The sequence below is a fragment of the Elaeis guineensis genome, chromosome 12, assembly GCF_000442705.2.
Source record: "Elaeis guineensis isolate ETL-2024a chromosome 12, EG11, whole genome shotgun sequence".
Lineage (NCBI taxonomy): Eukaryota > Viridiplantae > Streptophyta > Magnoliopsida > Arecales > Arecaceae > Elaeis > Elaeis guineensis.
Window position 1 is genome coordinate 49,093,903 of NC_026004.2, and position 72,089 is coordinate 49,165,991.

Below are 72,089 nucleotides of genomic sequence, written 5' to 3' on the forward strand. Positions count from 1 at the left end.
ATCTCCATGCCTATGATCTTCCTTACAGGGCCCAAATCCTTCATCTCAAACTCCTGAGATAAGGATGCCTTCAGATCCTGCACAACCTTCCTACTCTTGCATGCTATAAGCATGTCATCCACATACAAGAGTAGGAACAGCCTAGAACCATCCTCAAGAGACTGAACATAAACACATGGATCAAACTCACACCTGGAAAGTCCAATGCTGCGCACATAGGAGTCAAACCGCTTGTACCATTGCCTCGGCGACTGCTTCAGCCCGTACAGCGACTTCTGCAACAAACAAACCTTTCCCTCTGATCCTGGATCCCTGAAATCGGGTGGCTGCTCCATGTAAATCCTCTCCTCCAAATCCCATGGAGGAATGCCGTCTTGACATCCATCTGCTCCAGCTCTAAATCCTGAGCTGCTACAATTCTCAGCAACACTCTGATGGAAGTATGTCTGACAACGGGAGAGAAGACCTCACTGAAGTCAATGCCTTCCTTCTGGGAGTATCCCTTGGCCACTAACCTCGCCTTGAATCTGATACCTCCCTGCTCTGAAGGCCCTTCCTTGCGACTGTAGACTCATTTGCAGCCAATGAGCCTCTTCCCCTGTGGCAACTGCACCAATCGCCACGTCTGGTTCTAGTGGAGAGACTGCATCTCCTCGGACATCGTCTGGACCCACCGCTCTCTGTCCTGGCTCTCAATAGCCTCCTGATATGTATATGGATCTCCATTCACTGTCACCAAGGCATATGACAGCATCTCCTCGAAGCCATATCGGTCCGGTTGCCTGATAGTCCTCTTGGACTTGTGTAGGGCAACACTGATATCAGTCCTCGGTCCAGCTCGCTCCTGCTGGACCTTTCCACCTCGATCATCCATCCGAGTCCTCTCCACCTATGAAGACACCTTAGGTAGGTTCTCTACCTGAATGTCATATCCTCCTGTAGTACCTGTAAGAGGCAAAATCAAAGAGGTTAGCTGTCCAGCAGTGCCCTGCTGGACCTCCTCCTGCTCCCGCTGCTCCTCCATGCTTGCTCGCCTCTGTAGGACTGACTCCTCATCAAAAGTCATATCCCGATTAATGATGACCTTATTTTCCAAGGGATCCCACAGCCTGTATCCCTTGACTCCTCGTGGATAGCCTAGAAACACCACCTTGCGTGATCTGGCATCTAGCTTGCTCCGCTCACCAGCTCTAATGTGCACATAGGCCATGCACCCAAATACCCGTAGATGGCCCAGCCCAACTGTCCTCCCAGACCACACCTCCTCTGGAAGCCTGCCATCTAACCTGGTGTGAGGTGATCGATTGACCAAGTAACCCGCTGCGTCAACTGTGTCAACCCAGAACTCCTTTGGAAGTCCTGCCTGCAGCCTCATGCATCGTGCCTTTTTCAAAAGTATTCTGTTCATCCTCTCGGCCACCCCATTCTGCTGTGGAGTCCCCTTAACTGAGAAATATCTCCTGATCCCACACTCCTCACAGTAGTCCTGAAACTCTCTACTGGTGTACTCTCCATCATTGTCTGACCTCAGACACTTCACGCTCCTCTCCTGCTCCTTCTCCACCTCAGCTCTCCAGATCTTGAACTTGGTGAAGACCTCTGACTTCTCTCTCATGAAGTAAATCCAGAGTTTTCTTGAGAAATCATCAATCAGGGTCATGAAGTATCTGGCCCCATTTCTACCTAAAACTGGGGCTGGTCCCCACACATCCGTGTGTACTAACTCCAGAGGGGCTGCACTGCGGGCTGTACTGATATTGAACTGAACTCTCCTTTGCTTTTCCATCTGGCAAGGCTCACAGATCTCCCCTGTAGCACCATCCTCCAGATCAGAGATGAGTCCTCTCCTGCTCAACTCCCTCAGCCCCTTGTCACCCATGTGGCCTAGGTGGTAGTGCCACATCCTATAGACCCTCTGCTGGTCCTGTGCTGCAGCAGCTGCATTAGACTCTCCGGTCACCACAGATCCCTCCATGCGATAGAGGTTATTGTCCAACCTCCTGCCTCTCATCACTACCATAGCTCCATTGGAGATGTTCAGTACTCCACCGCTTCTAGCCCTACTGCTGAAGCTGTATCCACTGTGCTCCAAGTAGCCTAGTGACACCAAATTCTTTTCCAACTTCGGGATGTGCTTTACATTTGTCAATGTCCTCACAATCCCATCAAACATCCTCACCCTGACTGTCCCTATCCCAGCCACCTTGCAAGGATGATTGTCGCCTAGAGTCATTGATCCCTCATCTGTCTTGGTGTATGTCGCAAACCAAGACCTGTGTGGTGTGTAGTGATGTGAGCACGTAGAGTCTAATGTCCACTCCTCTGTGTAATGCCGGTGACCATCTGATACCACAAGTAGATCATCCTCCACCTGCTGTCCAGCAACTGCACTCACTGATTCTGAGCCACTTCTTTCTCCCTTCTTGCTCTTTCATAGTGGACATTCTCGCTTGAAGTGCCCGAACTCGTTGCACTTGAAGCATTTCATCTCTTTTTTTCCCTTCCTGGACTTGGACCGCCCCCTGGACTTGCTTCTGCCTCTGTCTCTACCTGTCCTCTTCCCTACTGCCAAACCCTCCTGGGGAGCCCGATCTCTGGTCAACTTTTCCCTCTGCTCATTAGACCTCAGCACCGAGACCATATCCTCATATTCTAGAGTCTCCTTGCCGTAGAGCAGTGTAGTCACCAAAGAGTCATATGATCCTGGTAGTGAACACAAAAGCAACAGGAACTTGTCCTCCTCATCCAGCTTCACCCCGATATTCATCAACTCCATGCACAATTGGTCGAACCTCTGAATATGGCCAATCACATCAGATCCCTCCTGCATCCGAAGACTGTACAATCTCTTCTTCAGCATCAGCTTGTTGCACATATTCTTCCCCATATACATGGTGTGCAACTTCGACCAAAAGCCCTTCGGGGTCTTTTCTTCCAGCACCGAATACAATACCGCATCCACCAAACATCCTCTGATCACCGAGCATGCTTTCTTCTCCAACGATGCCCACTGTCTATTTGTCATTCCCTCAGGCTTCTCATCCAAAGCCTGATCCAGATCTGCTTGCATCAGAAAATCCTTCACTTAGATTTTCCACATGAAAAAATTCTTCTTACCATCAAACTTCTCGAATTTGACCTTCATATTGCTGCCCATGACTGGATCCAAGCCAAACAAGCAATATAAAATCAAGAAGTGTAGAATATACCTTGATGGTACCTTGCTGAAAATTTTCAGCACTTGAGATCTTCAACTTCTCGCACTTGGAACCACTTCCTCACCATTGTGGCTCTAATACCAACTATTGGAGCATGATCCCGGCTCCTCCCACAGACCTTGGGTGCAGCAGAACCAGCAACAAACAGATCTGGAGACTTCTGGACACGATCCAAGGCCCTTGACGAAATCAGCCTGGTTGCTGTCTTCTTCGTCAGCCTTTCGTTCTAGATGAAGAATACCTCTGAAATCACCTCTAAAAAATACAAGATCTGGTACCTAACTAGATCAGACCTGAACCGAGGTCTTCCAATTTGTAGATCTCAAATTGAGATATTCTAGATAGAGAAGAAGGTAGATGGAGACAGACCTTGCAGATCTGTCCTGCTGCAGCCTTTCTTGTAGATATGTTGATGGAGATCTCACCCGCGCCTCAAACGACCTCAGATCAACTCCAGATCTGAGAGGAACTTGTACCAACTTATTGTCAAGAGATTCTAGGTCTTGGACCTAGTGTTTGGGTGACTGCAAGAGAGGAGGGAAGCAATCTGGTTGGCGGCTGCAAGGAGGAAGGGGCTAGCACCTCCCTTCTTTCTTTCCTTATCTGGATCTGGCGGCAAGAAACCCTAGGGTTTCTTGCTCCTGGGGAATGGAGGATGGCTGGAGAGAGAGGAAGAAGAGAGAGAGAGACTTGGGAGAAAGAGTCATCTATTATTTGGCTTGATCAAACCTATACAAGTACATGTATATATAAACACTGGGTCAAGTGACCCAAACCCAAAACTCCCTTGACCAACTCTATGGGAGATTAGGTTAACCAAGCCCATGTACACCCATGACTCGACCTAATCTCACCTATCCTAGGCCCAGACCTGGTCCATAAAGAGTTGGTCCCTTAAGGCCCATATAACCTAGACCTCAAGAACCCGAAAGGCCCACAGCCTTTCAACCTAGGGCCCAACTAGCCCTAGAGCCTCCATGAAGCCCTCATGAATGATGGACCTTGGTCTTAGCCTTGGTCCCCTGGGCCTTGGGCACACCACCTGGATCATAACAAGACCTGGGCTCCTTAGCAAAGGCTATGGTGCCATTGTCTTTGCAGTATAGTATCGTGTCATCTGATGGCATGACATCCAATTCTGCAACTAACATTAAAATCAGTATATATCCTACACATCTACAGTGTACTCAGCTTTCATTAATCGATTATTTGGAATCCTTCCAAAATATCAACATAGGAATACACCCGATGACGTAGACATTCTACCATCAATATCAGACGTAAAATCTAAATTAGTGTATCCTCCCACTCCTAGCTTTGATCCTTCTCCAAATTAAGAATATATCCTTAATTTTTTTCGAGAGCTTATGGATGTTTTCACACTAATCCAGCACTCACAGCCTGGATACAACTGATATCTACTTGTGACAATTATGATATTATTTATATCAGTTTAAGTATATTTTATGGCATACGACTATGCCCGAGAGGGTAGCAGACCTCTCTCCGAGATTTCTATGCTGAATCCTTTCAGCATCCAGTCTCTATACTTTATCTATGAAAATACAAGCATCCAATTGCATCTATCACTATAGATCTTTAGGATACTCATTTTATGTCTTTAATGGAGAAATCTATATTCAATCATATTTTAACTTATGTCAATTTTGGACACTCTCACTGATCCTTTTTAAATCCATAATTCTTCTTTTTTGATCTAATCATCGAAATGACTATTCCAACTCCAAAATTATTATAGACTTTGTGATCTCCTATTATAAGAAATGAGATCCATAGGCTATTCCATACAGAAATCTTTAAAAGATCTCTTCTCAAAAAAGCTATTTCATATCTTTTCTTAGAGTCGATGTCGTACATCACCTCGTTGTAGGTTTTGGGATCATCTCTATGCTTCTTATCTCTCATGAGAAATGACTTTCGCTACATCCTCTACTTAAGCATACCCAAATATCTTTTGAGAGGATTGGAGATCCTACTATATATACGAGGTGGAGGAGGAATATACGTCTACTGGCTCATCATGATAAATGGGTTCTTAAGGTCTCAAGGCTCACTTTGAGCTTAACCTTCCTCCCACTGCTTCATCCTGATTAATTAATCTAATTAATTAACATGTGTTTACCCTACACTATGATCTAAATATGATATATAGCATGCATGCATTTAAATTTGAAATTCAAATTTGAACAGTAAATAATTTATTGTTATGTGTTCAGAATACAATATCTTTGTGCGGATAGTCGATCATCGTAATTTGATCACCGTCGAGAGGATCTGTTCATTGCAATATAGCCACATAGCATGTCTGGCCTCTACGGATCATCCACACGAAGCTCCTGGTCTGATCGGCTCCTCACAAGTGCTAGCTCGTTGTAGAGCCCTTTCGACGGTCGATACTGATCGAACTCTCTCGATCGATATTTGCTGACTCCTCAGATGCTCTGAATCATCAGCAAGTATGCTTAAGAGGTTGATGAAGCTCTCTCTAAAATTTGGTGGGCTCACGACACTCGTAGCTCACCTTCTCACTTCCCGAACCCCAGGCTGAAACCCTAGGAAACTCACTAAAAACCCTGCATCCACTTTTCTTTCTTTTCTTTCTTTTTCTCTCGGAAGGTTTTGGACCTTCACCTCATGCACAAGGCTTCCTCACACCCCAGGCTTTCTCTCCAAAAAATTCTATGCATGCCCCATCCTTCTCCTCTTTTAAAAACAATGTAGAACGTGTCTTATCCGCGTGAGAGGATAAAGATAAATGGTTGCACATTTGAATTCAAATCAAATTTGAATTCAAATGCAAACCAACTCATCCCTATCCACTTGGGTGTGAGAAGAGAAGGGGCGTGGCTTCATTTGTGCATGGAGAGTTTATACGAGAAACACTTTCTCATGTAGAACATGGGGCACTAAAGAGGATAAGGACATGGCGCATGGATTCGTTGCTCATTCAAATTCAAACTTTCTTTTGAATTTGAATGGCCAACCAACCATCCTTATCCACCTATATGGTGCACAAATGTGGGGCATGGGAAGGGCTTTGCATGAGAGAAACTTCACGAGAAGCTGCTTCTCATGAATTCAAATGGATGCAGAGATATGAAGTGGCGCAGGGATTTGAATTCAAATGGTGGTTTAATCTTAATTGAACCAACCTAATCAAAATAGGTTAAGCACAATTAGACTAAATTAAACCCAACTTAATTAGGCTTAAAGAGACTCAATAAAATCCTAATCAAATCAAGAATTGACTAAGTCCAACCCCTGATCAAATCAGCGACCAAACCATCTCGACGATTAGGTCAACTCTTAACCTAATCGGGTCAAATCCAACTGAATCCAATTCAATTGGACTTGATCCAAAAATAATTACTCAATCAAATTGAGTTAATTAGCGATCAAATTACTAATTAAACCTCTCATAAATATTGAATCCAAATTTGATGGACAATCGGATATCAAAGTCCATCGATATGAAAGCTTAATCGAAGAGTCCCAAACCAGTGGGACTCTTGACCCCGGTACCCAAATGTGTGGGACTCATGATCAGAGAATCTTGATTCTAGATCATAGAGTTTCAGACATGTAGGACTCATAGTCCACAAATATTAGGACTCTTCATCAGCTATCAGATCAGATAGGAACCTCTAATGTGTGTGACCCCGCAGGTTTGAACCTAAGCCGGTAGCACAGGAATCAATTCCTGTACTAATCGAATTGACCATCTAGCAATGGTACCCGATATTCGGATAGATCGAATAGTCACAATCGCAACACTCAAAACCTACGTGAATATAGTTACTATATAATTCATCCCTTTTGACCTTTGTGTTTAGGATGACTCAGGGTTAAACTGTCAACCCTGATCAGATCATCCGAATCGTGCTCAACTCAAACAGTCCTGTGACTCCTCACAAGGACTACCCTGACCAAGATTTTGCTAAATTAAAATACGACTGTACACAGTTCCTGAACTGGAGTGGTCAATCCCATCTTGACACATGCACCGACAAGTCAAGTACTTGACTACACCCAGTAGCCTTCCGTCACTGAATTAGAAATTTAGGTAGTCCAGTGCCTAAGTGCAGTGAGTTGCTTGCAAGTCACCATGGTGGTCTTAGATTGGAGGGACATTTATATCCATATCTCATTGGAGCAAATCTTGACAGTAGAGATAGCTTCGGAGTCGGTCACGTTCAATGCAGATGTCCCCTTACATCTCACCTGTATGCCATACCAGTGTCTCCACACTCCTTAGTTAAGAAGACAACCAACCCATATGGCACACAATGACCTATGCTTGATAAATGTTATCATCCTTGGTAACAACGTATCATTTGATCACAAACAGGTTTAAGGACTAAATGACAAATCTTCCCTTGTCGAGTCTAAATAGTCCTAAGGACTTTACCACAACACAGGAGTTCATTAGAAGATGAAACAATTTATGATGAAAAATACCAAAATAACTTTTATTTATTTATAATTTATATACTAATACAAAAGGAGCACAACCGTCAATAGGCTAACGATTGACTTTGGAACACTATTCCCAACAATCTTCCACTTGGCCTAAAACGAATCGGTGCATTATCTAATACCTATCTTTGACTTGAAGTCGTCGAACTTCTTCACCGCAATGGCTTTAGTGAATGGGTCGGCCAGGTTCTCCTTTCCGTCGATCTTCTGAAGGTCGACGTCATCTCGATCCATGATATTTCGGATGAGATGGTAGTGGTGCAGAATATGCTTCATCCGCTGGTGTGCCTTTGGTTCCTTCGCCTAAGCAATGGCTCCAGAGCTGTCACAGTAGAGCAAAACTGGACCAACAAGGGAGGGTGCTACTCCGAGCTCGGTGATGAATTTTCTCAGCCACACCGCTTCTTTGACAGCATCTGATGCGGCGATATACTCCGCCTCGCAAACTGAATCAGCCACTGTGTGCTGCTTGAAACTTTTCCAGCAGATAGCCCCACCATTAAGGATAAAAATAAATCCCGACACACTTTTGCTGTCATCGTGATCAGACTGGAAACTAGAGTCTGTAAATCCTATAAGTCTCAAGTCCGATTCACCATAAACAAGCCACTGGTCCTTAGTATTTCTTAAATACTTTAGGATGGTTTTAACAATCTTCCAGTGATTCTCCCCTGGATCAGATTGGTTTCTACTCACTACCCCTAGTGAGTATGCCATATCTGGTCGTGTATATGTCATAGCGTACATGATAGATCCCACAATCAAAGTATATAAAATTTTATCCATACGCTCTTTCTCTTGAGGTATTGTCGGACAATCCCTCTTCGAGAGAGAAATTCTATGGCCTATCGGTAGATAGCCTTTTTTGAAATTTTTCATGCTGAACCTTTTCAGCATAGTATCAATGTACGTGGACTGGGATAAGCCAAGTAGCCTTTTAGATCTATCCCTATAGATCCTCATCCCTAGGATGTAGGAAGCTTCTCCCAGATCCTTTATGGAAAATTATGACGACAGCCAAATCTTTATTCCCTGTAATGCAGGGACATCATTCCCGATTAAGAGAATGTCATCCATATACAATACAAGAAATACCACAACTGGACCATTAGCCCACTTATAAATGCAAGGCTCTTCTCCGTTCTTAACGAAGCCATACATCTTGATCGTCTTATCAAAATGTATGTTCCAACTCCGAGATGCCTACTTAAGTCCATAAATAGATCTCTGTAGCCTGCACACCTTAGACTCATCTGTGGATGTGAATCCTTCAGGTTGTATCATATATACCTCTTCGTCCAGCTCTCCATTTAGAAAAGCTATTTTCACATCCATCTGTCAGATTTCATAGTCTAGATGGGCAGCTATCGCAAGTATAATCCGAATGGATTTGAGCATTGTCATAGGAGAAAACGTCTCGTCATAGTCTATACCATAACGTTGACGATATTTCTTGGCAACCAGACGGGCTTTATAGGTCTGCACCTTTCCGTCTGCACCCCTCTTCCTCTTAAAGACCCACTTACATCCTATGGGTTTTACTCCTTCGGGTGGGTCAACCAATGTCCACACATCGTTGACCTTCATGGACTCCATTTCGGATTTCATGGCCTCTAGCCATTTCTCAAAGTCAGATCTCTGCATTGCATCCATGTAGGTGATCGGATCCTCATCGTTTTCATCAAGTTCGACAGGATTGCCGTCCCGGAGCAAGAAACCATAGTATCTGTCCGGTTGACGTGGTACTCTACCAGATCGCCTTAAGGGTACAGGAATAATGGGCTCCGGATTCGGTCTAACCAAATCCGGTTCAGGTTCAGCTACTTGTGTCGGTTTTTTCACCTGCCGAACTTTCTCAAATTCGACCTTAGAGGCAACAGTCCCTTCACCAAGGAACTCCTTTTCTAAAAAGATTGTCTTAAGGCTGACAAACATCTTTTGCTCATCAGCTAGGTAGAAATAATATCCTTTGGTCTCTTTTGGATATCCTATGAAATTACACTTGTCAGACCTAGGTCCAAGCTTATCGATAATTAAACGTTTAACATAAGCCGGATACCCCCAAACCCTTAGGTGCGAGAGTACTGGCTCACGTCCTATCCATATCTCATATGGAGTTTTGGTTACAGACTTATTCGAAACCCTATTTAGAAGGTAACAAGCCGATTCGAGCGCATATCCCCAGAGGAAGATCAGCAGACCAGCAAACCCCATCATGGATTGAACCATGTCCAACAAAGTCCGATTCCTCCTTTCAGACACACCATTATGTTATGGTGTTCTAAGAGGTGTCCACTGAGAGAGAATCCCATTCTCTCCAAGATATGTCAGAAAATCATTGGAAAGGTATTCACCTCTTCGATCAGATTGAAGAGTTTTAATACACTTCCTAATTTATTTTTCTACCTCATTTCGGAATAGTTTGAACATTTCAAACGACTCCGACTTATGCTTCATTAAGTAGACATACCCATATCTTGATAGGTCGTCTGTGAAGGTCATGAAGTAGACATATCCACCTCTTGCACTTGAGCTCATAGGTCCACATACATCAGAATGTATCAGACCTAAGAGTTCACTGGCTCGCTCACCTTTTTCAGTAAAAGGTGACTTAGTCATCTTTCCAAGAAGACAGGACTCACAGGTTGGAAGTGATTCACAATCACCTACTTCAAGAATTCCTTCTTGAGCCAACCTGTTTATCCTGTTCTTATTGATATGACCTAGCCTACAGTGCCAAAGATAGACTTCTGACACATTATCTATTCTAGGATATTTACCGGAGGTTTGAACTACATTAACAGGTTATGATAGTAAGTAAATTCCATTATTTAGTTGTCCAACAAATATTGTAACACCATTCAAAATGATATTGCAAATATTTTTTTTTATTAAAAATTTATAATCGTACATGGCCAAAATGCCTACAGAAATAATATTTAATAAAAAACTTGAACAATAGTGACATTCACTCAGAATTACATTATGAGAATTGATTACAAGGTTCATGATTCCTAAAGCTAGAACTGAAACTCTGCTTCCATCTCCAACGTTCAGGAACCTCTTGCCGTCATCAAATCTCCTACTGACCTGCAGACCCTGCATCGAATTGCAAATATGATAAGAGCTTCTGGTATCCAATACCCAGGTAGTAGTATCACATATAGAAAAGTTGCAAGGTGTTATCATATAATTATCTTGCTTCTTCTTCTGCTTGTTTGGGTCCAAGGAGGCAATGTATAGAGGACTGTTCCTCTTCCAGTGCCCCTGCTTCTTGCAAAAGAAGCACTCTGTCTGACTCTGATCGGGTTTGTGCTTCTTGGTCTGACCCTGTGCAGACGTCCCAGTATGCGGCTGCACCTTCTTATTCTTCTTCTTCTTGTTCTTCTTCCTTTTCTCAAAGGGTCGACGACCAGAAGAAGACCCTCCCACAATATTCACCGACTCCTTATGGAGCTGGTGGTCCTTCTCAAAGTCCTACAGTAACCCCAACAAGTCGTGGTAGTTCACTGCAGGCTTTGTCATTCGAAAATTAGTAAGGAAAGGGAGGAAGGACTTGGGCAAAGAATTAAGGATCGCATCCTTACCGAGCTGCTCGTGCAGGAGAAAGCCCAGTTTACTTAGGCGCTCAATCATTTTGATCATGTACAGTACATGATTGGTGACTAAGGCCCCATCTCTCATCCGAGCATTGAAAATGGCATAACTAGTTTTGTGCCTTTCAACATCGTCAGGCATGCCAAAGGAGTCGTTCAACATTTGAAGCATCTCCTGCGGCTAGACGTTCTCAAACCTGCGGCTGAACTCATCATTCATTGCCGCCATATTATGCACCGAATGGTGGTGTGGTCATTGAGCCACTTCTGATAAATATCTCGGACCGTCTCTTTCGTGTTTGGAGCTGGCTCCTCGGGTGCAGGATCCGTTACTACATAAAGGATCCGCTCATGCTCAAGGATGATTTTTAATTTTCAATACCAGCTATCGAAATTCGGTCCCATGAGCTTGTCATTATCTAATAATGATCGGAGTGACAGGGTAGTGGCCATGCTGCATAAAGGAAAACCAGACCTCTATTAGTATATAAATTATTAATACTAAAGACTTGGACTTTAGTCTAAAGTTTCTCTCCATATTTTTACGAACTAATAGCCTCAACTTCCAATTCGAGAAATTACGTTAATTCCTTAGTGGGTACTAGAATCCACAGAGACTACACACGAGCCCAACTTTGGTTGGTCAACCCATGTGCATCTATGGGTAGGTTCATAACCAGTTATTTTTCTAAACAACTTCTAGTAATTAATTTTGCCCCAGAACCTAATCAGTAGGCTTTGGCCTCCACTAAAAAGATTTGGTTAGGTCCAACCATTAACATGACTTGATTTGGTGAATCGGACCAATAAATGATCAGGCCTGACTTTGGCTGGCCAATCTGACCACCATCAGAAAGACTCAACCAAATTATCATACTATGAATGATAATTCCATTAGTCAATAAACACCAGGCCTTTGGGCCTCCAATGATTATTAAACTAATTGACTCATTATCACTCACTTAATGGGAGGCAATGACTTAGTTATCACTATAACTTAATCATTTTAGGGACCTAATAATTTTTGAGGATTTTTTAAAGAATAGAAGAGAAGAAATTAACCAGCCAATTTCAATCCTCCCACTAACTTCACCAAGTCAGATTAAAAAAGATTTAATTAAAGCCGGTATTAGGAGCACCTAAATCAGTCACACTGATTTACCTAATGACATGGGTGAGCCCTAATCACCAAGTGATCTAATCAAAATCTAACTCACCAGATTAGTCAGGTAAGTGAGATCAGTGGTGGGGATAAGCCATTAACTCGTCAAAGATCGAATCAATGCGAGTAGCTCCCACTTAAGAACCATCGGTCAAACTGTCGAACTTATCTTAAACACCAATCGGTTCATTAGTTTTAATTTGATCAACTTAGTAAATAGGATTCCATCACGCAGCCATGAATTAAGTCCATCTTGGGTTAAAGACATGGATCCATTCAACTACAACTATTGGAGTTGAGTCTAGAGTGTCCTTGACCTAATCTAATTCAACTTTTGATTAGATTTGACCAATTACTCTAATTTAGTCCATTTCTTTAAGCTAACCTTAGGTCTAACCCAATTATGGACCTAATCCATCTAACCCATTGACCCACAAGTTTATACAATTATCTTAGGTCTTAATTCACAATTCTAAACCAACTTGACAACACTTAATTCTTTTAATTAAGTATTTGAGCTGATGGATCAGGGTTTGGTATTTCAAAAATAATTTTCAAATTTGAAAGATTTTATTTTTTATTCACCAAATATGTTAACTCATTTCACAAATAGATCAGTACATTTCATAAATAGTAATCCTATTGCTAATTACATAACAGAAAATAACTCAATCAAAATAAATCATGAATATTCCTTTAGATCTAATCTAACACATTCATGATAAATCTTACAATTGAACCTTTACAATTAAGTCCTTTTGCTGCCTCATCTGCATGGGATATAATTGCAACGGTACCTTTACCGCCATAGGAGAACCCCATCGAATGGGAGGAGAGGGCCTTTAAACCCTACTTTTCTCCTATGATCGGATGACCATGGCAACCAACCCAATTAGATTACTTGCTACTTGGATCAAGTATATCTAAATATACCAATTTCAAAATTTAAATTTCAAATTTCAAATTTTAAATTTTAAATTTTGAATTTCAAATTTCAAACAAATTTCAAACAAATTTCAAATTTTAAATTTCAAATTTTTAAATTTTAAATTTTGAATTTTAAATTTTAAATTTTGAATTTCAAATTTGAAATTTCAATCAAATTTCAAATTTTAAATTTTAAATTTTGAATTTCAAATTTTTGAATTTTGAATTTCAAATTTTAAATTTTAAATTTTTGAATTTTAAATTTCGAACAACTTTCAAAATTCAAATTTTAAATTTTAAATTTTAAATTTTAAATTTTAAATTTTAGATTACAACTTAATCTATGCATGCAAATTCATATATCATATCTTAGAACCTGCTCTGATATCATTTGGAGTGAAATTTTTAGTACAGGGGTAAAATAGTAATTTTAAATTTTTTTCAAAATCACTATTTTACAGTGAAAATTATTAATTAATCTAATTAATTAACATATGTTTACCCTATACTAGGATCTAAATATGATATATAGCATGCATGCATTTAAATTTGAAATTCAAATTTAAACAGTAAATAATTTACTGTTATGTGTTCAGAACACAATACCTTTATGCGGATAGTCGATCGTCGTAATTTGATCATCGTTGGAAGGATCTGATCATTGCAATATAGTCACACAGTATATCTAACCTCTACGGATCATCCATATGAAGCTCCCGATCTGATCGGCTCCTCACGAGTGCTAGCTCCTTGTAGAGCCCTTTTGACGGTCGATGCTGATCGAACTCCTTCGATCGATATCTGTCGACTCTTTGGATATTTTGGATCATCAGCAAGTGTGCTTGAGAGGTTGATGAAGCTCTTCCTGAAATTTGGTGGGCTCACGATACTCGTAGCTCCACTCTCACTTCCTGAACCCCAGGCTGAAACCCTAGGGAACTCACTGAAAACCTTGCGTCCACTTTTCTTTCTTTTCTTTCCTTTTCTCTCGAAAGATTTTGGACCTTCACCTCATGCACAAGGCTTCCTCACGCCCCAAGCTTTCTCTCTAAAAAATTCTACGCACGCCCCATCCTTCTCCTCTTTTAAAAATAATGTAGAACGTGTCTTATCCATGTGAGAGGATAAAGATAAGTGGTTGCACATTTGAATTCAAATCAAATTTGAATTCAAATGCAAACCAACTCATCCCTATCCACTTGGGCGTGAGAAGAGAAGGGGCGTGGCTTCATTTGTGCATGGAGAGTTTATACGAGAAACACTTTCTCGTGTAGAACATGGGGCGCTAAATAGGATAAGGACATGGCGCATGGATTGGTTGCTCATTCAAATTCAAACTTTCTTTTGAATTTGAATGGCCAACGAACCATCCTTATCCACCTATATGGCACACAAATGTGGGGTGTGGGAAGAGCTTTGCGTGAGAGAAAATTCATGAGAAGCTGCTTCTCGTGAATTCAAATGGGTGCAGAGATATGAGGTGGCGCAGGGATTTGAATTCAAATGGTGGTTTAATCTTAATTGAACCAACCTAATCAAAATAGGTTAAGCACAATTAGATTAAATTAAACCCAACTTAATTAAGCTTAATTAAGCTCAATAAAATCTTAATCAAATCAAGAATTGACTAAGCCCAATCTCTGATCAAATTAGGGACCAAACCATCTCGACGATTAGGTCAACTCTTAACCTAATCGGGTCAAACCCAATTGAATCTAATTCAATTGGACTTGATCCAAAAATAATTACTCAATCAAATTGAGTTAATTAGTGATCAAATTACTAATTAAACCTCTCATAAATATTGAGTCCAAATCCGATGGGCAATTGAGTATCAAAGTCCATCGATATGAAACCTTGATCGAAGAGTCCCAAACCAGTGAGACTCTTGACCTCAGTATCCAAAATGTATGGGACTCGTGATCAGAGAATTCTGATTTTCGATCATAGAGTTTCAGATATGTAGGACTCATAGTCCACAAATATTAGGACTCTTCATTAGCCATCAGATTAGACAGGAACCTCTAATGTGTGTGACCCCACAGGTTCGAACCTAAGCCGGTAGCATAGGAACCAATTCCTGTACTAATCGAAGTGACCATCTAGCAATGGTACCTGACATCCGGATAGGTCGAATAGTCGCAATCGCAACACTCAGAACCTACGTGAATATGGTTACTGTATAATTCATCCCTTTTGACTCTTATGTTTAGGACGACTCAGGGTTAAACTGTCAACCCTGATCAGATCATCCGAATCGTGCTCAACTCAAATAGTCCTGTGACTCCTCACTAGGACTACCCTGGCCAAAGTTTTGCTAAATTAAAATATGACTGTACACAGCTCCTGAACTGGAGTGGTCAATCCCATCTTGACACACGCACCGACAAGTCAAGTACTTGACACACCCAGCAGCCTTCCGTCACTGAATTAGAAATTCAGGTAGTCCAGTGCCTAAGTACAGTGAGTTGCTTACAAGTCACCGTGGCGGTCTCAGGTCGGAGGGACATTTATACCCATATCCCATCGGAGCAAATCTTGATAGCAGAGATAGCTCCAAAGTCGATCACGTTCAGTGCAGATGTCCCCTTACATCTCACCTGTATGCCATACCAGTGTCTCCATACTCTTTGGTTAAGAGGACAACCAACTCATATGGCACACAACGACCTATGCTTGATAAACATTGTTGTCCTTGGTAACAACGTATCATTTGATCGCGAACAGGTTTAAGGACTAAACGACAAATCCTCTTTTGTCGAGTCTAAATAGTCCTAAGAACTTCACCACAACACAGGAGTTCATTAGAAGATGAAACAATTTGTGATGAAAAATACTAAAATAATTTTTATTTATTTATAATTTATATACTAATATAAAAGGAGTACAACCGTCAACAGGCTGACGATTGGCTTTGGGATACTATTCCCAACACTACAACCGCCGCGTGTCCCACTCGTCATGGTAGATGGCTGATGACTGATAGAATCATTATCTCACCATACCTGAAGCGATGCTCCAGTGGAAAGAAAAAATCTTTTCGGGTCGCCTCGATTTGAAAAGACTCCAGCACTGGCATGCCAAATGCCAAAATATCTGGAAATAATCGAGTATGGAAATCAATGGGGGCAACTTCGGCTGTGAAAATTTCTCTGTACTTCCTTCATTCGAAACTCGAACTCGAAAATAGGAGGACTAGTGTTGGGTATAAAATAATCCCAGCCGAAGTTCGTAAGAGGCCAACCCTCCCAGGACTCTTCCAGCTTCCGACCTTGTGCGGCGTCTTTCTAAACTCCCCCGATCGTCCGAGCTTCCATAGTACTATCCGGACTCCTTCAGCAGTCGACCTTTCATAGTGTCCTCCAGATTCCTCCAACGGATGAACTCCTATCATACCCTCTAGACTTCTCCAATAATGAGCTCCTTCAGTCGTCTATCGGACTGCTCCAAATGCTCTCTAGGCTTCACTATCAGTCGATTTTCTACAGTGATCGACTACTCTCTGAATCTCTTCCAGATTTCCTCCTGTCATGATCGACTTTACTCCGAGCTTCTTTCGGGCTTCGTCAATGTTCGAACTTCTCCAGCAGCAGGACTTCTACAGTAACCAGACTCCATCTAAGTTTCTACAGTGGTCGACCGCCTTCCGAATTTCACCCGAGCTTCTACAGTAAGCGAATTCCGTTCAAACTTCTATTGCAAGCGGACTCCATCCGGGCTTCCACGGTAACTGATCTCCATTCGAGCTTCTACAATAAGCGATCTCCATCTGGGCTTCCACGACAATCGGTCTCCATCCGAGCTTCTACAGTAAGCAGCCTCCTTCCGGACTCCTACAAGAATCGGACTCCGTCCGAACTTCTACAATAGAATTGGATTCCAGACGAACTTCTACAATGGATGGGCTCCATCTCAGTTACAACTGAGTAGTGCTGGATGCCAAGGAAGGAGTTTGAATCTTCTATGGTCTCCACTATTATGACCTCCCAGTGATCAGCCCATGTGGTGGTGGTCATGGACCACAAGACAGGAAAAAAGCCATTGCATGGTCCTTGTTGGGATATACCGACTGACCCCCGTACGCCGACTTATCCTCGGACCAGTCCGACCAACGCCCGACTCTACCCACCGGATAGATAGACGACTCCAACAATGACTGCCGACAATATCCGACCGAAGGTATGCCGGCCAAACAGACCAATACTGTTTCCAATCGGTCGAACGGCCAAACCCATATCACTGACTCACTGTCGGGGGTGGCAGTCGACGTCTGACTTTCACAAAGCACCAGATCAACTGATGGTGTTTTCGAGTCATCACCCGATGTTCCGACAGTCAAATACCGACATATAGTCGGCCAGCCCGTCCAAATATTGTACAACCACTATGGGCTGTTGTCCTATCAAGGACATGCTGTGCGACCACCCTGGGGCATTGTCCTATCAAGGCATGGGTTAATTCTGATGACCTGACAATCCACGCCGATTTGACAGCCTCCGACAATTTGACAACTTTCCATTTGTCTACACCATTAGTGGCGGGACCATACCACATTCTACTATAAAACGGGATAAGACAACAGTTTTGGCAAGCTTTCTCAAGTTCTCGAAAAGCTCTTAAGCTCTAAGCACTATTTCTAAATTCTGTTAAAATTCTATTCTAGTACTTTATTTTTGTTGAAACAGAGTACTGACTTGAGCGTCGGAGGGTCTTACCGGAGCACCCTCAATTCTGGTTTAGACTTTCCTTGCAGGTCCCGACGGCGGCCGTGATCTCTTTGACTCCAGCTTCTTCGGCATCGGCAGAATTCTGCACCAACAGGATCCAATTGAAATTTTTTAAAATTTTGGGATCCAAATATAAATGTGCCAAGCTTTGAGGGGTATCTTTATAATTTTTTTTTTCTTTTAAGCTTAAACCAAACTATTGATCCAATCAAGTGGACTGAGCTTAGTTCAATATCAGTCCCTTTTGGGCTAAGGTATTACAATAACTATCTCAGTAAACTGTTGATTTGCATATTGCAATATAAATCACTACAAATTGTGGAAATTCTTTTATTGCTCATTTCTAGTTTTTGATTGCTTGTTCACTCATAGTAATTATCAACTAGTGAGGACCAATGCTGTGAAGTCAACTTATGTTCACCCAAATATTTAATTCCCAACTCTTATAATAGAAAGGTCAACCATTATTTGCCATGGTTGAAAAATCCTAAGAGCTCATTTGGTCGGGATATACTAGATTATGAGATAATCTAATAAGTTTAGGGAATCATTTTTCTTAGAAAAAGATGGTGAGAGAATAAATTTTACTACATTCGATAGATAGAAAAACTACTCCAAAAAATATGATTAAAAAAATTACTATATTTGATTGGAGATAATTTTATATGAGAATATTATTAAGTTTTCAATAATACCTTTGAATAAATAATTAAAAATTACTTTTATTTTGTTCAATACATTTGTTGGCAATTTATGGATTCATAAAGGCTATCAACATGGTTCATTTCTAATATTGAGATGCATTTACATAAAGTAATAAATATTTTTACATTGTTTATACATATATTAAAAATATATTTTTTATTATAAATAAATTTTGGAATATTTTTTGTATATTAATAAATATATTAACTAAATTTTATAAATATTTTATTAAAATATAAATATATTAATTGTTAATAAACCCCATCAAATTTTTAAATAATTAATAAATATGTAATAATTATTTATCGATAAAAAATATTTATTAATAAATATATTAATTATCTTATCTGTAGATCATACTATTAATATTTTAATATATTAGTAATAATCTAAATATATACATATTGATTATAATATATAAGTATTAATTATTAAAGATAATTAATATAAATATATAATATATTAATCATATGCTATATATTATATTAATATAATTAATATATTAAATATTATAAATTAATATTTATTAAAACTAATGTATATAGATAATATATTAATACTTATTTAATAAGTATCAATATATTATATTAGAAGAGCATTCATTGAGTATGCTACAAATATAGAAATCTATCAAAGCTACTCAGCTACCACCTTTCAAGAAATTAAGGAAGAAGTCAAACATCAAAGAAGCTTTTTATCAAAAGAAAACATTCAAAGAAGCTTCATTAGTGACTTCTATTAAGCTTTTAGCAAGTTTTTGTTTTGAGCTTTAAATATTTTACTTATTATATTAATTACTTTATAACAAGTTTAATGGAATAAAAACTTGGGGATAAAGACCTATCTAAGCTCAAAATTGGACATATTGTTTGACTAAGTCACAACAAAAAATAAAATTCTTAATGAAAATAATCATCATCCAAAAACTTAATTTCATCATAAAAAAAATTTAATTACAAAAAAAATTATCATATCAGTCATCATGAAAAGTGCATCACTAAAGATGTAATGTGATGAAAATAATATTTCATCATCAAATATATATTAATCATGATGAAATTATTTTTGTCACCATATGATATAATATTTGCTGATGATTTGTTTCGTCAAAAAATATAGAAAAGTTTGTAATGATATGATCTATTTTTCATCATCAAAGGTTAATTACTAGTGACGTAAATATAGTCATTATAAAAAAATAATTTCATCATAAAATAGTTTTGGTGCCGAAAATAAATCATCGCAATGCTCGTCATTGAAAGTGTGTCGCTGAAAGTATAAGGTGATAATAGCAATATTTTATCACCAAATATACTAATTATTAGTGATGCTAAAGTTTGTCATGATATAGTAAATATCTTCATAAATAAAATTTTCTCTATATGATGGGAATTGGTGTCAGATATTTGATGATGCTATTATTTTTATCACAAGAAATAGTTATAGATAACTTTCTCACTTTTGAAAATAAAAAAAAAAGATGATGTAAAATTCAAGTCACTGAAAATATAAATATTTAGTAACATAAGATATTTCATCATAAAATTTATGAATTATTAATGACATTGAATTTTATCATAGTATAGTAAACATTATCATAAAAAAATTCCTTCTATATGGTGGGATTAGCGCTAGATAATTAGTGACATAATTTATGATAAAAATAATTTTTATTACAAAAGAATTTGCTAAGTTTAGTAGCATGACGAATGCTAATATTCATCACCAAATATATACTTTTATTGATGAAAGTTATTTTATCATCAAAATTTTTGTCATTGATAGTCTATTTTGTTGTAGTGAGTCTTAGGAGACTTAGTTGGATTAAGATTTTTGTTAATGATGTATATGTAAAACCAACTGTATTAAGATTATGGTTGGTGAGTTAGTACAAAATTAATTGAATTTAATTGTAAGCTTAGATAAAATAATCAAACTGTAATCAATAGGATTATTATTAAAATTTCTAAGTAGGAGGTCTTAGAGAGTAGATAAAAGTGCTAGATTTGGTATCAAATCAGTATAAATTTCTTATATTTGTGATTGTATAATTATTTATTTTTATTTTCTATTGCTCTTTATTTTTCTCATAGCACATCACAAGTAGTCTTTAATTAGTAATTAGGGCATATATTTACATTCAAGTTTTCAAAAGAATCTAATTTACCCTTCCTCTTGGACAGTTATCTCTAGGCAACAACTATTTTAATATATTAATAATAATCTAAATATATACATATTAATTATAATAATTCATAAAGATAATAAATATAAATATATAATATATCAGATATTAATATAAATTAATATAATTAATATATAAATTAATATCTATTATAACTAATATATATATATATTTATTTATATATAGATAATCTATTAATATTTATTTAATAAGTTTAACATAATATATTAATATAATATTAATATATTAATAAAATTAATATATTAAATATATAATCTAATTAATATAATATTAATATAATCTAAGTAGGGGTATTTTCATTAAGTAATGACAACTTCAGATTACCACTATTTGATAATCTAGTGTGAGAAAAAAATTTCACTTGTAGTATTTATTTTACCTTCTTTCTTAGTAAAATAAATATGAAACCTATCTTTTATTTTATCATCTTTTTTTAAATACTAAATATGTTATTTTGATATGATATTTATTTCCATACTAGGTTATCCCTGGCCAAATAAATTTAATTTTTTAATATATGATTAAAATTATTTTTAAAAATATCACTTATAGTTTTTTCATTTTAGCACATAAAAACTATAATTTTAATGATAAAATTAGAGTTGAGCATGGGTTGGGTTCAGCCGGATTGAGAGAAAAATTTTACCTGATCGAATCCAATCGGATTGAAAAAAATTCAATATGCTGCCGATCGTTTATCATATATAAACCGTTTGAAACTGAAATAAACGATTTGTAGCGGATTCAGATGGATTGTATCGGTTTGAACTTTAATGTTAATCCAACATTGATTTTAAGTCTAATATTGGTCCACTTAAGATTATTTATTTTTTATTAATTTAATATAAAAAAAAATCTAAACTTTATAAGTTACAAATTTTAGATCTATTTTTGAATCTGTACAAAATAAAATAAAAAAAAAATTTATTAATTTGACAGTAACTATATTTGAAAACTTTTATCTTAGAATTGTCTCAAATTGATGTGCTTCTATCAATAATTTGATAGTGATATTTTTATGAATCTAAATAAATGATGTGATATTTTTTAAAATAAAATATTAAAATTTAAATGACGTCGTCTCCACAGAGTTTATGAAATACTACATCATCGGTTGAGTTCGATTTCATATTATTTAAAAATATAAAAATCGAATTCGATCATAAATAATTAATTTTTTATAAGTCTCAATTTGATTTCATCTAATTTATATCTTTTAATCAATCGAAACGGTTGTTTATTGGGTTAGGTTAGGTGGATTTCTTTAGATTTTGGTTACTTGCTAAATTTTAGATAAAATTATAATTTTATATAAAAATAATTTTTTAATTATTTGATAAAAAAAATAAAACTTCCAAGGCCCATTGTGTCCGATGTTCTTCCATCTTCGCGGTCTCCGACTCGCCCTAGAGTGCTAGGGCCTATTGGCAGTCTTCTTCGAGAGGACCTATTGAAATTCGAAGTCTGAAGCCAATCTCAATACACAACAGAGCCCCTCCCTCCGCTTCCCAACACTTCAACTGGCAGTGGACTCCTGCGGCTACCAAAATCGACCGCGCGGTGATCGAACTCGCTTACTTGCAGCCGGATTCCTCTTCCTTCTCCTCCCTCAGCAACCCTTTCCTTCCCCTATAAATGGCGGGAGCTTTCGCTTCTCCTGTTTTTCCCCTCCTCCATTAACACCCCAGCTCCCCTACTTTTATCATCCCAATCTCTCCAAATTCTCTTTCAAGATTCCCCGATTCTCCCCCACCTCTCCCCTCGATCCGTAAAATCCTAGAACCCAACGCCTCCTTGTAGTCTTTGCACCAGATTAGGGTGTTTCGAGATTCCTCTCTCTCGAACCCTATCCCAAACCCCGATTCCTTCTTTGTCTCCGATCTTGTTCTTGGAGGGTCCGCCTTGCTCTGCAGGGGCGGAGAGCGCTCGCTTCTCTTGGTGACAACTCCTTTCTTTGACCCTGGAGCTCTGCTCGATCCGAAGAGTTGACGGGTGCCCGAGAGACATCTCGGTCTCAATGGAGGCTGCCGCGGGCCGCGGCGGGTCCCTTGACATGCTCTCCTCTCAGCCGGCCAGAAAGAAGTGGCGCGCCGTCTCCGAGCATCCCTTCCGCAACAATGGTGTAGAGGTAAAAGGCGCTTTATTTTCTCTTGTTCGCTGATGTCGTTTTGTTTGTCGGGTTTGTTTCTGAAATCCTTGATGGTCTGCAGGAACAGGAGCACGTTAAACTAGGGCAATCTGACGAGAGAACGATATATGAGGTATATAAGTCAAATCTTAGATTCTTTTTTTTTTCTTTTCTTTTCTTACAGTAAGAAGGTTTCTTTGAACCGTTTATTGATGGTTGAAGAGTGACGGTGCTTTGTTTTAAGGTGCAGGAGGGAACGGGGCCACTGGATGTGGACTTCTGTTCGATCACGATCGTTGGCGGGGGTTTGAATGATGATACATTGCAGCTGAGGCTGCAAAGTATCACCAGGCAGAGAGAGGAGCTGCAGCAGAGGGAGACTGAGCTGCGATCTCAGGTTATTGCCAGGATGGAGATTTCAGAGGTGCAGAACAGCTACGAAGAGCAAATTAAGGAGCATGCAAATGCCGCTGCCAAACTAAAGGTTCCCATTCAATGCACCTTTTTTCCTTGTTTCTTGCTTAATGTGCATTTATGGTGCTTTCATTTCCTCATTGGGGGATTTCAGAGTCTATGCCTACTGAATATCTCATCTTACAATCTCGTTTTACTGAAAATGTTGTCTTTTTTGTTCTGGTTCTTTGTAGTCTCTTTGCTCAGCTACATTTATTGTTGTAAGGAAGGCACCATGTTGTCTACCCTACAACTATGTTCTACTTCTTGGTATCTTGGACATAATTGCTTAATGAAGTTGAGTTTTGTGATATCACTCATCATTTAATTGGACATTCTGCTTATACATTCATCAATCAGTTTTTACCATCCAAATTGAATCATTAATTTAGACACAGATGAATACATGTCAAATATGATTCAAATAGTTAATGTCAATACATGACAAATATCATTCAAATAGTTAATGTCATTGGCCATTCTTGGATAGACAAGACAAGGCATCCCATAGATGCTTGTTTCCTTATTTAGTGTACCTATTATTTGTAGCGTTGATTGAATCCATCCTGTAGTGTTGCTGAAGGAGTCTTTGATCATAGTTGCAACCAACTTGCCAATGTTGCCTCCAACCTCTGTAAGACGTGACATTTAGCAATGGCATTCCATGGTTGATTGCACAAACATAGAGTTGTTGGTGTCATTAATTCCAAAAATGCTTGCCTTTCTAGCTCACTAATGCACTTAGCCAATTTGATCTGAAAATATGATTGTGTTGTTTCCATTAACAAATAGCTTAACAAAAAAGAGCTTTATTTCCATTATTCTCATGTCCCTATGGCATAAGTTTATTTTGTATCTTATGCATATGCCCACATTCGCTGTTCTTCGCAGAAAATAGACAAATAAATTTAATGAAGTCTGTTACTGTTTCCCTCAAATTGATCTGTTTCCTCTCTCTCTCTATCTCTCTCACACACGCGTGCACGCGCGTGCACACACACACAATTTGATCATTCAGGAACAACTACAAGAAAGAGAACAACACATGCATGAGTTGGAGATGAAATTGGAAGAGAAAGATAGAGAGCTATGTGCTATGAAAATTGACAATGAAGCTGTATGTTTTGATTTTCAGATTTAGTATTTCTTTCTTAACAAGAGGCTCGAGTATTGTTTATAGAGATATAAATGATGCCATGCCTTTCTTTTGCTTAGGCTTGGGCTAAGGAGGACCTTCTTAGAGAACAAAACAAAGAGTTAGCCACCTTCAGGTATGTGGTTGGTATCATGATTTGCTGTAAACTGCATAATGTATCTTTTTGTTGTTGGTCTTGTTCCAATGCCAAATTCTTTGTAGGGTATATATTTGGAAATCATTTGTGGCTAGTTTGGTCAAAATCGGCTTACCATCTCAATGTTGAGCCTCCAATTTATATTTGAGATTGTCTCTTTAGTAGGATCTTCCTTGGGATATATTGCTTATGCAAATACTATCTTAGTGAATTTTCCTACACTTTTTCTTGTAACCTTCTACAGTTCCACTACCATGCCCCATTTTTCATCACCTCGACTTTACCAAAAGTTCATGCTAATATTCTCATCTTTGTGGCACTTATTCTATTCTAATAGGTATCCTTCATTGATGCACATTTTAAAATATGCAATATATAGTATATCTCTTACATATGTATTTTTTTCTCCTCTGTATGTTGTCATTATTCTTTGATAGATTAGAAATCAAGCTGTACTCTTACCATCTTCCATGCTTCAATTTTAATGAATGCATCCTCTTCTAGTTTTCATCTTTTTATGTAATCATAAAAGTGATAATAGTCAATATCTATCTTTATTCAAGAAGTCCCTATTCAGTTAGCCTTCATTGCCCTCGTCTTACTAGAAAAAAAAACCTTCATGCGCTCTGTAGTGTCATCAAATAACAGTATAGGGGGCGTTTGGCATGGGATGATCTACCCAAGATCAAAGATGATGTGGGTGGAGGTGATGAGATCAACGCATTTGATTGTACCATGATGATTCTACATGACAGTGATTTCAAATCACCTCCACTCAAATCATCCCCTCATCCAGTGATGGGATACTTGTCATCGAGGTTGGGAATCAAAAATCACCTCCAGGCAATGATCTTCGGTTGAAATATAAGGACAAAAAAATATCTCTCAGTCTAAAAAAAATAGGTATATCAATATATCATTAATATATTATATCAATATTGTATATATGATATTATATTATATTTGATATTATATATTATATTAGTGATATATATTACATTATAATATATTATTAATCAATGATAATTTTAAATTAAAGTAAATATATCTTATTGTACTTTATATTTATATAAGAAAAATATGTAATATATTACTTCTATTTGTATTATTTTTCAAATCAAAATAAATATTCATATTAATAAATAATATATTATAAGTATAAATAAAAATATTAATTCTATACTAACAATTAATATAATTTTATGGGATTAATAATATATAAGACTAATAAATATATTTTTATAGAATCTATTAATTATTAATATATTAATAAATATAGTAATATTTTATTTATAATATATTATATTTGATTAATAAATATATTTTTATAGAATATATTATGGGTAGTTTGGGTATTATATAATCGATGATTTTGGATTCTTATATAATACCAAACAAGCTACTTGTGGATACCCGAGGTCTTTAATTACTGGATTATAGCCTACCAAATGCAGTGATCTTAGATCAATGGTGATCAGATCACCACAGTATTTGGATCATTGGTGATTTTAAATCATCTTGGTGATCCCATTTGGGTCACCAAATGCTACCATAAGGTTTTGCATATTAACGTCCATGACTTCTATTGGATATCATATAATTAAAGAATGCATCTATTACAACTATACATATGGTAGTTCCCTAGTGAATCTTATACTGTAATGATTATTTTTTCCCAAAGTCATTTTGGCTTACCTATTTCTAGAAACTAAATAGTTGTGAATGATCTACTATTAGTGGTTTTACCGTACTTCTAATTTTGCCTATATACAGGTTTAACAAGCAACTTGGTTAATGTGGATTTTCTGCTTTAAAAAACTTTTGCTGCAGAAGAGAGCAAGATAACTTAGAAGCAGAAAGAGCACAACAACTTAAGCAAATCCGTGATTTGCAAGAACATATACAAGAAAAAGAAAACCAGTTTCTTGCATTGGAGGAGCAGGTTGTTCCGCTCAGACTTTCTTTTTTGATTCATGCTCTTGAATCATTTGTTTTTCACCGATCTTCAGTCTATAAAATTCAGCACATTTTTTAAGTATATTTAAGTTATGGCTTCCATGAGGTAGTTCCGGTTATTTTTAATGCTATTGTGTTTGAGTTACCAAGGAATTTAGAAGCCCAGGATGCAGATGTTCAAAAAATGTAACAATTTCTTAAGATAAGAAGAAGAAACATCAAGGGGATTTAATTGTTGTGAGACTGTCCTTAGGGGTCAGGTGCCCCAACTTCCTAGGTAATCAGGCAGACTGCCTTTAGTAACTTAGGTTGTCCATTTTGGAGGATAAAAACAAAAGGTTATGAGATAGTATAATTAACTATTTTTTTCACATCATGCATGTAAATAACATAATAAAACATTTTAGATAGTCAGAGATAAGAGTAATGCAAATGAAAGCATCGCTTCATCACACTTGAGTTTGCAACATCAAATTTTAGAGTACCAAATAATGAACAATAACCAAATTTGTCAACGTCATAAACCTAAAAGAAAACACTACAAATCTAATGTGTCCAAAGCAAACTTGAAATTCATTAGAAAAATATGTAAGAACAAGGAATAGAAGATGACACAGGAAATAAAAAAGAAGAATAATTGAAATGGGCAGAAATGGAGAAAAAAATAAGGATCAAATAGGGGAAGGAATATGGAAAGGAGACAAAAAAACAGGTACAAGATGGAGAGGCCTAGAGAAGAAGATGAAGGAAAAAGAAAGGGAAAATAAGAAGGGAAAGCAAAAGGGGAGAAATGGATCGTTTGAAAGAGAAACAAGTCGAAAATGGAATGAAAAAAGAAGTCAAAGGAAGAAGAAGAAGGAAAAGATAGCATATTGCCGGAAAAAAGAAATGGGGAGTTAGAACTTTGCCTTTGGGTATCTGGATGGCAGCCAGCAGGCTGTTTTTAATGGGCAGAGGCTTGTAGGATGGCTGCCAGAGGCTGGAAAATTGCTGGCTAAAAGGTCCTGCAGCTAATGGAGTAAATAGAAGCCGATGGAGTTGTGAGGAGATGAAAGACTTTTAGGGTTTAGGGCTTATTAGGAAGGTATTTATTTTCACTCCTGTAGAGCATCCTTCAGCCACAAAAACAGCCAAATCTGATGAAAAGATGGGTGTAGAATATAAAAAAGAGGTGTTTTTATAACATTTTCAAAAAAAAAAAAAAGCCTAATGGACAATTGTCTAGGTATGTCAGCCTCTCTAGGTTCTGAGGTGGACTGTCTAGGCACCTAGTGCTGCCTTTGACATCCTGTTACCAACCTAGATTAGAGTTCCATTGTTGATGTGGATCAGGATGTAAATAGGATTTGTTGGTGCAAAAATCCGCCTGCGCCGGAGAAGCTGGAGTTGAGGAAGCCGCGGTCGCCGCCGGGACCTGCAAAGGAAGTCTAAACCGGAGGTGGGGTTGCTCCGGCAAGATCCTCCGACGCTCAAGTCAGTTCTCTGCCTCAACAAGAATGGAGTGCTCGAACGGAGAGTTTAGCAGAGTTTTGAGATAAGGCAAAAGAGCTTAAAGAATAACGTATCTGAGTCCCCCCTTTTATAGGCGGGGGAGGCAACGGACTGATGGCGACGTTTGTAACTGCCTGGTAGTGGGCCGCCCATGGTCAAGGGAATTGATTGCGAAAGATAATGGAGCAGACACGTGGCCATCATCATGGCCCGCCACATAGGGCCTGTTGCAGGTAGTGGAGCGGCGTTCGTTACTGCTAGTTGTCAGCGAGTAGTGGGATCGTGCAGCACCTGTCGCAGGGAGCGGAGCAGCATCATAGCTGTTGACACAGCCTGTCAGAGAGTAGTGGGATCGTGCAGCACCTGCCGCAGGGAGCGGTGGAGCCGCGTGGAATCCGCTACAGGAAGTGGAACAGGGTCATGGCAGTTATTGTTATCTGCCAAGGGACACGGATCTGTTGATCAAGGCTCGGCAGTGGTCGGAGTTCGGCCTTTGTAGGAGTCCGGAAGGAGTCCCCCTTTCGGTCGAGGTCGTGGGTGGAGTCCGGCTCCAGCAGCTGATACTGAGGTCGGAGACTGAGGACGGAGCTTGGCTCCCATATGGATCCGGACGGAGCCACCCTGCTGTCGATGGCAGAGCCCGGCTCCCGTAGGAGTCCGGGCGGAGCCGTTCTGCTGTTGATGGAGGAGCCCGGCTCCCGTAGGAGTCCGGGCGGAGCCGTTCTGCTGTTGAAGGAGGAGCCCGGCTCCCGTAGGAGTCCGGGCGGAGCCGTTCTGCTGTCGATTTCGGCTGCGGGTAATTTATACCCAACACCAGTCCCCCTACTTCCGAGTTTGAATTTCAAGCGAAGGAAGTATACAGAGAGAGATGTGCGCAGCCGGAATGTCCCTTCGAACCCTGCGCACTGCCGCCCCTATTTAATGCGCGCACGTCAGAGTCCGTTTTTCGGTGAAGGTGACTTGAAAAGTCTTTTCGGAACCCCCGCTGAAACGCTATCCCAAGCGTCGCTTTGCGGGAATTTGTGAGCGGTCAACCCTCGATGGCGGTGAAGGGGATAAGCGCGCCACGCGGCACACATCAGTTGGCCCAGGAATACCCGCCGCCATAATTGCGCCAGGATCCATCGGCTATTTAAACCCCTCGGCCCCTTCGTAGCTTCATTCTGGCGTTGTTCTTTCATCTGAGAGTCCTGCTTCTCTCGCCCCAGTCTCTGTCTCCTTCCCTTATACCATGTTATCTATTCGGGAGGCTGTCCTCGAGGGAATTCTTAGGGTTTGGAGGAAGGAGAGAAGGAGAATGATGGCCGGTGAGAATCTCCGTCGCTCTAGAGGGAGCCCAAGGAAGAATTCCTTCAACAACAGGGGTTTAATAACGGGGGCTGTCGGGGAAGCTATTCTGCCCGCGAATCTCGGGGCAGCAAGGCGGGGTGATACCGGTCAAGAGGGCAGAATAGACGTCACAAGCCATGACGGGATCCTTGACGCCGTCGGGGCCGAGAGACCAGAGGCGGTCGGCGTTGACGGTGGGGCAGTAGAACTTGTTGCGGGGGCGGTGGAAGTAACGCATGCCGACCTTGCCGGAGCGTCTCGGGTGGTGGCCGTCGTTGCCCCCTCCGCCTCCGGGGATCTACCCCACCCGTTTCCCGCCAAGGTTGGGACCTCGGGAACAGAATGAGGCGAGATGGGCGAGAGCTGTTACACGCACTGGAGAATGCGATTGAGAAGGATAGAGACGGAGTTCGTAGCTCGGAGCGGTCTCCGGTTCGTCCTGCCCGAACCGTGCCCGCGATACTTGCGATGACGTGTATCTTCTTTTTTCCTGACCCACCGGATCCTGTAATGTGTACTTCTGTTAAATGAAAAAGTGATTTCAGTATCTTGTTTGCATCTCGTGTTAAATAGTTGTCTGCCGGACTTCTTCGTTTTCCTTTTCCTCTCTTTGTCTGTGTTACGTTGTTCCAAGGTCGTCGGTGACTTTTTCAGTTCATGTGGGGTCGTCATTTGCCGAGTTCCTTTTCAGCTTTTGTGCCGTTCGGGGATACCCACTTGTCAGGTTCGCCCGGATTCTTCTCCGCTGAAGTCGGGGCTTAGTTCGGCTCCCTTGATAGTCCGAACGGAGAAGCCCTCCGGGAGTTGGAGTAGCTCGATTCTCGCAAGAGCCAGGGCAAAGTTTTTCTGCAATCAAAGTCATAAGTAAAGTCCGGCTTCCGCAGAAGTCCGGGCGGAGTTGTCCTGTAGCTGTCGTTGACGGTGGAGCCCGGCTCCCGTAGGAGTCCGGGCGAAGCCTTTGTTGCTGCCGATGGCGGGGCCCGGCTCCCGTTGGAGTCCGGGCGAAGCCTTCTTAGCGGCGGAACCCGGCTCCCGTAGGAGTCCGGGCGAAGTCTTCTTAGCGGCGGAACCCGGCTCCCGTAGGAGTCCGGGCGAAGTCTTCTTTGCGGCGGAACCCGGCTCCCGTAGGAGTCCGGGCGAAGTCTTCTTGGCGTAGGGACCCGGCTCCCGTAGGAGTCCGGGCGAAGTTTTCTTTGCGGCGGAACCCGGCTCCCGTAGGAGTCCGGGCGAAGTTTTCTTGGCGGCGGAACCCGGCTCCCGTAGGAGTCCGGGTGAAGTCTTCTTGGCGTAGGGACCCGGCTCCCGTAGGAGTCCGGGCGAAGTTTTCTTTGCGGCGGAACCCGGCTCCCGTAGGAGTCCGGGCGAAGTTTTCTTGGCGGCGGAACCCGGCTCCCGTAGGAGTCCGGGTGAAGTCTTCTTGGTGGCGGAACCCGGCTCCCGTAGGAGTCCGGGTGAAGTCTTCTTGGCGTAGGGACCCGGCTCCCGTAGGAGTCCGGGCGAAGTTTTCTTTGCGGCGGAACCCGGCTCCCGTAGGAGTCCGGACGAAGTCTTTTTTGCGGCGGAACCCGGCTCCCGTAGGAGTCCGGGTGAAGTCTTCTTGGCGTAGGGACCCGGCTCCCGTAGGAGTCCGGGTCTTCCACTTTGCTCATGTCAGGACGAGGTTCTCCTCCTGTTCCTGACAGGGCTGCGGGGGCACATATGGGCGTTGCAAGTCCTAACCCCCCATCCGGTCTAAAAGAACCGGGCCTTCGACTTTGCTCAAGTTAGGGCGAGGTTCTCCTCCTGTCCCTAACAGGGCTGTGGGGGCACATATGGGCGTTGCAAGGCCTCTCCCCGCATCCGGTCTAAAAGAACCGGGCCTTCGACTTTGCTCAAGTTAGGGCGAGGTTCTCCTCCTGTCCCTAACAGGGCTGTGGGGGCACATATGGGCGTTGCAAGGCCTCTCCCCCCATCCGGTCTAAAAGAACCGGGCCTTCGACTTTTATAAGGTTGCCCTCTCGTTTTTGATACCGTCTGCTTGAATTGTCCTAAGACAAATGGGCACGCATTTTTTGATTAGGACGAAATCACTGGTAGTACATCCGTAAGTTTTCTGAGCTCCACGGTCGCGGGAGGTCAGCTCCCCCGAGTTCCCTGAGATAATAAGTTCCAGGTCGGACTACTTCCTTGACCTCATAAGGTCCCTCCCAGTTTGGGGCAAGCTTCCCCTGGCCCTGAGGTTGTGAGACAGCAGCTCGTCGGAGCACTAGATCCCCTGCTTTGAATGCCTTGTTCTTCACTCGGGCGTTGTAATATCGGGCAACTTTCTGTCTGTAGGCTGCCATTCGAACTTGAGCAATCTCCCGCCTTTCTTCCAGTAGGTCGAGGTTGGCTCTGAGACTTTGCGCGTTTTGGGGTTCGTCGAATGCCACGACTCGTGCCGACGGGAGTTTAAGCTCGATCGGGATGACGGCTTCCGTACCAAAGGCTAGAGCAAAGGGAGTCTCTCCTGTAGGCAACCTCTGGGTGGTCCGATAAGCCCATAGTACATGATAAAGTTCGTCCGCCCAAGTCCCTTTTGCTCTTTCGAGCCTGGTCTTAATCCCCTGCAAAAGGGTTCTGTTTGTTACCTCGGCTTCGCCGTTCGCCTGGGGATGGGCCACTGATGTGAATTTGTGGGAGATGTTTAGGTCTTCACAGAATTCAGCAAATCTGGCTCCCGCAAATTGCCGTCCATTATCAGTGATGAGGGTTCTAGGCAAACCGAACCTGCACACGATCGATTTCTAGACGAAATCCTGCACTTTCGCTTTTGTGATTTTGGCTAGTGGCTCGGCCTCGACCCATTTGGTGAAGTAGTCGATCACTACAAGGAGGAATTTCCTTTGACCAGACGCCATGGGAAAGGGGCCAAGAATATCCATTCCCCATTGCGCAAAAGGCCATGGGGCGCTCAAGGGTGTAAGCTCGGTAGCAGGTTGTCTCTGGACGTTGGCGTACCTCTGGCATCGATCACACTTTTTGACATATTCAATTGAATCATGGTGCATTGTTGGCCAGTAATACCCTTGGCGGAGTAGCTTGTGGGATAGAGACCTGGCACCTAAATGGCTTCCGCAAGCTCCCTCGTGCACTTCCCATAAAGCGTAGTCAGCTTCTGAGGGTCGGAGGCATCTCAAGAGAGGCAAGGAGTACGATCTTTTGTATAATTTGCCCTCATAGAGGATGTACCGGGAGGCTTGATTTCGGAGTTTCCGGGCTTCTTTCGCATCCTGGGGGAGAATCCCATCTCTAAGATAGGTTATTAGCGGGTCGACCCAGCTGGGCTCGTGGTCGATCTCCATTACGAGTCGCGGTTCTTCCGTACTCGGTTGTTTTAAAACTTCAAAGAGGACGTCCTTTGGCAATTCGGCCGGAACCGATGTCGCCAGTTTGGAGAGAAGATCGGCTCTGATGTTCTCCGACCTTGGAATTTGCCTGATGTCGAAATTGCCAAAGGCAGGGATGAACTCCTTCACCTTTTCGAGATATTTGGCCATACTGTCCTCCCGTGCTTCAAAGCTCCCGCTGACCTGCCCCACCACAAGTTGGGAATTGCTGTGCACCCGGAGTCGACCTATTCCAAGCTCCTTAGCGATCCTCAATCCTGCGATCAGAGCTTTATACTCCGCTCCATTGTTCGTTGCGGGGAATTCGAAACGCAGAGCGTACTCCACAACGACTCCCTCCGGGCTGGTCAAGATCAGGCCTGCACTCGCGCCTGCCATGTTGGACGATCCGTCCACATGGAGGGTCCAAAAGTTATCGGACGAACTGGCTTCTTCGTCGGGGGAGTTCGGTTGAGTCCTCAGGTCGTCAATTTTGTTTTGCTCAGGTTCGGCCTTCTCGGGGATGGTGCATTCTACTATGAAATCCGCCAATACTTGGGCTTTTATCGCCGGTCTAGGCTTGTAGTTGATGTCGAATTCTATGAGCTCGATGGCCCATTTCGCCATTCTTCCGGAGATATCAGCTCGGTGTAAAACCGCCTTGATCGGTTGGTCGGTGAGTAACGTCACCGTGTGCCCTTGAAAGTAAGGTCGGAGTCTCCGAGCTGCAATCAACAAGGCGTAGGTCAGTTTTTCTAATTTAGTATACCTGGTCTCGGCGTCCCTCAACACGCGACTAATGTAGTAGACCGGTCGCTGGACTTTCATTTCCTCCTTAACAAGGACGGCTGCAAGGGCTGTGGGAGAGACTGCCAGGTACAAAAATAATTCCTCCTTGGGCTCGGGCTTTGCCAGCAGTGGGGGTGAGCCAAGATAGCTTTTCAATTCTTCGAATGCCTGTTGGCATTCAGGGGTCCAACAGAAGTTTTTCGGCTGCTTGAGAGTTTGAAAGAAGGGCAGACATCGCTCGGCCGACCTTGCGACAAAGCGATTGAGAGCCGCAACTCTTCCTGTGAGGCACTGAACCTCTTTGATCGATCTTGGGGCAATCATATTTTGGATGGCGCGGATTTTCTCCGGATTGGCCTCGATCCCGCGCCCTGATACCATGAAGCCCAGGAACTTCCCCGAGGTTACCCCAAAGGCGCATTTGGTTGGGTTCAGCTTCATTCTATACTTTCGAAGAGCGCCAAAGGTTTCTTCGAGGTCGGTGACATGATTCCCGGAAGACCTGCTTTTCACGAGCATATCGTCCACATAAACTTCCATATTTCGGCCGATCTGCTCCTTGAAGATTTTGTTCACCAGTCGTTGATAGGTTGCACCCGCGTTCTTGAGGCCGAACGGCATAACCCTGTAGCAGTAAAGGCCGCGATTAGTGATAAAAGCAGTCTTTTCTTCATCTTCCGATGCCATTCTAATCTGGTTGTAGCCGGAGAATGCGTCCATGAAAGTGAGAAGCTCATGGCCCGAGGTAGCGTCCACCAGTTGGTCGATCCTGGGAAGGGGGTAGCTGTCCTTTGGGCAAGCTTTATTCAGCTTTTTGAAGTCGATACACATCCTCCACTTGCCGTTTGCTTTCTTGACCAAGACAACATTGGAGATCCACTCTGGATAATTGACCTCCTTGATGAATCCGGCCTTGAGAAGTTTATCCACTTCCTCGGCTATCGCCTTCTGCCTCTCCGGGGTATGACTCCGGATTTTTTCTTTTGTTGGCCGATGTTTAGGGTCGACCGCCAGATGATGTTCCATGACTTCTGTCTCAATCCCCGGCATATCCGTCGGGACCCATGGGAAAACGTCCGCATTCCTTCAGAAAAAATCCACGAGATGCGTCCGCACCTCCTCCTCCAGGTTGGAGCCAATTAACACCACATGCTCCGCATTCCCATCATTCAAAGGAATTGGTATTAGGTCCTCGATCGGGCCGCCCCTCTCTTCAGTGAGGTCGTCGTGCGCATCCAACCCGTCGACTGGACAGAGGTCCGCGTGATCGCTTCTCTGCAGGGCAATATTGTAGCAGTGCCTGGCCAGCGCTTGGTCTCCCCGAACTTCTCCAATCCCCTTGTCAGTGGGGAACTTCAACTTCAAATAGTAGGTTGAAACAACGGCCCTAAGGGCATTGAGGCCGGGTCGGCCAAGAATTGCATTGTAGGCAGACGGCGCCTTTACCACCAGGAAATTCACCAGGGCTCTGGACTGCTTTGGATGCTGACCAGCGGTCACAGTTAGAGCTATCATTCCTTCCGTCGGAACGGCGTCACCAGTAAACCCTATCAAGGGAGAGCACATCGGCCTCAGATGACCGCCAAGAGTGGCCATTCTTGAATAGGCGCTGTAGAATAAGATGTCGGCCGAACTTCCGTTGTCGACGAGAATGCGACGGACATCATAATTTGCTATGTTCAAGGAAACTACGACCGCATCGTTATGAGGGAATTGGACTCCCTGGGCGTCTTCTTCAGTGAAGGCTATGGGCTCTTCAACTTTTTGCCGCTTGAGGGGTGCAGCTGATGTGCTGGTTGCCTCTGGCCGGGATTCTCCCGAGATGACGTTGACGGAATCCGGCGAAGGCTGGTCATCCGGCCACCCTTTATCATCAACCATAGCCGGAGGTAGTTGTGCGGAAACCTCACGGGAGGGCATCGGATGGGGAGAAGGGGATTGGATGCCGGAAAAGATGGCCGTAAGCGGGTCCGTTGAGCGCTCCTTCAAGAACAAGGGTGCTGCGAAGACACAGGCCCTTCTTCTAGCGCCAATCCTGTTGGTGCAAAAATCCGCCTGCGCCGGAGAAGCTGGAGTTGAGGAAGCCGCGGTCGCCGCCGGGACCTGCAAGGGAAGTCTAAACCGGAGGTGGGGTTGCTCCGGCAAGACCCTCCGACGCTCAAGTCAGTTCTCTGCCTCAACAAGAATGGAGTGCTCGAATGGAGAGTTTAGCAGAGTTTTGAGATAAGGCAAAAGAGCTTAAAGAATAACGTATCTGAGTCCCCCCTTTTATAGGCGGGGGAGGCAACGGACTGATGGCGACGTTTGTAACTGCCTGGTAGTGGGCCGCCCATGGTCAGGGGAATTGATTGCGAAAGATAATGGAGCAGACACGTGGCCATCATCATGGCCCGCCACATAGGGCCTGTTGCAGGTAGTGGAGCGGCGTCCGTTACTGCTAGTTGTCAGCGAGTAGTGGGATCGTGCAGCACCTGCCGCAGGGAGCGGAGCAGCATCATAGCTGTTGACACAGCCTGTCAGAGAGTAGTGGGATCGTGCAGCACCTGCCGCAGGGAGCGGTGGAGCCGCGTGGAATCCGCTACAGGAAGTGGAACAGGGTCATGGCAGTTATTGTTATCTGCCAAGGGACACGGATCTGTTGATCAAGGCTCGGCAGTGGTTGGAGTTCGGCCTTTGTAGGAGTCCGGGAGGAGTCCCCCTTTCGGTTGAGGTCGTGGGTGGAGTCCGGCTCCAGCAGCTGATACTGAGGTCGGAGACTGAGGACGGAGCTTGGCTCCCATATGGATCCGGACGGAGCCACCCTGCTGTCGATGGCAGAGCCCGGCTCCCGTAGGAGTCCGGGCGGAGCCGTTCTGCTGTTGATGGAGGAGCCCGGCTCCCGTAGGAGTCCGGGCGGAGCCGTTCTGCTGTTGAAGGAGGAGCCCGGCTCCCGTAGGAGTCCGGGCGGAGCCGTTCTGCTGTCGATTTCGGCTGCGGGTAATTTATACCCAACAGGATTGAATCAGTCCCGGCTCTGTATTATTTATTAATTTAGATGGTTGCCAGTTATTGGAATGTTGATTTTGGACATATTCAAGAAAAGAGAGTTTAGGCTTCTTGGGAAAGGGACAGGAGATGAAAAATCAGTTTAGGTGTAGCCGCAATGACAGAGTATGGTCTCAAATATATGAAGGGACCGTTCACCAAATCAGACAAAATTTGGCATGTCTGGCTATTAATTAGTCGTCTAGCTACTGAAATAGAATAGTTACATGCTATTGTTCCCAATTAATTCATGAGTTCTTATATTCATGAATTATAGTGTCGTTTGTGGCTGATTGGAATTGACTTGCATCTTTCATGTAAGTGCCGTACTATGTGCTAGTACATGCATGCCTATGGACAAGTATATGCCAAGCACTCGCAAGGCACATACCAAGCTAGTACCAGGCTGGCATGACAATGCCTATGGCATGTAAATCTTGCTTATATCTAGCAATGCTTTAACTTAAGTTTATGAAGCCAAAGGCATGAAGCATCAAAAATTGAGGTGCAAGTCTTATTAATATTACTTTATAGTTTAGAAATGTAAAAAAAAATTTGTGAAATATAAACCATGTAAAGGATGCAGGTATCAATTTTGTAGTTGAGTGTGAAAGTTGTGATGGACTAGAAATTCACATGCCAACTGTACACTCAATTCTATTGGTTAGAGCTGACATATCTTGTATACCTTAGTTTAGAATTTAAATCTACCCACATCATGTAATAATATACATGACATATGTTTCTTCTGGTCTATTTGGTTGCGTAAATAATCAAAGTCTAATGTGTAGTCCTCCTACATAAGCCATTTGATATTATGCATTTGTCATGAATCCTTACCGATAAGCCTCAAGTTGTTATTCGAGGCCTTGCCTTGATCTTAGAGCAATGCACACCTCAGGTCATCTTAAAAAAAAAAGAAATGTATTTTTTTTGGGTGAAGTTATGGTTTTCAAGACTAGCTGGTGATGATTAATTCTGATGCTTAAGAGAGATGATAGATGAGTGGAATTTGCATGGCAGATCTTTAAATATTGTATGAAAATAAAGACGATAATCCCTTGCTATCATGAGATTGGGAAGTGTTCTGCTGAATCTTTAAACTACTTAATGTGGGGACAGCATTTACATGATTAGGACTGCAAATAGATTGGATGTGGTGCTTCTAATCCCTACACCCAAGCGGGAGGCCACCCACCCTCCCAAAATAAAGTCTATAGAAGTTCTTGGATCAGAAATCATGATAAGTTTTAGGGTCTGTTCTTTTGTGGGTAAAAAATTTACTTGGGAATCTCTATTTTTCTAGGTAAATATTTTCCAAGCAACATTTAGATAGGAAAATAATTTATCCATGGCTTTTTTACGCATGGGAAAGTGGCTTTGAAATCTGTTACTCATGTTTTTTTGAATTACTACTTTCCTGGGTAAGTTGCTAAAATTTATCCATATTTTCCATAATACCCTTTATGTTTTTTAGGTTTGGAGAAAGTGGATAATTTATTGGGCATTGAATGATGGAGGCATTGAAAATGAGGATGGGGCATTTTAAGAATAAAATTAAATACCTACTTTACTGGATGATGGGACCACCCTCTAGGTGGGTAAGATTGTTCTCCTATTTCATGGGTAATTGCTATCCATAGAAAGCAATTTATCCATCTTGATAAGCGTGAGAACATGCATAAGTTGGTCAATGGGAAAGTTGACCAACTTTTCTATGATATTTATCCACGAAAGAATGGGCCCTTAACGTAAAGTGGATATGGACACTAAGCAACCTAATTCAAATGCAAACTGATCATAACCTATACAAAAGTATAACATTACATTTTACACAACTCTTCTAGAATTTAAGAGCAAATTTTGCTCTTAATTGTTGTTTCATAATATATCATCAAAATTTGTTTTTAGCTGTAGTTTACATGTTCTTGTCAATCAAATCTTATGCTGAAATGTTGTTGATAATATCTAGTTGTTGTTCAATTATACACCTTGTTAATGGTATGTGGTTGGATAATTTTTTGACCTCATAGAACCTGAAAAATTCAGTGGATCAATAAAATAAATCTTTAACCTGCTTTGGTCCTACTTGAATGAAAATATATTTGGTTGGATTCAACTTTTTGACCTGATTCAAACATGAATTAGTATTGGGGTGTGCCAAACACCTATCCAATAAGACCTGCTTGCAGTCCTACTATAACATACTGTTATTTCACACGTAAAATGTGCACATACTATGTGAAGATTTGGCGTTTTCACATTTATTACATAACTCAAGCAACCAGTTTTTGATCGATAAAAATCAGGTACATAATATTCAATCATACAGGAAAGAGAACTTCCTAATAGAAATTTCATCATTTTTTTTCAAAAAAAGTTGGATTGAACTAAGCTGTTTATTTCAGTTTTTGTCGACAGCAAAGGTGGTAAAACAATATGCCATCAATTTTTTTGAAAGACTGTCTTTAGTTTGGATAAGTTTCAGTTCTTGTTAAATTATTTCAATAGAATATTTTTTCATGTTCATGCAATTTTGAATAACACTGTTTTTGACATCAGATCCTAACAGTTATCTGCCTTTCAGCATAGGGTTGCACAGGAAACTATTCTTTACAAGGATGAACAATTGAGAGAGGCCCAAACTTGGATTGCTCGAATTCAAGAAATGGATGCTTTGCAGTCCACAACCAACCAGTCGTTACAAGCTGAGCTACGAGAACGTACTGAGCATTTTAACCAATGTTGGCTTGGTTTTCAACAACAGGTTGCTTTATCATGTACTTATTGTGACATTTTTTTCCTTTTTTATGTGCTACAATAATATATTAATGAATAGATAAGCTGCATTAAGTTTGTCAATCTTTATTTTTATGATTTCATTTGTGATATAATTGGAACTCTGCAGATTCACTGTTAAGTCTTGATTTTGATACTCCTGTTTGATAAATTGATGCTAGTTTGTGGAAATGGAGCGGCATCATCTGCAAGCGATACAGCAGCTCCAGCTAGAGTTAGCTGATGCAAGGGAACGAAGTGGAATATATAAAGATAATTCACAAGTGCCTCATGAGAGCTCAAAGGGTTTATCTTCATATGCACAAAGCAAGGGAAACCAGATTAATGCGACTGATGGTGGCACATTAAATGGAAACATGGGGTTCTTATCTAATGGACATTTGGATGGCAGTCCATCTTTTGTTTCAGCTTCCAATGCATCTATAAAGGTAGTATAAAGGTTAAATATTTTAAAGCTATACTTTTATGTCAGTCAAATATTCAAATATTTTCTTTCCAAGTTACAGTTGCTAGTAATATTGTTTTAGTTAGTTTTGTGTAAAAGCTGAAGATGCAACTATTATGGCTTGTTCTCTAGTTTGTTAATGTTTAGTCCAATTATTTGCTCTATCATGCCCCAAGTAATTTGTTTTGCATATACGTGGAATTCTTCTCATACCGCGTGAGAAGAAAATCTGCATATGTGCGGGCATTATCCTGCCCCAATAAGATCTTATGACTAAAATTCATAGGAAAAAACTCTTGCAATTATGGTGCATTAGGTAGTTAAGGAATCATTCATTTTCTACTATGAGAGCCTTTTATTGTTAATATCAACTGTCCATATTCCTCTATGTACGTTTATGTACAATGTAAGAATTAATTGTATCCTAACATGCATATGGTTTGTCTGAAAGTTGTTTTAGAAAACATTTATTAGTGCTTGTTAAAGGGCCCATGTACTGTTTTGAGCAATTCTTTCATGTCCTTCATATGGCTTATCCAAACTTTGTTGATAAAGTTAAACAATATCTTCATATTAACTTTAATAGCAAAACCTTCTATATTAGTCATTGTTGCTGCCGATCCCAGCATCGAAGATGTGGGCTACTGTGGACTTGGAAGGCAACAAACAAATTCAGAGAGTTCACTGGATTGGCTCTAGCTGGGCTTTGTGATGCTTAAGTTAAAAAAGATTTTTCGTGGGAGATGAGCAAGAAGAAGGTAGAGAGAATAAGGAGCTTAATAGTAGTTGTAATGATGTCGGTATTAGAGGATTCTTGTATTAGAGGACTTTGTTTTGTTAGCTTTCTTGCGGGGGCTCATGACCTATTTATAGCTGCAATCCTGAATCTTTTGGGAATTGTATCTTGATAGCCTAGAGTTGTGCTGTAACCATCCAGGTTTGTATTATAATATCTGAACATTTGGTATAAGCTGTTGGAGGCTATTATGATAATCTTTATCTCTGATTTGGAGGGAATGCCCTTCTACACATGGTAGAAAAATTGCTTGTCGAGGTGAGAGAATTCAGGTCGGATTGAGGTAGATGTCGAGCTAAAAGAGTGTTTGCTTGAGTTGCGGGCTTCACCTCAGGTGAAATATGACCTCGAAGGTCTTCTGGTCTGCTTGTTCAATTCCCTGGCTTGATTAAGGTAGACTTGGTTCAGCATATGGAATGCCACATCAATTCTGACTTTGACTTATTGGGTCATGTTATGTCATCAGGCTCATTTTCCACCACTTTACTTGCCCTCCCACTTTCGAGTCCGAGCCCTCTTTTTTGGTTCATGCGAAAGGAAATAACTACATTATCGGATTTTATGTTGCTTTGAAGGGACATCAAATTTTCGGTAGGAATATTCCGAAGGGTGAGTTGCCTCGTTCCAATTCCTGAAGGCATTGTTGACCATCTAGAGGAGGATGGATGTGACATGTGTTAGATGGTCCAAGCGGAGAGACGATCGATCGAGCTGATCTGTACTGTTCGTGGCTTTATATAAGGAGAGTAAGCCTCAGCAGTTCCGCCATAGTTGGAGAGCTTCTAAAGGTCTTCATGAACCCACTTGGTCATACTAAGAGTTTCCTCTAGGCTCTTCCTAGTACGATCATTTAGATTGCTGCTAAGTGGTGGTTCCATAACTTCTTTCTCCCTCGTCTTTGAAGGGCTAGACTTCTTCACTAACTCAATTTTTGGTTTGCAAGCTTAATGGTTTCACCATATGAAAGACATCTTAGGCATTGAGTAATTGAGCTTGAGTTGGCCTTGTGTGAGGCCGAGGAGAAGATGGTTGTTGTGGAGGCTAGATTGAGATATGCTAAGAGCAAGTTGGGGTTGCAGAGTATTTGAGAGTTTCGAGCTGCTGTGGCCAAGGAGTTGAAGATTGCCAAGTTCCAAGCTGTCAAGGCCGAGAAGGAAGGCCCTCCGAGTTGTGGAAGAGTATAATAATTTGAGGGAGTATCATGCGGAGCTCGCCTACACTGTGATTGCCACCTTCATTGAGGGTTTCAATGAGTGCAAGGTGTAGGTGGCAACATTTTGCCCCAAGCCTGATCTCAGCTATCTAAGCCTTTTTGTGGGTAGCTTTAGTGATGCTGGGTGGTCTTCAAGCCCCAAGGAGTAGGCCTTTATGTAGATCTTTTTGTGCTTCCGATGCAGCCACTGAGCCGAGTGACCTTGTCATGGGCATCAACCTTGTGGAGCTGGTGCCCGACCAATCTTGACCTTCTTTGTGATGGAGCTTTGTCTAGTCTTTGATGCGTACCATTTTTTTGTTCACTATCTAAATGGTGGACTTCTCATTCCAAAAATTTGAGGTCATCTCATGAGCACTGAGTTCGGTCGGATCAGGCTAGAGTACTTTAAAAGTGAGCTTAAATATATGAGGTCGGTCGAGTAAAACTGAGTGATGAAAAGAAAGCCAAGATAAAACCATAATCACTTTAGAAATAGTTCCAAATGCTTGAGTTCGGCTGAATTAATTTAGAAAACCTATAAAAGTTAATTGAGATAAGATCATAATGCCCTTGGAGATAGGTCGAGACAAGTCCATAATGCTATAATAAGATAAAATGAGCTGCGATAAAGCTAGAATTAGGATTTTCTGTATCATGTCGAATCGGCCGGTATACCCCCGTACTGTACTGGACCGACGGGGAACCGGCATGGTTCGGTCGGTTCAAACAGTATACCAACGGTACCAGGAGGAAAAGAGAGGAAAGTGAGAAAGATAGAGAGAGAGGAGGAGAGGGAGGGAGGCGGGAGCCATTGGAGGCCGACGGTGGCCCGTTGCAGCCGTCGGAGGGCTTTCGAGCCCCATTATCGTCCGATAGGACACTTGAAAGAGTGAGAAAGAGAGAGTGCTCGGTGGGGGGGAGACGTACCGGACGGATAGTGCCTCTGTCGTGAGGTCCTCGGTGGTCGGCTAGCCGACGCCGATGGCCTGAGGGCGGCTGAGCGGGCGGAGCTCCGTGGCTCCGCTCTATTCTTTTTTTTGAAATAGGCGATGGCCTGTTTTTATTTTTTTTGGTTTTAAACTCATGAAGTCGGCAACCCAGTTGCTGACTTCAGGATTTTTTTCTAAAAAAAATCGATCGGCTTCACTTAAAACCCAATTTTTTTAAAAAAATTTCGTGAAATAGGGGGCGTCGTCCCTGTTTCACGCTCATGGTGCCACGCGGGTGGACTGCACCCTCCGACGGCCACGGCGGCCAATCGGAGGCCGTCTGACGGCCCCCGCCGGCTCCTTCCTCTCCCTTTTTTTCTTTCTTCCTCTCTATTTCTCTCTTTTTTTTTCTCCCGATTCGGCTTCGGGTTCCTTCGTCGGTTCGCCTCGATTCGATACGATACAGAACTGTACCATACTGCATTGTCGGTCGGCCAAAACGGCCATCGGTACCGATATGGAAAATCTTGGCTAGAATATTCGTTGAGACAAGATAAAGCTATAAGCACTTTAGAGATATGCCAAAATATGATGATAGGGCCTTTGGTGGTCTCGGATCTCCATTAGGATCTGATCTCTCAGAGCATTGAGAAGAGTTATACCTCTTGAACTCTATAGTAGGCTCCAAGGTTGTATGGCACTTTTATCTTCTTAGCGATGCTTTCTCCTTGGCTTGTCCTTCTTATGGCTTTGGCGATTTTGCCATTCCTTCCTCCTGTTGGTTCATTTTGAGCAACTATTGCCTTCTCAGCATAGATTTATTCGTCGGGGTAAGAGCTCTGCCAAGTCTTTGGGAGGCCTTTTCTCTAGTGAGAAGCTGAAGCATGATCTCTCAGCCCCTTCGTCGGCATGGCTACTACGATGGATTGATCCAGCTTGCATACCTCCAGTGTCTCAGCATTAAACTGGCTGATTAGCTTCGGAAGGACTCATCTTCCCTCGACTTGCTAGCAAATAATTTGCTTGATTCTTCCTCTGTCTTCTATTACTTATGAAGTGGCCGATGAACTAGCTACTGAGCTGGTCGAAGGATTTGATTGATCTTGTTCGAAGGCTTGAGTGCCAAAATTAAGCAGCCTTCCTAAGACTGGCTTGGAAATCTTGACACTACGACGTCACTGGCTCCTTGGAGTAGCATGAGAGCAGGTACCATCGTAATGCTTAAATTGAGGTATCTTCAACCTCTTTGGCAAGATCTCCTTCATGATCTCTTTGGTGAAGGGGGGTGCATTTATCATCTCCATATCGTCTCCTGCTTTGACCTTCCATTGTTGTAGGGCTTTGATCTCATTGCGTATCTCCTCGATCTTGTGATCGAGGTCAGCTTTCCATATGGATACTTTTTCTGCTTAACATGGAGAAGAGTTGCCTGAAGTGGAATTTGTTCTGGATGATCACACCTCCGGTCCCATTTATCCTCTGTGGCATGAAGGATGGATTTAAGGATGGATAGGGAAGGATGGATGAGAGAGAGGATGGATGGATCTTCTGTGTTTGGGAAACATGGAAAGGTAAGGAAATGATCCCCTCTATTTGGTATAGAAGGAATGAAAGGGATGATGGATGATATATGTATAATATTTTTACTAAACTATCCTTTGATAAAAAAGGTATTATAATTATCAATTAAAAACTCTTATTTATACTGAAGTAGGAAAATATATAAATTTATAATCTTCATAATTTATAATTATATAAATATTATAAAATATTTAAATTTAATTAAATTAATGGTTTATACATTAATTATATTTGAATTAATTTATTTATATCCATTAATTATATAAATAACTAATCAATTGATAATTTAATTTAAATAGCTCATTAATTTTATACAAATAGTTAACTAAAAAATAGTCAATATAAATAGAAACATGGAAGGCAATTCTAATTATTTACTTATAATATGGAAATTATGTACTAAAATTAAACTAATTAGTAATAAAGGAGGGACATGGTGGGGCGTGGATTTCTGTCTGGTAAAAGAGTGAATAAGTGTTAGGGTTTTGTCAAAAAATTAACGAGGGATCATTTTATCAATATAAAAACCTACTCACATGCTCCATCTATCCTTGCATCATTCTAATTTAGGAAGATACAAATTTGTGGGCCAGGATGGATAGATAATCCCTCCTTTTCATTCATTCTTCCTAAGAATTTTTGAACCAAATGATGGATGAGGGTCATTCATCCTTCTAACCTCATCCATCCTCCCTCTCATGACCCCAACCAAACACCGGATTCGGGATCATGAGGCGAGGACGGCTACTATCTTGCATCAGGTCGTCTTGGCAGTTTGGCTGGCCAGTAGGTTGTTGCAAGTCTTGCATCACAGTTGTGCGGACTTGCACGGGCAAGCAGATTCAATTGATTGGCATCAACATTTCCCAGGACTGGTTGAGGGGATTGAAATATTGGGGAGCGGTGCAAGAAGCCATTGGACTTCGGTTGGGTGGCTCTTTGATCGTTGTTCCTTCTGAGCTTCATTGCTTTTCTTCCTTCTTTCCTGCAAATGGTGTCAATCTGTTATTGCTGATCCCAAGATCATCTGTGGATCTGCAAGGCAACAAATGAGGTTAGACAGCTTGTCAGATTAGCTCCAACTGAGCTCTTCAATGTTATGTTAGAAAGGATTTTTTGTGGGAGGTGAGGAAGAAGTTGTAGAGAATAAGGTGCTTAATAGTAACTGTAGTAATGCCATTATTAAAGGATTCTAGCATTAGAGGACTTGTTTTGTTACTTGTAGGGCCTCATGGCCTATTTATAGCTGGGACCCAAATCTTTTAGGAATTGTATTTTAATAGGTTGGAGTTGTTCTGTAATCATTTGGGATTGTGTTGTAATTGCTTGAAGATTTGCTGTAAGTGTTGGAGGCTCTTATAGTAATCTTCATCTCCGATTTGATGGAGGAAATGTTTTTCTACATAGGACAGGAAAATCACCAGCTGAGGTGAGAGGACTCAGGTTGGCCTGGGGTAGATGTCGAGCTGGAAGAATGTTTGCTTGAACTGCGGGCTTCACCTCGTGTGACACGTGACCTTGGAGGTCTTCTGGTCTGCTTGTCTGGTTCCTCGACTTGGTTTGGCTATGTGGAATGCCACATCAGTTCTGACTTGGACCAATCAGGTCATGCCACGTCATTAGGCTCATTTTCCACCCAATCAGTGAGCATGCCCTTGAATTTTTCTATGTTGAATTTCTAATGACAGCAGTTCTTTTGTTCTTTATGCTTTATACTTTTCGTGATATTTTGAGTTCTTCTCTTATGTATTATTTAAAAGAAGCCATTAATTAATGATAATATTAGGTGTTAATATATAAAATTTATCTTATTTGTTGTTTTACACACTTCTATTTTCTCTTGCTCTTTGTAAATTGCTGGTGGAAACTTCCTTCACCTCTCATCAAATGAACTCTTTCACCTATTATCTTCTCAGTCTTCTAAGATCTTAGTCTTAGTTGGAAAGCATCATTTGTCTATTGATGCTTTGCCTCGGTGTTTAGATGAAGGGGGAACTATTCAATTGGACGCATTGTTATTGTTAGTAAATTTATGCTTTTGAAAAATCAACTCTTACTTGATCTTCTTGTGTTATTGATTTCGTAGATATGATGAAAGTCTAGTAATAAGACCTCAAGAAACAAAGTTTAGTAAGAGTGTTGCATTGTTGACATAATTACCTTGGAAATGAAACCATTTCCAGTCACTGAATTCTAAATGCCATATCATTTTCATATTCGGACCATTGAATTGATATCTGCTGATTTAATTTGTTTTTGGTTTCTTTTTTGATTGACTATGTGACGTTGTGACTAAGATTCTTCGGCACCTTGTTTTTAAGCTACATTTCTAGGCCTAACGTACTGTGGCGATCTTTTTATGTAGTGTCTTGAGGCCCTTAGCCCATTGATTGCCAATAATTTTGTTAGCAACATTGGTTGGTTATTTGATAGTTCTAAATAACTGATAAATTCTGGTAAAACAAGATGAAAGATGATTGGATGCACAGAAACTGTCTACATTGTGATTGTAGAGTACTTAATTGTTGGCGTGAAAAGCAAAGATGCTGATAAGTTTGATGCTGTAGTTTCCTCATTCGACTAAATCAAGTCATGGCCTGTTATCGTCTGTGGGTTAAGTTTGAAAGAGGGGTCATCGGGTCATCCATGCTTTAGTGAATATTTTATTTCTAATTTCGTTGCTGAAGCTGATGGTAGATGAGATAATAAATGGGACCGCATTAGTCATGCTCTTAGTATTAATATATCATGCAGAATAGGGGATTGGGCACTCTTTGTTAAATTATCATTTTCTCCCATGGTGTAACCGTCTTATATTTAAAGATTATTTGAAAGTTTGAAATATATATTAAATTCTAGTTATCTATATTGGTAGAGTATTCATAATCTCAAAATATTGCCTATACGGTCATATATGCATGTCCACTGCTTGTTGTACCCCTGATTTATGATGCTCATGACTATAGTTGTTTGATAAGACAACCAAATTACAGAGTCAGTTTTTTTGTATCATGGTCATGTTAGAAAGTTCTTATTAGTTATATAATGTTTTGAGATGTGTGTTGCCTGATGTCAGTTTAGGTCTTATCAACTTGTAATGTAATCAATTTTTTTTTCCTGAGAATCTTTATTTCTTTTCTTTTTCAGAGTGAACATGCTCCTGGTGTTCCAATTGTTCCATCTTCCATAATTGGGATGGGTTCCTTTCTTCCTCCTGGCCAGATGGCTGCTTTGCATCCCTACGTGATGCATCCGCAAGGTGTTTCACAATCTGTATCATCAACCAACTCACCCATTCCTCAACCTCAAATGGGCCATTTTCAGCCACTATCTACAATTCCAGCTCACCAGCAGTGGCAAAATCAACAGGTATCAATATCATAAAATTAATAAGATCATATAGTCATAACAAAATGGGTATTTTCTTTTTAAAATAAATTCTTTTTTCTTGGTTCTCCGATAGGCAGTACCTGATATCTCACAAATACCTAATCAGAACAAATATCAACCATCTCAAACAGAGCAGAATCTTTTAAGATCAGATGCTAATTATAGGTTTGAGCTCGCTGGTGAAAGGCAGGAGGTCCATCCAGACCATCTTCACAACCACGTCAGCCAACAGCAGAGATCTAGTCCTGTAATAAGCGGATCAAGTGAAGAAGTTCAGGTGACAAACGAGAACATTTTTCGTTACGCATGTATTACTTTAGTCATACAAGAGGTAAATGTTATATTTGTGCTAAATCTCTAATATCAGGTGCTCAAGTTGAACGGCAAATCATACCCCATGTCCCAAGAACCACAGGACACCTTGAATGCAAACTCTCAGTTTAGTTCTGCATTAGAATTTGAACCACCAGAGCAGATAAGTGAGCTTAAGGTTTGTTCAGTTATTCTAAATGCTATAAATTGAAAGCATGAAATCTGTCTACTCATTTCTCATGTTCTGTTTTTAGAAGGCTTAGTGATCCTCCATCTTTCAATTTTTCAGGTACAGGATAAGAAGACAGTTGCTGCAGTCAACCAATCACAGGAACCAGTTTTGACAGCAGGACAACTACGGTTGGCTTCTAGTGTGATTGAGTCTGTTGCTCCAAACAACTCTTTAAGCTCCAATACTGCAGGAGAATGCAATGAGAATGAAATGAGTTTTCCTGAAGTTTCTGTATCAGCTGTACGAACACAAAGTTCAATGATACCTGGGAAATTTGTGGAGCCCACTCTTTTAGATGAAAGGTCTCTTTTGGCATCTATTGTGCGTGCTATTCCAGCTGGATCTGATGGTCGAATCAGGATCAGCACAACTGTGAGTACCTCTGTTTAGTTTAGCAGTTGCTATCTCAGTGGTCAATCATGGATGCTCTTTTGTTGTCTTTATTAATTGGCAGTGCATGTTACATTCAGCTACCAAATAGGCTGGCAAAAATGCTTGCGCCTCTTCACTGGCATGATTACAAGAAACACTATGGCAAGCTTGATGACTTTGTGGCTCATCATCCAGAAGTATGTTTTCCTCTGTCATTTGAACTGTCCCGTAATTTTGTGTTGTCTTATGGATGGCATGCTCACTATGCAATTTCAGTTATTTGTCATTGAAGGGGACTATATTCACCTTCGTGAAGGAGCTCAAGAAATTATATCAGCTACTACAGCTGTTGCGAAAGTTGCTGCTGCTGCTGCATCTTCTGTGCCTTACTCATCATTGTTGCCTTCAGTAGCTGTTACTCCTGTTGCACAGAACAACCGCCAAAAAAAGTTACTGTCAGTTGATCCAAAAATAGCAAACAGTGTGTCATTCATGGAAGGTGCTGCCCTGACAAACCTTGGAGATTCATATGACAAGCATTCGGAGATTTCAAAAGTGCATGATCAACAATCAAATGGTGTCAGCTTTAACATCATCCAAGGGCTCTCAGATGTTAGAATTTCAGGCAAGTCAAAAAATCTCCAAGAACTCAATGGTTTGTCATCTGAAATGAGATCCAGTCATTCATCCATACACATCACAGTTGGAAATGGAACAAATCTTGATGGAACAAGTTTGTCCTCTACACAAAATAAAGGACTCAGTAATGGTAGACATGGTTTTGGAGGGAAACAGCACGGAAGGTAGCGATCCGTTTTCCTGGCACCATAATGCCATCTGTCTCTGTTTAAATTTATTGCAAGTCTTTGTTCTATTTCTGTCTAGGAGGCTAACGACACATCTCTTTTCTAGGTCTTCTAGTGCTGGCCTGATTTCCAGAAGATAGTAAGTGCCAAGTACCGTGAGTTGTTCGACACATGTTTTTTCTTTTAAAAAAACGTATGCTCATTATAGCACATATTACTCTTAATTCTCTTTTTCGTTTTCTAGATGCTTATCATTAATCTTTGTTAAGTTCCATGTTGGATGTTGCGAAGACCTAAAATAAGATTAGGATGGTATGAGACAACCAACTATACATCTGCCAAATATTTCTAAATGTGGAGCATGTTTTGGCTTTGGGATTAGGAACATTTGGTGATTTTTGGCTGAAATAACAAAATAGAAAATTTGTCTTTAGATATAAGATAAAAGTACTTAACATGCAGGTATTAATGAAATAGTTAAAAAATATACACTGAAATGCAGCCATAACTCAATTGGTATTATTAGGTGTGGCCATTTTTCTTGACCCATTGGGTATCCGAACCAACCCGAATGGGGCGGGTTTTGCTTGACCTGATTAAAATTCGTGGCGGGTATGAGTTTAAGAAAAAAAAATCAAAACGGGTTCAGGTCGGGTATGGATAATTGTGTGCCCCGCTCTGAATCTAATTTGATTAAATCCTTATGTATAAAGCCCAACACAAAACCCTTGCCATTGTATGCCTTCCCTATTCGGTTGCTAAGACCCAAAATCCTAGCCATCGTAAGCTTCCCTGTTCGGCTGCTCTGACCTCCCATCCGATTAAGCTTCTTCGGCCGCTTCAAATCTCCCGCTCGATTGAGACTCTTGAAAATGGAAAAAACAGAGGAAAGACGTAGACAAGTGATGGTAGGGTCGTGGGCAGAGCGAAGGCAAGCGGTGGGCATGCAGACGCAAGTGGTGGCAGCAACCTTCACAACTCCCACAACTAGATGGTGGAGGAGAGGGCTCCGACATGCGACAAAACCCTAGCCATCGTCTAAGCTTCCCTATTTGATCGCCAGAGAAAATTAAAAGGTAAGGCTTCTTCCCACATAGATTGATCATTTTCTTTTTTTTTTCGCTTTTCTTTTTCATTTCATTCTCTTTTTAGGAAATCTATGAGGAAGGAGAGCACCCTATGAGATCAGAGGAGTTTTGGTTTCTTAGATTCTAGTTTGGGGATTTTTGATTGGAAGATCGGAGTGGTTTCTTTCGGTGGGTTTGGGGGTTTTGATCAGAACTTGGAAGCAGGTTTACCCGACCTAATCCAGATCCTCTATTTTACCCAACCTGACTGGATCCGAGATGGTTATGGGGTGGCTACAGGTTTGGGTGTTTTTCTAGCTGGGTGGGTATGGATATTGGTCAACTTGACCAATACCCGACCTATTACCACCCCTAGGTATTATAGCAACCTGGGCAAATGATAATTGTCACAATCTATACTTAAGGATGTTGAGGAACAAATTTATCTAGTTTTTATCAATACAATTCCAAAATGTTTTGTAACATTGCCAATGTTTTGATTCAAATGATAATTTAAATGATGAACCTTATCATGCTTAGACTGCGTAAATTTCGCTTGACCTATTTTCATATTGGTTTCTAATCTAGGTGTCGTCATATACATATTTTAGTCCAAACTATCTAGTTTACGTGAGCTATTTTACCTAGTAGATGCTCATGGATGAATCTCCATGGAAGAATCAGACCAATATTTTAGTCCAACCCATGTTATTCGTGTATCTGCCATGGACTGGTTTGTTTTGGTCCACCAAGTAGTCTTTAAAAAGGTGTTGTTTGAGGCTTAACTCACATTATGTAGTTACAGTGACATATTGTCTTATAATAAGCAAGGGTTATAACCAAGGTTGGTGGAACCAAACTGGCAGGCATGCCAACCGGTAATCAGTGCGGTATGGTACTGGTACATACCATACCGAACCATGATGTAATTGAACCACAGGGAGGGAGAGGCCCTGAGAAGGAGGGGGAGAGGAAGAGAGCTTCAGCAGCATTGGGAGAGTTGGTGGGGCTTTAAATAGTGTTGGGAAAGTTGGAGAGAGAGGGAGGGAGCTTCGAATGGTATCAGGAGAGATAGAGGGGGGAGAGGAGGGGGAGTTGGTTGGGAGGGAATGGTGTTAGAAGAATTGGAGGATCTTTGTCTTCGAACCTTCATTTTGGAGTTGAGGGTTTTGGAGCTATAGAGTGATGAACTATCTCGACATTATAATCCATGTTGATAATCGACCAGTCTGGTTCGGTATGCTTTGAACTAGCCAGTTCAACCAACATTAGTTATAACAATATGAGTTAAATAAAGTGGTTTCATGAGGCGCACATTTTGTCTCAAATTAAGCGTTCTATGTAAGGCATATACTTTAGGCTTTGATTATTAAAACTAAGGGCTTGTTTGGTTAGTAAGGTCCAAAATCTTATGGGATTCATGGCCCAACCACCAAAAAGACAATTATAGGCTGGATTAGACCTATTTTACATATCCAAGATCATTTTTTGAGTGGGCTAGCCCGAATCTCATTGGGAGAAAGAAATGATTTGAATAGGTACATATTGAACTAGCCAGTTCAACCAACACTAGTTATAACAATATGAGTTAAATAAAGTAGTTTCATGAGGCGCACATTTTGTCTCAAATTGAGCTTTCTACATAAGGCATATACTTTAGGCTTTGATTATTAAAACTAAAGACTTGTTTGGTTGGTTGGGCCCAAAATCTTATGGGATTCATGGCCCAACCACCAAAAAGACAATTATAGGCTGGATTAGACCTATTTTACATATCCAAGATCACTTTTTGAGTGGGCTAGCCCAAATCTCATTGGGAGAAAAAATGATCTAAATAGGTAATATTTTTCTCCCTATGGGATTTGGGCTAGCCCACTTGAAAAGTGGTTCTAGATAGCTGTAAAATAGTTCTAGTCCAGCCTATAAATTTGTGTTTTTGGTAGTTGAGCTACGAATCCCATAAGATTTTGGACCCAGCCATCCAAACAGACCCTAATAAAAGGGAAGATTCATCTTGATGTTTATATTTTAATATGTGGTGTATACATGGTTGGTCATATTGTTTAATTTGGAGCATACTAAACCGAACCAATGGGGACACAGGATGATTTGCCATGTTGGCGTGATAAATAGGCCAAACCCAATTAAAAAAGTCCCTTGGTTAGCCTATTTCATTAAATTTTGAACCCAATCCCTCTGGTTAGCTTGTTGATTAAATAGGCCATGCCCCAACCTCCCTCCCCTTTCTTTGTGCATCCTTCAAAACCCTCCCTATCTGTCATCATTGCCTCATTGTAGATCCCCTAGCCCCTTAGATTCCTCTGGTCTCTCTCCTCCCCACCTTCTCCTTCCTCTCCACCATGCGGCCCTCTAAAATTCTTTGACTCTCTCGTCTCCACTTGCCACCACAGCCGCCCTCCTCATTCTGGCCTCTCTCCTGCTTCCTGTCTGTCCTTGTCTATGGCAATCGGATGTGGCAGACCGACCAGTGCAGGTAGGTCAGTGGACTCGTGCCTCTAGGCATCTCCCATCACATCGATCCATGCCTTCGGGTGCGTCCCCCCCCACCCCCCTCTTCTTCCTCTCCCCCCTCTCCCTCTCCTTTTTCTCCGGCCTCTCATTCTTCCTCTTGGTGGTTCCTGTATGCTACAGTTTGATATAGCATGGACTGATACTATACTATACCAGTCTCCAGCTGGCATGCCTATCGGTATTGGTTCTGCTGTCCTTCGGTGTATCGATTAAAATTATAAATCTGAATATGGCAATCCTTGTTTTATGTTGACCATTATGCCCAAATCTTCATCAATTCTCTTAATATCCAATCACAAACTTTGTTCATTTTCATGAAATATCTAACCCTTTCTTAAAGATTCATGAAGCATCTGCTTTGCCTCATTAACAGTCAGGATACAGAGTTATAGAGATACCTCTATACATACGTGCATGTACTCACACACACACAGAGATACTCGGCTAGAGTACCACTGGTAGAGAGAGAGAGAGATTTGTTTTTGAAAATGCCACTGGTAAAATATGAGCCCAAGTCCATTGGTGCAGTTACTGAAGGTAGTGTTCTAAGTTGATAACTGAGAGAAACAAAGATGACAAGAATGCCACTGAGAAGATTTTAATCCAAGTAGTAATTAGTATAGTTGCAGTTTGCATGATAGCGTGAGCCACCTGGCTGGGTTGATAATTTTCTATTCTTTGTGGTCCACATCAACTAAAATGCATGAAAATGAATGAGTGCTTTAGAGGTTTGTTTTGATCCTTTTAATGGCTCATTTTTTTTCTAGGTTTGTTTTAATCTTATCCTTATCCAGTTCTTTTTCTTCTTTCTTTGCTTCTCTTCCCTTATTCTTTTCATTTCTTTTCTGTTTTCTTCTTCAACAATTCTTTTCTGCCCATTTTTTTTCCTAAACGAGTGCTGTAATTCGCCTTGTCTCTAAGTTTAAGCTTTAGTGAATTTGTTATATTTAGCCACCAACATTGTTTGTGCAGTAAGAGTAACATTAAACAAATGAAAGTGCGAAAAAGAAAAAGAAAACAAAGTATGAAGTACTTCTTAGCTCATCCTCATTTAGAGACTCAAATCACATAGACTTCTCTATTCATCTAGAATGATTAAACCCAGTGTCTTGGACCAAACTGATTTGTAGATGGTCATGAGTTTGTGGTCAGATGGCTGTTCAACCATGAGTTTACCAAGATTAGAGGTAAATAGTGATGCATTTTAAAACATCTCTGTCTCCATGTCCCATTTCCTTGTCTGTATTTTAGAGTTGTTGGGCTTCTTTTAGCCCCATCTATAGAGGCCATCTCCTTCACCATATCCTCCAATGCTTGATCACCATCTTCATCATCATAGAGCCACCTGCTTCTCCAATGCCTCCAACATATTGCAATGTATTATCGAGCTGTGCCTTTCAACATGTCCATGTTCCTAGACTGCCTTAAACTTGAGGCCTATCGCATCACTCCCTTTATCACCTTTGATAAGAGCCTCATCAACATTATTTTCCTTCCCTATGGCCTTCAAGTCAAGAGCTCTCCTGCACATCCCTCTGTATCTTAGCTTTTGGAGCCTTCTACTATTATTCTTCTCATTTGCTGCCTTGATAACAATCTCTCCCTTGATTGTGCATTGGTCAATGCGCCAGCCAAAGGAAAAAAACTATTTTGAAAAGTTGTGGTTGGATTGACTAAACTGAAAGCAAGCTTGGGACTAGAGCATGTTAAGGATTATTGAGGTCTTTTTTTTTTATATATATTTTTTCCTTTCTTTAAGCAGCATAAACAAAGACATGACCCCAATGACAATAAATATCTAAGTGAAATTTGAAAAAAAAAAAAAATCTATGGTTAGTTTTGACTAGTTTTGTTGAGACTGATTGAAATCGTGGATCCTGAGCGAAACTCAAAACTAACCTGAGTCTCAGTTTGATCCAGGGGTTCAGGACAAGGTCTGACTCAGTCTTTCTCAGCTATTGTGGATTAGATCAATGAGAAACTAGGTCCTGGGATGGCTATGGGACTCTAGTCAATATGGACCAGCTGTCCTCATTGTTTATAGTTGGTATGGATCTGGATGGACTGAGATATGATCAGGATGGATGATACTGATGTCCTGACATTTTGGCAGGGCATAGTGTCATAGTGATTCACTGTGATGCCATTTTTTTACTTCTTATTTTTTAAATTTGTTTCTCCTGTTTGTTATTTTTAATGGTTGTTCAGATGCTTTTTAGGATTTATTTGTGTCATAGTTTAGGACAGGAGATGTGATCGAGGGATTAGGTTTTGTGATTTGGCCTCAAATCACAGGTTGAAGGCTCAATGAAAGATCCTGTGCTGGTACATCATTTAAATACAAGACACAACATAATAAGAGAAGGGAGAAAGAGAGAAGAATGGGAGAGAGAACTCAGTTCGTGACCACTATAAATCCAGTATTGGTGCTTGCCTGTAGTGGTATCATAAACCGAATTGTGGGCTCAAAAACCTTTCCTAATCTTAAGTTATAACAAACACCAAAAACCTCCTTAACATTCATTAAAAACAACAAACAACAAAGAAAAATGGAAACGAAAAAAAAATTGGTATCCTGGTGAATCACCGGGATTATAAGCTGCCTCAAATGTTGGAATGATATTGTTGTGACCATTGTTGTACTGATACTGTCTCCAGAACCAGAACTTAAATCCTTGGTTTTGCCAAAACCAATTTATATTGGCTGAATCTTCTAACTTTGTACAACATAATTCTGCAAAAGCTATGATAGCAAGAATTTAAGTCTTGATGGCATGGGGAATATGGGCTGGTGGCTGGCATAGCCAAGACCTTTACCTTTTTATGCTGAAACCAAAAAAATGAATTAAAAAACTCATTTTAATTAAAATATTAGAAAGTATTTAATGATTGTGCACCAACTTGTGTTGGATGCTAGTGTTGGTTTGACAATGTGTGCCATCCTGCATTAACCACCACAGTGTGGCACGTGCAAGCGTGCAAAATTTAACAAAGGGTATGTTGGGTTGTTTGGAATACATTGTAAAGGAAAAAAAGTATTAAGTTCTCCAAGGAGAAGGAAAAATTGAGTCAATTTTGGGGGGAAAAAAAATTCATCTCTATATTGTTTTTGTTTTTCCATCATCCAAACAGCTGCGAGACTGAAGTCTTCTAAAGCCTTTATTAAATAGCCAAACGTCCCCTAAATGTCAGTTCTTGTACATTCTTGCACAGCAATAAAGAAATTGAGAAAAATTGTTGGTAGATGCATGTTGATTTGGACTGACATTATTGTAATAAATTTTTACAGTTGATATTTATTCATGAAAGAGGTCAACTAGAACTTAGAATAATTTGTAACATGAACTTTGCTTGTGAATCTGGGACGTCTGCTTGAGGTTGATAATAGTGAAAAATGTAGGTTGACTTCAGATTTTTTAAGCTGTAGTGCAATCGAAACTTCCATTGGCTTCATTATTCATCTTTATAGTCTATGTTAATTGCAACTAATTATCCATTTTGCATCATGCATGCTCTTATCTTGTGAAAACCTAGTAAATAGTTTCTACCAATGGATCTTGCCCTGTTCTCTACATTTCAAAAATCTGTGTTTGCTATACCTAATAACAAAGCAGATGGGGCTGCAAATCAGTGAATTGTATTTGATTTTAGCTTGAGAACTGTGCACATGTTAATAGTCCTGTTTGCACCATAACTCTTACTGTTCCTTTGGTTCTACTGATGTCTAGTATGGGCATGATTAGGATAATTTAGGACTTTGGTCTGTAAGGGAAACATAACTGAGATGGTAATCATGTGCTACAAATATCATTTTAAGTTTTCTGAGAATATATTATCCATATAGAAGGGTCAGAACAGACTTGGGTCTGGAAGTGTGCTTGTTATCATTGAGGATGTTGCCTTCATAGGAATTAGCAGTGGAAAACAAACCATAAACACAAATCTTTTGGGTTGCAGTTACCCTTAACAGTTATGTCACCTCTTTGTATTGGAGGTCATTTCTATGTGGAAGTCATAATTATGGGACACTGCTTCCTATAAGTTGTGCGTGCTTTATTCTTCATTTTTTTGAGCCTGACATCAGCTATTTATCTTGGCAGAGAATTTGATAGATGTGAAGTACTACTGGCCTGAAGAAAAGTCTGAAACATTGCATTTTTCTGGATGCCCAGAGGTTGAATTCTTGCTGACCACTTTTTTTGAATTTTCTTATTGGATCTCGTGCCTTCTATTCTGTTTGGAATTTTTTGCTTAGTTTGTCAATCTGTACTTGAATCTGTGTTAACAATGGAAGGTAGGAAAAATGGAAGAGATTTTTGCAACCGCGCAATATTTTCTGCATTCGGTTTAATCTATTGGATGAGGTTAAAAAGGATTTAGTATGGTTGTTGCCTGGTTTGTTGTGACCAGATCTGTTAATTAAATGCCTGAAATTGTAGGTTGGCCCGTTTTTTTCTGAAATTTGCTAGAGCACAACTGTTACATGACAAAAAGCTTTATGGTTTCATGTCGCATTGACATGAGTGTTGCCATTCGCAGGGTGATATATCCATTTTTTATTCAGAAACACACTAAATAATTGGTATTCTCTTTCATCATTCTTGTATTATTTTCACTAAATAGATCTGCATGTGTTGCGGGTATCATTAAACAATAATTGTGGCCATCAGGCTTGATATGCAGGCCTGAGTTGGATGCACAGATTCAGTGATGCTTTACAGAGTGTCTTTGCTTGATTACCAGCTAACTAAAACGATAGATAGACTTCCATGTTGGCAAGGTTATTGTCAGCCAGTTCAGATGTTTGGTTGCTTTTGAGCCAGCACTGTAACAGAGAAGGGAGCTTTGGGAGATTTGCTTGGTTGAATGCCTTTGTTGATTAAGAATAACAGAGGATGATGTCATGGTTCTATGATTTGGGATGCAATAATGCCCAATCTAATATATATATATATATATATATATGTATAATGGATGAGAAGCTTCCATCTGCCACATATCCTTAGAAAATAAATAAGAGGCCGCCATGTGTCGAAAAAAAGAGGAGGCTCGTGAGGGAAGAAAGCCAGCAGACAACACTGAGGCCGCTGGGCAGGGTGGTGACACGGGTCTTCAAGGTGGAGAGGATTGGAGTGTGGTCAGTGATGGTATGGTGAGGGAAGGCATAGCAGAGGAAGCAGGGGTTTGGGCCGTCGAGATGCTTGATCTTAGCCGTGCGGGTGAGGATGTCGTAATGCATGAGGGGGGGGGGGGAGGTGTGGAGGTGGTCAGTGGAGGGGATGGTGGTAGAATCTGTAGACTTTTTGCACATGGATGATTTAGAAGGTGATAACAATGGCATAGTGCGAGTCGAGATTATAGGTGGAGGGTTTGAAGATGAGGGTGAATCTGTAGACTTTTTGCACATGGATGATTTAGAAGGTGATAACAATGGCATAGTGCGAGTCGAGATTATAGGTGGAGGGTTTGAAGATGAGGGTAGGGTTGGGGCTTGGTTGGATGGGCGGGGGCAGGATCTCGCCTAGGCAATGGTGGTTGGGCTACAAATGAAGGAGGGGCAGTGGAACGAGGCAAAGTGGTAGAGAAGGTCGTTGGATGAGGATTGGATGATGATCGTGGGGTGGGGAAGGAGAGGGAGGGTCGGAGAGGGTGTGGGCTAGATTTGGCAATTATATCCGATCTAAACGGGTCGCGATCCGATTTTAATGGGTTGGGTTGGTTAACATGTTGATCGGATTTTGATATGGTCTGGTCCGAATTCGATTAATTTATATTTCGGATCGGATTTGGATAGTGGCCACTCCCGACCCATTATTCGATCTGAATGTGATTCGATTTATGTATATATATTATTTTTTAATCTTATTGTTAAATTGATGTGCATCCCGATCAATTACAGAATAGAAAAATAAGCTTTCAAATTGAAGCTTTTATGTTTTCATATGGCCTTTTGCCCTATGTAGCTTAGTGAAGGGCCAAAGACTGGTTGTATGAAATGTGGGTTTTATGATCTTTAGGCTTGGTTAAGGCCTCAAAGGCTGCTGAGTGGTAGTAGGCTATCATTCAATGCTTTTATTTTCATCTAGAAAATCTCATTTAGGTAGGGTGGATATCCGATCGGATAACCCAATATCTAATTGGATAGGGTATGGGTAAAGAAAGTGTTGACCCATCGAGTCACGGGTCGGATTTAGATCAAAATATTGGGATATTAGGTCGGATTTGGATCGACCCAAATCTGCACCCGACTCAACCCATTGCCAAGCCTAGCATGGGCGATTGGGTCAAAGAGCGCGAAGGATGGGTAGGAGGTGGCGGAGCAAAAGATGCCGAAGATGGAGCGATGGCAGTGGGATTGGAAAAATTTATGGATAAGACCTTCTCAATATAGATTTTTTTTCCACTTCTTTTTCTTTTCATTTTATTATCTTTTTCAGAAATATGTGGGAAAGGAGAGCACTTGAGAGATATTAGAGGGTTTCTTAGGTTTTGATTGGTTTTTTTTCCTTGAAGTGTTGGGATGCGTAGAGGTTTATGTATGTATTTCAAAAATCTTTTGCAGTAAAAAATATTAGATTAAACTATTTAATCTACAAATATATGCATAAGATATGATCTTAAAACTCCTATAAATGGATCTATGATATGAATTTATATGCATAAAAATCTGAATTTAAAACAATAAGCATGTGAATCAAAAATCAGCATTTAGCTACTATCAGGGTTCTGAACCCAATATCTGAGCGTGGGTGGTTGAACTCCACGATCGAAAACGTAAATCTGGAAGTCCTCTCTAGTCGCTCGCAGCAGCACAAGCGTCCAACCTCTATGGATGGTCCACACGAAGTCTTCAGACCGATCAGCCTTCTGCAGGAGTGTTAGCCCACGCAGTCGACTTCTGATGGTGGATCTGATTTGATCTCCTTCGATCGTCTCGAATTTTTTCGATGTCGAAGATGAATCAGAGGAGGATGCTGGATGGTGGAGGAAAGATAGATGAAGACTCTCTTCTCTTAGGTTTTCTCTCATCCAGAAATCTTAGAACAGTTCTGGGTCTCTCACCTTAGAGGAGATCGATCTCTTTCTTTGTTCACGCCAAAGAAGATAGAAGCCCACCCAAACCTCATGCCCCAAGAAAGGTATTCGGCCCCTCTTTTCCTCAGCAATCTTCTGGTGAAAACCTCAAATTTTTTGGCACACAAAAAAGAAGGCTTTCTATGGTTGTCGCACACATGGGATGAGTAGGATAAGGGCTGGAGTTTGTTGCAATTCAAATCATTTTGAATTTTAATTTAACTCTAATTTTTTTTTATTTTTATCTGACTTAAAGAGGGACCTACCAAAGGATTTTGGGTATAGAAAACATATGGGAGCTCCTTTTTGTCGCACAAAATAGGCTCCTTCACAAGGCATCGGTGAGTGGGATGATAGGAATAAGTTTTTGAGTTTAAATTCAAACCTTTTGAATTCAATTTAAAACAAACCTAATCCACTTCAAAGAGGATGACAAAAAGGGGTTTAGCTTCAGGTTTTTTTATGCACAAATTGGTTTTGTGCGATGAGAAAAGGGTGAGTCTTTCTGGGTGGCGCAAGGGAGAGAGTCCCATTCATTTGGGATCCTAGGGTTTAACAAATTGGATTTCTTTCAAATCCAATCCAATTAGACCCAAATAAAATATGATGAATCTAATCTAATTAGGCTTCAATAATCTCAATTAAATCTGATCAAATCAATAAATTAATTGAGCTATCAGGATCATTTCTCCCTTATCAATTAGGTCATCTCATAACCTAATCAGACTTGATCTGATTGAATCCAATTCATCAGACTTGATCCAGATTTTAATGCTCAATCAAATTGAGTTAATTAGTGATCTAATCATTAATTAATCCTCCATTAATGATAGAGTCTCAGTCCAGTGAGATTTTTCAGCAGTCCTCGTCCAATGGGACTCTTCACGAGAGTTTCAGTCCAGTGGAACTCTTTAGATTAGCTATCTGATCGGAAAGAAACTTCTAATGTGTGTGGCTCCATAGGTTCGAACCTAAGCCAGTAGCATTGGAACAGATTTCTGTACTAATCGAAGTAATCATCTAGTAATGGTACCAGATGTCTGGATAGGCCGAATGTATGCAAAGCAACACTCAAGAACCTACTTGGATATAGTTACCGTATAATTTATCCTTTTGACCCTTGATGCTAGGATGACTTAGAGTTTCAACTGTCAACTCTTAATAGTACATCCATTATGTGTCTTAACCTAATAAATCCTATGACTCCTTACTAGGACTGCTCTGGCCAAGGTCTTACTAAATTGAAACATAAAGCATTCTCTCCAATCTTTTGGAGTGGTCAATTTCATCTTGACTCATGCACCGACTTCATAAGTACTTGACTGTGCCTAGAAATCTTTCGATCCTGAATTAAAAATTTAAGTAGTCTGGCACCAAAGCATAGTGAGTTACTTGCAAGTTACCGTGGTGATCTCAGATCTGAGAGACACTTATACCCATATTCCTTCGAAGTGACTCTTGACAGCAGAGTGCTTCGAAATTGATCATGTTCAGTAAAATATACTCCTATATTTTATCTGCAAGCCATACCAGCGTCTTCACGCTCTTTGGTTAAGAGGATAACCAACCTATATGGCACATAATGACTTACACTTGATATGTCTATCGTTCTAGTAATAGCATATCATTTGGTCGCAAACTCATTTAAGGACTAAATGATAATTCCTCCTTTATCGATTTAAAATAGTCCTAAAGACTTTCATTATAATACAGTAGTTCGATATAGAAGATGTACAAGCATATGATGAAAAATTATTAAATAAATATTTTATTAATTAATTCATATACAATTACATTAATTAGCATAACTGTCAACAGGTTGACGATTGACTTGAGACATTTTCCAACAACTTTCATTTGTACTAAAACCAATCGGTACAGTATCATATATCCATTTTTATTTTGTGATCTTCAAACTCCTTTACTGAAAGGGCTTTAGTGAATGGGTCGGTTAGGTTCTCATTTCTGTCGATCTTCTGAAGGTCGACGTCACCTCGATCCATGATCTCTCAAATAAGGTGGTAACGAGCAGAATATACTTCGTCCACTGATGTGCCTTCGGCTCCTTTGCCTGAGCTATGGCTCCAGTATTGTCGTTGTAAAGCAAAACTGGATCATTAATGGAGGGTGCCACTCCTAGCTCGGTGATGAATTTTCTCTGCCACATAGCTTCCTTTGCAGCATCAAATGCCACGATATATTCTACCTCGCATACTAAATCGGCTACGGTATGCTGCTTGAACCTTTTTCAGCAGACAGTCCCACCATTTAAGATAAAGATATATCCCGACATGCTTTTGCTATCGTCACGATCTGATTGAAAACTGGAATCAGTGTGTCCCATGAGTTTCAAGTCAGATTCTCCATAAACGAGCCACTGATCCTTAGTATTTATCAAATACTTAAGGATGATTTTTGCAACATTCTAATAGTTCTCATCTGAATCTGATTGGTATCTGCTCACTACTCCTAGTAAGCATGCCACATCTGGTCTTGTACATATCATGGCGTACATTATAGAATCTACTATCGAGACATATGAAATTCTACTCATATGCTCTCTCTCTTGAGGGGTTGTCGGACAATCCTTCGAGAGAGAAATTTTATGGCCTATCGGAAGATAGTTTTTTTTGAAATTCTCCATGTTGAACCGTTTTAGCATGATATCTATGTATGTTGATTGGGAGAGTTCGAGCAGCCTCTTAGATCTATCCCTATAGATTTTCATCCCTAGGATATAGACTGCTTCTCTCAGATCTTTCATGGAGAACTGTGACAATAGCCACACTTTTATTCCCTGTAATGTCGGGATATTATTCTCGATTAAGAGAATGTCGTCCGCATACAAAATAAAAAATATAATTACTGAACCATTAGCCCACTTATATATATAGGATTTCTCTCCATTCTTAACGAAGCCATACGTTCTAATCATCTTTTCAAAACATATATTCCAACTTCGAAATGCTTGCTTTAATCTATAAATGGATCTCTGAAGCTTGCATACTTTGGATTCATCTATGGATGTGAACCCTTCATATTATATCATATATACCTCTCGTTCAGCTCTCCATTTAGGAAGATTGTCTTCACATCCATTTGCTAGACTTCATAGTCCAGGTATGCCGCTATCGCAAGCATGATCTGAATGGACTTGAGTATTACCACAGGAGAAAATATCTCGTCATAGTTAATACCATAGCATTGACGATACCCTTTGACAACCAGACGAGCTTTATAGGTCTCTACCTTTCCGTCCGTGCCCCTTTTTCTTTTGAAGACCCACTTGCATCCTATGGATTTTACATCTTTAGGTAGATCAACCAATATCCACACATTGTTGATCTTCATGGACTCCATTTCAGATTTTCATGATTCCAAACCATTTTTCAGAGTCAGACCTCAGCATTGCATCTATATAGGTGATTGGATCCTCATTCTCATCAAGCTCAATAGAATCTCCATTCCGAACCAAGAAATCTAGGTATCTATCTGGTTGATGCGGTATTCTACCGGATCGTCTTAAGGATGTTTGTATATTGAGCTCTGAGTTTGATCTTATCAAATTCGATTTAGATTTAGTCATTGGTGTCGGTTCTTTTACCTATCGAACTTCGTCAAGCTCGACTTTAGAGGCACTTATTCCTTCACTAAGGAACTCTTTTTCCAAAAAGTGTCTTACTGCTGACAAATATCTTTTGTTCAGCAGGGAGGTAAAAGTAATATTCTCTCATTTCCTTAGGATACTCTACAAAATATACTTATCGGAACTAGGTCCGAGCTTGTCGGTTTGTAATCGTTTGACATAAGCCGGATATCCCCAGACCTTAAGGTAAGTGAGATTCGGCCTACGCTCTGACCATATCTCATATGGTATTTTACTAACTGACTTACTCGAAATATTATTGAGAACAAAACAGGCTGTCTAAGTGTATATCCTCAAAAAGAGATCGACAGACTTGCAAACCCCATCATGGATTGAACCATGTCCAACAAGATTTAATTTCTCCTTTCTGAGACACCATTATGCTGTGGTATCTTTGGAGAAGTCAATTGTGAGAGAATCTCATTCTCTTCAAGATATGTCAGAAATTTACTGGAAAGGTATTTATCTCCTCGATCAGATTGAAGAGTCTTAATACTTTTTAAAATTTATTTTTCTATTTCATTATGAAATCATTTGAATATTTCAAACAATTCGGACTTGTGTTTCATTAAGTAGACATACCTATACCTGGATAGGTCGTCTATGAATGTAATGAAATAGCTATACCCTCCTCTAGCATTAATGTTCATAGGTCCACAAACATCACTATATATTAGATCTAGAACTTCACTAGCTCGTTCACCTTTTTCAGTAAAAGATAATTTAGTCATCTTCTCAAGAAGACAAGACTCACAGATCGGTAATGATTCACAATCATTGATATTGAGGATATCTTTTTGTGCTAAGTTGTTTATCTTGCTCTTGTTAATATGATCGAGCCTGCAATACCAAAGATAGGCATCTGTGACATTATGTAACTTTAGACATTTATTTGGAGGGTATCTTATACTCACAGGCTGTGACAAAATATAGATATTATTTTTTAATTATCCTCGTGTTATTGTAATATCATTCATAATGATATCACAATAATTATTCTTTGTTGATAAACTATAACCATCTTTGGCCAAAAGGCCAACAGAGATTATATTCATCAAGAAATATGGACAATAGTGACAATCACTCAAAATGATACTATTAGATTTGGAAATAAGCTCGACGACTCCTAAAGTCAGGATTGGAACTTGGCTTCCATCTTCTATATTCAGAAATTTCTCGCCGTTCTCAAATTTTCTACAAACTTGAAGTCTTTGCAATGAATTGCATATGTGAACGGGACTTCCGGTATTCAATACCCAGATAGTAGTGTCATATATAGAAAAATTATAAGGTGTTATCATATAAGCACCTTGACCAGCAACCAATTGCTTGTTTCTTTTTAGCCTAATTGGGTCATAGAACCACCCTAAACTTTTTAGCTAGATTGGGCTTAAGACCAATATTCAACTTCTGATACTGGCTATTGAAGTTGGATCCAATAAGCTCATCACTGTCAAACAGTGAGTGAAGCGACAAATTACTAGCCATTTCTGAAAAGAAAGAAAAATACATACCTAATTAGTATATGAATTAAACAAGCCTAAAGACATGGACTTTAGTCTAAAGGTTCTTCTACTATTTTATATGAATTGATAGCCTCTAACTTCAATTCGAGAAACTACCTTAATTCCTTAGTGGGTACTGGAATCTACACAGACTACATACAGGCCTGAGTATGGCTTGGTGAATCCATATGCATCTATAGGTAGGTTCTTAACTAATTATTTTTTTAAATAATTTTTAGTAATTAATTTTATTTCAGATTTTATTTCAGTAGGCGATGGGCCTCCACTGAAGTCCTGGTTAGGTCCAACCATTAACATGAACCTACTCAGTGATTCTAACTAATGAATAATCGGATCCGAGTATGGCTCGACCAACTCAACTATTCATCAGATAGTATAATAGAGTCATCATATGATGAATAATAATTTCATCGTTCAGAGAAATACCAGACGGATGGCGTCTACAATGTTAATCAGAAATAATGGACCCATTACCATTCACCTTAATGGGAGGCTATGATCTAGTTATCACCATAACTAACTCATTTTATGGATCTAATAATTTAAAAAATTTAGTTAACATTATTTTAATAGAATTAAAAATACAGACCAGTTAATCTCAATCCTCCCACTAACTTTATCAAGTCAGATCAGGGTGTACTAGAAATAAGTCAGTCCAACTGATAAGTCATCAATCTTTTCACTGACTTCACCAAGTCATGTTGAGGATAAATATAAGTCAAAATAGGGACATCTAAATCAGTCGAATTGATTTTCTAGTAAGCATGGGTCAACTCTAATCATTAAGCTATCTGATCAAAATTTGATTCACCATGTTGGCCAGGTAAGTAAGATCGGTGGGAGGAATATGCCGTTAACTCATCGTAGACCCAATCTATATGAGTAACTCTCAATTAAAAATCATTGGTCAAGATTGCCAAACTTACTTTAGACACCAACTGGTTAATCAGTTTCAATTAGATCTACTTATGGATTTGGGTTTGATCGCTGAGCTCAAGATCAAAGTCTATTTGGGTCTAATTAAAGACATAGATTTGACCAACTACAATTATTGTATTGGCTCTAGAGAAATTTTGATTTAATCTAATTTCTCTTCTTAGTCTATGTAATCTTTGATTCTAACCCTAGGTCTAACCCAATTAGGAGGACCTGATCAAGCTAACCCATAAACCCATCATCCATATTTTATGCGAATGACATTAGATCTTTAGTTCACAATTCTAGATCTAATTTGTTCAACTTAATTCTCAGTTAAGTTTGAAGCTATGGATAGGGGTTCGGTGTTTGAAAATAATTTTAAATTTTATAAAATATTTTTATAATTAATTTTTATACATAATTATTTAAATCTGATACTTGAATCGACTCACCTCTAGATTGAGCCGACTCATCACAATGGGTTGACTAAGTTTCGAGACTTAATTGACTCATTGATGATAAATTATTAATCATAATTTTTAGCTTGTTACATTGAGTCAGCTCAATCAAGGTGCTGAGTCGATCCAAACAATACTAAGTCGACTCAACAAGCGAACTATAATAATTGTATTAATTTCAGATCAAAATAATTTTACATAAATAGTAATAAAATCAATCATAAATTATTTTAGAACTATTCTAAATATGTTCATGATTCTAGATTTTATTTGCAAAGATTAGATGCAATTACTTTTCATACAATGTATCATATACACAATCTTATAATTTTGAGAAAAGTAAAGTTTTCTTTTTGCATTCATCTTCGTGGGATATAGTCATAATGGCACCCCTACACGTCATAAGAGGATCCAATTGAATGAAAAAAAGGGAGATCTAATCTCTATTACCTTCTATGATCGGACGGTCTGTGATAAATCCGATCCGATTACTTTGCTACTCAGATCATCTAATCTAAATAATTTAGATCTAATCTAAATGATTATTACATTTTGATCATATCAAAATCAGATAATAATCATCATAAATAAATTTTACATGCTTCAATTTAAAATCATATTTTATAAGGATTAGCACAAACTAGGACAACCTTTGCACTATAAGGGGTAAACCTTACAATAGAACAACCTTATATCAGCTTGTGCGATTAGATCTATAACTAATTTTAGATCTAAATATCATATATCAGATCTAATCTAAATTAAATTATAGATCTAAATGCATATAATATCATGTCATATCAAACCGTGACTCTGATACCACTGTTGGGATACGTAGGGATTTCATGTATGCATTTCAAAAATTTTTTATAGTGAAAAATATTAAATTAAACTATTTAATCTATAAATACATGTATAAGATTTGATCTTAAAACTTCTACAAATGGATTTATGATATGAATTTATATGCATAAAAATCTAAATCTAAAACAATAAGCATGTGAACCAAAAATCAGTATTTAGTAATAGATCTAATATACTACTATCAGGATTTCGAATCCAATACTTGAGTGTGGATAGTCGAACTTCACGATCGAGAATGTAAATTCGAAAGTTCTCTCTGATCGCTCGTAGCCGCATAAGCATCCGACCTCTATGGATAGTCCACACGAAGCCCTCGGATTTGCGGAAGTGCTAGCTCGCGCAGTCAGTTTCTAACGGCGGATTTGATTTGATCTTCTTCTTCGATCACCTCAGACCTTTTTGATATCGAAGATGGATCAGAGGAGAATGCTGGATGGTGGAGGAAAGGTAGATGAAGACTCTCTTCTCTTTAGTTTTTTTTACCCAGAAATTCTAGAACAATTCTAGGTCTCTTATCCTAGAGGAGATCGATCTCTTTCTTTGTTTATGCCAAAGAAGATAGAAGCCCATCCAAATCTTATGCCCCAAGAAGGGTATTCGGCCCCTCTTTCCCTCAGCAATCTCATGATGAAAACCTCAGATTTTTTGGCATACAACAAGAAGGCTTTTTATAGTTGTCGCACACATGGGATGTGAAGGATAAGGATTAGAGTTTGTTACAATTCAAACTATTTTGAATTTTAATTTAACTCTAATTTTTGTTTACTTTTATCTGACTTAAAGAGAGACCTATTAGAGGATTTTGGGTATAGAAAACATATGGGAGCTCCTTTTTGTCGCACAAAACAGGCTCCTTCATAAGGCACCAGCGAGTGGGATGATAGGGATAGATTTTTGAGTTTAAATTCAAACCTTTTGAATTCAATTTAAAACAAACTTGATCCACTGCAAAGAGGACGACAAAAAGGGGTTTAGCTTCAGGTTTTTTCACACATAAATTGGTTTTGTGCGATGAAAAAAGGGTGAGTCTTTCTGGGTGGCGCAAGGGAGAGAGTCCCATTCATTTGGAACTTAGGGTTTAACAAATTTGATTTCTTTCAAATCCAATCCAATTAGAACCAAATAAAATATAATGAATCTAATCTAATTAGACTCCAATAATCTCAATTAAATCCGATCAAATCAGTAAATTAATTGAGCTATAGATCTGATCAAATCAGGATCATTTCTTCCTCACCAATTAGGTCTCTCATAACCTAATCAGATCTGAACTGATTGAATCCAATTCAATCAGACTTGATCCAGACTTTAATGCTCAATCAAATTGAGTTAATTAATGATCTAATCATAATTAATTCTTCATTAATGATAGAGTCCCAGTCTAGTGGGACTCTTCACTAGAGTCTCTGTCTAGTGGGACTCTTCAGTAGAGTCTCCATCCAGTGGGACTCTCTTTGAGAGTTTCAGTCTAGTGAAACTCTTCAGATTAGCCATCTGATCGGAGAAAAACTTCTAATGTATGTGACCTCATAGGTTCGAACCTAAGCCGGTAGCACAGGAACAGATTTCTGTACCAATCGGAGTAACCATCTAGCAATGGTACCCGACATCCGGATAGGTCGAATGTATGCAAAGCAACACTCAAGAACCTATTTGGATATAGTTACTGTATAATTCATCCCTTTGACCCTTGATGCTAGGATGACTTAGAGTTTAAATTGTCAACTCTTAACAGTACATCCATTATGTATGTCAACCTAATAAATCTTGACTCCTCACAAGTACTGCCCTGCTCAAGGTCTTACTAAATTGAAATACAAAGCATTTTCTCCAATCTTTTAGAGTGGTCAATTCTATCTTGACTCATGCACTGACTTCACAAGTACTTGACTGTGCCCAAAAATCTTTTGATCTCGAATTAGAAATTTAGGTAGTCTGACACCAAAGCACAGTGAGTTGCTTACAAGTCACTGTGGTGATCTCAGATCGGAGGGACACTTATACCTATATTCTTTCAGAGTGACTCTTGACAGCAGAGTGCTTTGAAATTGGTCACGTTTAGTGAAATATACTCTTATATTTTACCTGTATGTCATACAAATATCTCCACATTCTTTGGTTAAGAAGACAACCAACCTATATGGCACACAACGATCTATACTTGATATGTCTATCGTCCTAGTAATAGCATATCATTTGGTCGCGAACTTATTTGAGGACTAAACGATAAATCTTCTTTTATCGATCTAAAATAGTCCTAAAAATTTTCATCATAACACAGAAGTTCCATATAGAAGATGTACAAGCTTATGATGAAAAATTGTTAAATAAATATTTTATTAATTAATTCGTATAAAATTACATCAATTAGTACAACCGTCAGTAGGCTAACGATTGATTTTGGGACACAATTCCTAACATGAAGGATATGAGATTTTGTGCGATTTGTGGCGGTATGAGTTGGTCCCTTGTGGTTTCGACAGAGACAGCAACGGCGGTGAGGAGGATGGGATATCATCGATAAGGGAGGTGTTGATCAACGACCTCATGATGAAGACTGCTGAGATGGAGGCCAAGCTCGATGAGGGCAACATCCAGATTGCGGAGGAAGTTCTCCAAGCTCATCGATCCAAGGGTCTTGATGAGGTTGCCACTGGTGATGCTCTGGAGGTCTGCAATAGCCTAAGGGAAGATGGAGGATTGGCATGCAAGATTGGAGTTCGCCGATAAGGACGACGCCATCATCGATGATGGCACCATCCGAGGGTTTTTAGGGTTAGGTTTTGCCATCCATTTGCAATGCAGACTTTCTTTCTCTCTCTCGCTCTCGCTCTGTCTTTACATCTCTCTCTAGTAGATCAGTTCCTTTTCTTTAATGCGGAGAGCTTTTGTCTTTGCATGGCGTATAGGGGAGGAGGGATCAAAGTTACCCTTTTCTTCTATTTTTTTTTACCTGAGTTTTTTTATTGGGTGGAAAGGTTATCTTTTTTTTTGTTTTTGATAAGAGGGAGAGTAAAGTGATAGATCTTCTGCAATCCAAGCTATATGATGATAACTATAAATGGACACTAGGCCGTGCCTGGCATGACTCGGCCCAGACCCATGGGGCCACGATCCAAACAGACTGTGCCTGGATGATAACTATACATGGGCACTAGGTCGTGCCTGGCATGACCCGGCCCAAACCCATCGAGCCACGATCCAAACGGACCATGCCAGGCATGGTTCGTTTACCTCGAACCCCGATCTGGCACGGCTCTAGGCCCAGGATCTGGCATGTAGGACCTGGTTTGGTACTCTCAAGGCTCAAGGGACCAAGGAAAATGTCAAAGTTCAAAGCCCATGAGACATTCATGAGAGTTCTAGGGCTAGTTTGGGCCCTAGGGTGAAAGGCTATCAGCCTTCACAGTTTCGAGATCCAGGAGATTTGGGCCTTGAGGAGCTAACTTGTATTGGGCTAGTATTGAGTCCAAGAGAGGTGAGATTGGGTTAAGTCATGGGTATATATAGGTTTGGATGAACACAATCTTACATTGGGTTAGCTGTAGGAGTTTTTGGGTTGGGTCACATTGACCCTGTATATGTATACATTGTATTGTGATTCCGGTTGAACTAAGCTGAATACAAAGTCATTTTCTTTCAAATTTTTTCTCTCTTCTTCTCTCTCTCTATCTATTTGTCTTCTCCATGCTACCAGCAGCCATTTCTAGGGTTTCTAGGATTTTCTTGGCCGCCACCTTCAAAATAGGAAGGTTTGAAGGCGCTAGCCTTCTTTTCTTGGTTGCCGCCCATCTCAAAGGGGTTCCACGAGATTGCTGCCATCAAAAGATGATTTCTCATCTTTAATCCTCTGGTTTGAAGGTTCTTAAGGTGGAGTTTCAAATCTGGAAGCAAAAGGAATTGATCTAAGGCCCTTCCAAAGGTAAATCCCCTAGATCTACAAGATTGCTGAATTTTTTTGTAAATTATTTTGTTTTAGGTGATAGATCAAAGATCAAAGCTTTCCTCAAACCCTTGTTACTGGTTCCACGTTTACCATGCATCAAGGGAAGATTCCAATATATGGTATCAGAGCTTTGGGGATAGATCTGGTGGAAGAAACATCAAAGTCTCGCTTGGATTGTGGTAAGGTATTGAATAGATTTTTTTTAGAACACTATTTCATTTATTGGTGTTTGTTTTTAGAGATCTGGTTGTGATGGCATCGAGTAGCATCAAGGCGGACTTTGAAAAGTTTGATGGCAAGGGGTACTTCAGCCTTTGGTAGCAAAGGATGAAGGATCTTTTGGTTCAGAACAGG

At 40.2% G+C, this 72,089-nt stretch overlaps 1 protein-coding gene across 6 annotated transcripts; it reads left to right on the top strand.

The window, feature by feature from the left end:
- Window positions 1-22,426: 22,426 nt before the first annotated feature.
- LOC105035945 (uncharacterized) lies at window positions 22,427-57,682 on the top strand. Of its 6 annotated transcripts, XM_010911664.4 has the most exons (17): window positions 22,427-23,166; window positions 23,249-23,299; window positions 23,411-23,650; window positions 24,638-24,736; window positions 24,835-24,890; window positions 26,742-26,853; window positions 39,435-39,614; window positions 39,808-40,074; window positions 47,740-47,961; window positions 48,056-48,259; window positions 48,350-48,472; window positions 48,584-48,898; window positions 48,997-49,095; window positions 49,175-49,523; window positions 49,602-49,701; window positions 49,811-49,843; window positions 57,404-57,682. In XM_010911664.4, coding segments are annotated over exons 1-17 (2,562 nt in total). In that variant the 5' UTR covers window positions 22,427-23,055; the 3' UTR covers window positions 57,405-57,682. The 6 variants fall into 6 exon arrangements, 5 of the variants coding, with proteins under 5 accessions (XP_010909966.1, XP_010909962.1, XP_029117928.1 ...); XM_010911660.4 differs by having other exon boundaries at window positions 49,175-49,701; window positions 49,811-49,859; XM_029262095.2 differs by having other exon boundaries at window positions 48,089-48,259; window positions 49,175-49,701.
- Window positions 57,683-72,089: the final 14,407 nt, after the last annotated feature.

What these genes read in the sequence shown, in the direction of transcription:
- LOC105035945 (XM_010911660.4), top strand. Translation starts at nt 23,056, where the DNA reads ATGGAGGCTGCCGCGGGCCGCGGCGGGTCCCTTGACATGCTCTCCTCT. An exon ending in ATGCCGCTGCCAAACTAAAG is followed by an intron (nt 23,651 to 24,637) that starts GTTCCCATTCAA and finishes TTGATCATTCAG; the next exon opens with GAACAACTACAAGAAAGAGA. An exon ending in GGAGGGAAACAGCACGGAAG is followed by an intron (nt 49,702 to 49,810) that starts GTAGCGATCCGT and finishes TCTCTTTTCTAG; the next exon opens with GTCTTCTAGTGCTGGCCTGA.